We start from the raw sequence: 72089 nt of genomic DNA on the forward strand, positions 1-72089 counted from the left end.
TAGATTTATAATCCTTTGTCGAGTGTGAAATTGTTAACTAACTAGTAGTTAAATATAAAGAAGATGTCTCAACACAAACTGTGACAAGACTGTGCACAGTCTCATTTGAGACCATGTGCTAAGACCATGAGTACTCAAACTGAGAAAGACATCATGTGTGCATGTCAGTCAATGCCTTCTTTGCCATGTTCTTGTACCCCACAAGTCTGGATTAAAAATGGTCCGTTCTTTTGCAGTGACACAGTGGCTCAGTGTGAGTGATAGAGAGGTACAAGACTGTCTTTTTTGCAAGGGAGAAATCAATCTGTTTCTCTCCTGTCCCTCTTGCTTTACCCCATTCCTGGAGGGTGATCTTTTCTCTCATTCGCCTCTGTCATTTTACTTTTCCTCTTTCCTCACCTTCCCTGTGCCTGCATCATCACGTCCCTGCCTCCATTTAAAGCTGTCCCCATCTACTCTCTCCTGCCCTCTCTCCCTGTGTTTGTGCTTGTGTGTGTGTGTGTGTGTAGCCAAGTGCATTTGCATTTGTTTTATAATTCCTTCACTCATATGTATAGTGATAAAGTAAATGAACTTCCCCAAAATTTTTGTTCCATCCTACCTATATGTTAATAATTCATTCTGGCATATCTTGCACCTCAAGCGACCACATGTGTTGGTAGTGTTCTTAAGCATTGTGGTTGCCAATGAGGAGTGGGAGACGTGAATGTGATGCCTGTATTTGTGTTTTATACGTTCTTTACAAGAATGAAACAACAGATCTCAGTCTATTGTCCAAGTTCATCCATTCAAAGACACAACACTATCTACTACATAACTGGTGCCGTGACTTGGATTCTCTGGTCAGCCGCTGCCGATCGCCGGGGTCAAGCTGTAAGTCTGTGGAGACCAAGGTATTCTGTCCTGAGACAGAGGAACCGGAGCATCTGGGACTGTAGTGACAATTAAAGGGCATTGAGCTATCTGTTGATCAGCGTATATAATTATTTGTGTGTATGTTTGCTTTTTAGTGTATATACACATTTGATTGCATAATTTTTATTATTTGTGTAGGAGGTACAACTACACTATGCCTAGTAGAAAATATGTCCCAGACTGTAAATTTAATGCCAGTATTTGGGAGGGGGAGAGGGTTACTACATACATGTGACAATCTGAAAGATGAGACATCTAAAATTTAATGATGGTCAGATTATGTATGGAACTGATATAGAGCCCACAGAGGAGCCTAAGTCCTCCACTCTCATTGGGAGTAGCAATGCAGCAATCCATTCAGCAGTTGCGCAGATTGATAGAACAGTTCGGCACCCAGATAGGTGAATCAGTTGCTACTTGTCTGCTGGCTAGTCAGTCCCACACCACCCCAAAACCTGAAGTCCCTTCTCCATTGGCTGCGTGACCTGAACCTTCATCCACTACACTTGATCTCTCCAGGCTGAATGCCATAGTGACGCTAAAGAACCACCAGTGTTCAGAGGGGACAGAACAGATAAACACACGGTGCATGAGTAGATAGATGTCATGGAAGTATACTTATGATAAAAGGTCTGTTCTATCTCTGAGCAAGCTGATGAACTATTAAGCCTCCTTTTGGGCCAGGCCAAAAACATAAAGTTAAAGTTGGATTAAAAAGTAACCCCAATTGTGACAGTGCCACACATCCAGACATGATATATAACATACTAAGGTGATACTTCAGTGAGAGTCCAGAGTTATGCCTGCCTTGACCTTTATGCCACACAACCTAAGACAGATGAGACCCCTGTCAAATACTGGGTCCACTTGAACACAGCCCAGCATGCCCAGCTGCCCAGCAGCCAACCTGTTGGACGTGTTCTGGTTCTTGTTGTGGGTGTGGTGACAGGACACACCTTACTCATGAGCACTGTCTAAGGGAAAACAGGTGCTTTGGCTGCATATAGACTGGTCATCAGAGGAAAGCCTGCACAAAAGACAAACCACATCCAGTTCAATCAGATATTCGAGTGCCCAACCTGGGAAACTGGGTCACTCACATGTAGGAGGAGAGCATGTGAGTGCACTGAGTCAGCCCCTCAAACTGGAAGATGATGTGGCTACTGTTTATGAAGAAAGTTGCAGATCCGCTGAAACTGGAAGTGTAATCATTTATCAGAATGTACACAACACAGACATGTTGGTGAATGATCATGTTACGCAGCAAACCTTACTCAACAGTGGATCAATGGCACCCACTATGAACAAAGCTGCAGAAGAGGAGCTTTGTCAGGCAGGGTTATTGCCACGGAGCACTCAGACATCCCCTGACATTTTGCTTGTGGGTTGTGTTGGTGTCTATCAGTTGCAAATGACTGTTTATGGTCAAAAGATGGAAGTCCCCACATGAGTTCTGCCTACTGATTTTAGGCACTAATGTAATAAAACACCTACTGCAGGAAATCAAGCAAAAGCCCAGTTATTGATGTGTGATAAGTAAGCCTCATCCTTCTGGTTGAGATGGGCACTGAGCAGTTTCTAGGCATGCTCTCTGGCACAATGAGGTGGAAAGGTGTCAAAATCCCAGACACATTAGGAACTGCAAAGTTGACTAGAGCAGTGACACCATTACCCATGTATGAGCACATTGTTTGGGCTAGGCTTCCTACCAATGCACCTGTCTCTGGGGGAAGTGCTATTTTGAGAGAACCTTCCAAATTTCAGTTTCACATGAATGGCATCATGGCTGGAAGAGTCGTGACATCCATGAATAATGACAGGTGGGTCCCTGGTTGTGAACGCAACTAACAAGACCATCAAACTTCGAAAGCACTCAAAACTGGCTGATGTGCCACCATGCATGGCATTAGAGGACTTTGACATTAACACAGACTATGCTGTTAGCACAAAGTTAAAGGCCAAAGATCAGTTCATGTCACATAATGTAACTGAGAGCTGTGGCACCTCTTCACCTGTTACTCTGCAAGAAAAGCTGGATCATCTTGGATTGGCTGATATCAATATCAACTCAAGTGTCACCATACTAAAAGGGCCAACTAGTCAGACTCATACAGAAGTATGAACAGATACGGAAACATAATACGGAAGTCTTCTAGTGAATGGGCATCTCCCCTGGTACTCGTAAGGAAAAAGAACGTCAATTTGCGTATCAGTGTGGACTACCGCTGGCTAAACACATGCACAGTAAAGGATGCACATCCAGTACCACACCAAGCTGACTATTTGGCTGCCTTGGGACGAAATGCCATCTTTAGTGCCATCGACTTGACATCTGGGTACTATAACATCCCTGGGCATTAGGAGGACAAAAAAACTGACAGCCTTCACCAACCCGACAGGTCTTCATGAGTTTAATAGAATGCCACAAGGATTATGTAACAGTCCAGCAAGTTTTATGAGACTCATGATGAACATCTTTGGTGATCAAAACTTCCTTACCCTACTGTGCTATCTTAAAAAGACTTGAAATGGTTTTCAGTCATTTGAATGAGCATGGGTTGAAGTTAGCCCCAAAGAAGTGTCACTTTCTCCAGCGAAGTGTGAGATTTTTGGGTCATGTCATCGATGAGACCAGAGTGTCCACAGACCCTGAAAAGGTGCAGGCGATTACTGACATGACTGAGTCTGACTTGGTGCTGTAAGATGGTGTTACCCCATATGCACAAAAGATCAAGTCCTTTCTTGGTATGGTGATGTACTATCAGCAGTTTATCCAAAACTGCAGTATACTTCAAAAGGCTCAGCCCGGGTGATTGGACTCCACATCACAGTAAAGCATTCAACCAACTAAAAGCCGCTGTGTTGAACGCTGTCATCTTAGCTCACCCTGACCAGCCGTTCATTCTCTCCACTGCTGAGTCATTGGATGACTTGGGAGCAGTATGCACTCAGGTGCCAGTAGAAGAGAGTAAGCCCCATCCTATTGCCTTTGCAAGTAAAGCCTTGACACGTGCACAAGCCAAGCACCCCACCCATCACCTAGAATTATTAGCGCTGAAGTGGTCTGTTTGTGATAAATTTAGTCATTGGCTCAAGGGTCATTTTACTGTCTGGACGGATAATTCTCACCAAGCCAAAGCTGGACAAATGCGAACAGAGATAGGTGTCAAAGTTAGCACCATACGACCTCAGAATGCAATATATTCCAGGCCGAAAGAATCAAGTTGCTGATGCATTGAGCAGACAGCCGTTCATGAAGGCTCGAGTCAGTGATAGGATTTTAACAGAGCCATGTGGGGCCTTACCCAGTGAAGCCTAGCAGATTGGGGATGCTTCAATACAGGACATCTTTTGTCTGAGCATTAACTGGCAACATGTAGGACAGCCAGGACCTGAGGTAGGACACTTTATGACTCAGGAAGCGGTTTGCAGCGGTGTTAGATGGCCATGTTGAGTGGGAGATGGGGCCAAAAGGAAGAGTGATTTCTTAGCTTACCCATGATGTCCACATGCTAGCCCCACCAGGACAGAGTGCCTGTGTTCAACAGTTCAACAGCACACAGTATGTGCCTGTGTTCACCTTCAAAGAGCTACAAGAGAAACAACAGGAGGACAGCACCTTGTCTTTACTATGTGGCACATGGTCAGCGACCTTCTTGGAGGGAAAGGGTCAGGGAAACACTCAAGGTACAGAAGACACTAAAGCAATGGGACAAGCTCAGGTTGCTTGATGGCATATTATACAGAGGACCCACTGACTGGGAAAAGGCGCTACCAGTATATTGTGGCTGCTTCACTGGTTAAGCAAGCTTTGCAGGGGGTGCATGATGAAGCAGTGTACTAAGGGTGATGTAGGACTTTGTACTTGGCCAGGCAGAGGTTCTTCTGGGTTGATATATAGCAAGGAGGCAGGAAACTGGCAGATTGATGGGAGTCTGTTCCATATGTGGTGGTCAAGAGAGACTCAAAGTGCCATACTTATCGCATTAGGAACATCAGTAATGGGTGTGAGAAGGTCATCCATCATACCCTCCTCTTGCTGGCAAACTTCTTACCTCTCGCAACAGAAAATGAAGACCATGAACCATTGTTTGCTGAGTTCTGTGAAGCAGATTTCGAGTTAAGTGATAGGCTGTTAGATGACAATTCGGGAACTAAGACAGACACCGCAGACAGAACAGCTAACTGGGTACTAAGCACCTCTATCCACAGTGAAATCTCAGAGTTCCTTACTTGTACTGAAGATGAGGTCCCGATGGAGTTGTGAGTCTGGAGGATGACGGATTAGAAGCTGCCGGAGAGCAAAAAAATGGTAGTGGACAAAAGCCAACAGAGACTTATTGAATGAGGATGATGATTCAGTGGTGGTTAAAATTCCACCCAAGAACAGTACAGTTTCTCAGATTAGGACCAGAGTAGGTAGATTAGTGAAACCTGTCAATAGGTTGATTCAAAACATGACATAAGGTGCCACACAGAGAAGGGCAAAGATACATCAAAATGTATCTTGTTACAAAATACAAAATACCCCTCAAATAAATGTATCAAAATAAAATACAAAATACTGGTGCCAGAAAATGTATCAAGATAAATTACATGTATTTTGTATTTGCAAAATACAGGAAAATACATTTGTAAATTTGGGCATTCTGAATTTGTACAAAATGGCAGAACATTCTGATTTTTATAATGTACACAAGGCTCTGGTGAGAGTTTGAATCCTACAGGAAGGAAGAAGAGGAAGTAGAATGGTACTGTATCTAAGCAAAACTGGAAAAACAACAACAAAACAAAAAAACTGAAAATAGTATGTCTTGTCCAGTATGCAGAAACTTGCTCTCTGTCCAGTTCAAAGACATGGCAGTTGAACTGTGCAACAGCTAAGTTAGGGAGTGCAAAGAATTAGATGGTTAGGCATCTCTTGATAAGGTTATCATGAACATAAAATGTGTACAAGCTCCCGATCTCCTTCTTCCCATAGCCACCCAACTGACAAGCTAACTTGATAAGCACTAGCTATGTACCAGCCTAGACATCTTGCTAGTGTCACTAGCTTGTTAGCATCGCTAGCTTGATATATTATAATGTTAACCACCATGTACCATGCAATATGTAGCCAGACATAAATTATACATCTAGCTAACACTTGCTGGCTACCCATGACTAGCCAGTCTTATATGATCGGCTGTGTTTTCATGTTGTTAACTATCCAAGCCAACTTGTAGCACTAATTAATAGCTAGCTAGCTAGCTAGCTAGCTTTCTGACTCACTCACTTCTTTAGCCACCGGGCCACATGTGTCAATTGTTTTTATCTTTAGCTTTTACCTATGGCGTTCAACATGTATACATTCTAAAAAGTAAGATATACAAACGGGTGACAAATTAAAGGAAAAACCAACATAAAGTGTCTTAGTAAGGTGTTGGGCCACCACGAGCCGCCAGAACAGCTTCAATGCACCTTGGCATAGATTCTACAAGTCTCTGGGACTCTACTGGAGGGATGGAACACCATTCTTCCAAAAGATATTCCCTCATTTGATGTTTTGATGATGGTGGTGCAGAGCGCTGTCTAACACGTCAGTTCAAAATCTCTCATAGGTGTTCAATTGGGTTGAGATCTGGTGACTGTGAAGGCCATAGCATATGATTCACATCATTTTCATACTCATCAAACCATTCAGTGACCCCTTGTGCCCTATGGATGGGGGCATTGTCATCCTGGAAGAGACCACTCCCATCAGGATAAAAATGTTTCATCATAGGATAAAGGTGATCACTCAGAACAACTTTGTATTGATTTGCAGTGACCCTTCCCTCTATGGGGACAAGTGGACCCAAACCATGCCAGCAAATGTCCCCCACAGCATAACAGAGCCACCAGACCCCCTCACTGTAGGGGTCAAGCATTTAGGCCTGTACCGTTCTTTTGGTGTACGCCACACGTGCGCTCACCCACTTGTCGAGAATATGGTGAAGGATGACTCATCTGACCATATCACTTTTTTCCACATCTCTGTAGACCAGTGCCTATGGTTTTTGCACCACTAAACTCTCAAATGTGCATTCATCTTTGTAATGAGGGGTTTAAGCACTGCAACAATATTATAATATCCCTCTCTATGTAATTGTCGACGAACTGTTCTTGCTGACAGTCTGATCACATCCTGCATTGACATTCTCAGTCACCTGAGGAAGAGCTGCTCTTCTGTTTTTCCTTACATATCGCACTAATGCACGAGCATCACGGTCATCAAATGTGCGCTGTCGACCACAATTTCCTACTGATGTCTTTCCCATAGATCTAAATGAAGATGTCTCTTTATTCACTGTTCCTATTGAAACACTAGCCAGTTGAACAGTCTTTGTGACTGAAGCGCCTGCTATCCGTGCCCCAAGAATGAACCCTCTTTCAAAGCCACTTAGATCTTTTCCTCTTGCTTAATTGTACCATGCAGTACACCTGTGTGGAAGCATCTGCATTCATTATGTTTCTCATTTATTCTCTCACTCATTTATTCAGGGTTTTCTTTTAATTTGTCAGACAGCATGTGCTGGCTTGCTTGGGGGGGGGGCAACTTTACAGAAGATGAACTTGATTACGGAAATACTGTGAGTAGTGTGGGCTTACAAAATCACTGTCTGTGAGTGTGTGTAAGTGTATTTGTCAGGGCACAGGCGAGGACTCAGGCGCGGACCACGAGAACTCCAGATTCCAAGTGCCTTATTAAGGACGCCGGGCAGAAATCGTGACCAAAAAACAGGCAGGGTAGAGACCAGGCAGGCAGTCCAAACACAGTCAGGAATCAAAGCCGGGGACAGGCAGGGTCAAACCAGGTAGTCAGGAAGATCAGGTGAACAAGGCAGGGCAGCAGGTAGGAGCAAGGTCGAAGACCAGGCAGGGTCAATACGGGGAACAGCGATCAGGCAGAAAACACGACGGGAACGAGACAGGTACAAACACACTGCTACGAACTGGCAACAAGACAGAGACAAGCAGGGTAGATATAGGGCTGGGCTGATGAGAAGATGGGAAGCAGGTGTGTAAGCAGGCAGGAGGAGATGATCGGGTGGGCGGAGACAGGGCGGAGAGTGGGGCAGGGCTAGAACACAAGGAAAACAAAAGCACATGGACAGGGAAAAACAAAAACACAATAGCTAGGGGGCGGGAGCACTGACAGTATTGTTCTTCATTTTAAGATGTAGGTACATGAATTTTTTTAATGTTTTATGAATCATGGAGAAAGTATTTTGAATGTTTTGAAAATACAAAATTACTCCACTCTAAAGTATCTTCTTACAATTACATTTGATTTTTTTCAGCCCTGTCAGATACAAATCAAAAAAACTCAAAAGTAATTGAAATACATACTTCAAATACAAGTAACAGAACCAGCCAAAAGATGCTCAGTCCGGGATTTTGCTAAATCTTTATTTTTGTGAAAAGAAAATCTGAAATGATTGATATACAGGCGGTATTAAGGTAATGAAGTCTTATGTGGGGTCTTGATGTATGATACCCAAGGTGTCATTGTAGATGCACCCCTTAGCAAGTGTACCTTTAGAGGGATTACACAGCCGTCTTTAGGTCACTTTTCCAGAGGGATGGATAATGTACTTGTTGCATACTGTGATAATATTGGAGCAGTTATGATATTAGTAATGATTCCCATGATATACATATTGAAATTGAAGTCCAGGGGGGAGTATGTAGCCAAGTGAATTTGCATTTTTTTTAAAATAATTCCTTCACTCATATGTATAGTGACAAAGTAGATAAACTTCCCCAAAATTTTAGTTCCACCCTACCTATGTTAATAATTCATTCTGGCATATCTTGCTATTGTTGTTGTGGGGGCATTAATTAGTGATGCACCTCAAGGGACCTGGCATTGTGGTTGCCACTGTTAGGAGACGGTTCTGTGGAACGGCACAGCGTTTGATCCAGATGCAAGCGATGTATATTAGAATACAAAGGCCGTAGACAAGCGATGTATATTAGAAAACAAAGCAATGCCACCACATCCGACTGGAGCCAAAAGGCGCCAATTCACAATTACCGCTACTTCCGGTCCGGGGAACGTGGGGTTCCTTATGACCATATATGGACTTCCCTTCCAGGGGGTTTCCTGGCCATCACATGTAAATGTACCCTCTGAAAACTGTATCAATGTAAACCATACATTGTACCTGACAAACTTCTGCTCCATGCTGATGTTCCCACGGCCGACTGTGCAAATAAACCTTTGTGACTTTGCTATGAACATCGGATCTGCTTCTTTATTGGAACAAAACACGTTTTGATATTTGGGACATTTACTAACACCAATGAGGAGTGGGAGACGTGAATGTGATGTCTGTATTTGTGTTTTATACATTCTTTGCAAGAATGTATAAAACAACAGATCTCAGTCTATTGTCCAAGTTCATCCATTCAAAGACACAACACAGTCTGCTACATGTGTGTGCATATAAATATATGTGTCTGTCTATTTGACTCTGAGTGTTGTTTGTACATGCATAGGTCTATGTGTGTCTGCGTGCATGTGTACGTTAATGCATGTCTGTTTATCTGTGTGTGTATGTATTGGGGGGGAGGAGTTACCTGGGGACAGTTTGAAAATGTCATTTTTTAAAATATTGTTTGCTTTTTCTGTTTGTCTGTTAGGAGTAGGGTTTTGTCTGGCTGGAAATCAGGAGCAGTAAATAAGATGTAATATTGGGGGGGGTGGGGGTGGGAGAGAGAGTGGGGAGCATTTTCTGTCATCACTTTAGAAGGTTCTGACCCCAGAGCCAAGTGGAACAGAGCTGCTAAATTATTCAGCCTGTGTGTCTCTCCCATGTTCTCTAGAGAGAGCAGAGCTGTGATTGCAGGGAACTGGACTGAATGACATTTGCACATGAAAATCGACTCGGTTTTCCCCCAAAACACCCACGCTGCTTAAGAAAAACAGCAGAAGGATCTTAGTTTCAGACAAGGTAGGGGGGAGGGGGGCGGTAACCACGGTAATGAGAGCAGATCCACTGCGACAGAAACACATGTACCTGACCAGGATTTCTAATAGTGCCTAGCTAGCTGTAATCAATCAAGACAGGGTATTTATTTAATTATTAATTTACTGAATTTTTATTCATAAGAACTAGTGCTCAATTTAACACAAGATAGCATTGTATTGTAGGTAGGAATTTTGATTCAGTTTGAAACATATGCCTTCATTCATTTACCATATTAATTTACGATTTAAAAATTATACTTTAATTTCAATTCATGTGTATATTTTCATGCAATTATTTCACTTAGGACAAAAATATGACTGAATTAAATAAACTGAATTTATTTATGATTGAGAAGTACTTTTTGTCTAATAACACTGCAGAGAAATCTTAGGTCATAATGCAGTCAGTCCTTCCAAAGTATTAAGACATAAGGACATAAGGGCATAATACAAATTCATATTTATTTCTCATCTTGACACCCATGATGTCATTCCTCATAGGAAGATGAAATATTCTGTATGTTTTCTATAACAGTACTTAAAAATTACAATTCCTCATTCAGAGTTAAGGACAAAGCACCATAGCAATTAGACATGTACTGCCACTGACTATTGTTCTGGTAGATCTGGAATTCTGGACAAAAGGAGAGGCTAATATGGAAAAGAAAGGAAAATTTATTTCCACTTATATTAGTTATTTTATTTGTAATTCTGTATTCATTATGGAACGATGAATCTAGTATATCACAGGTTGCCTGTCATTGAATTTTAGATTTATGGTACATATTTACCCAGATTTCCTTAATAACCCATATGCTTATGAATAAGTCAACCATTAATTGATTTAAGATACCAACATTTGTTTTCAGGCTGAAAAAAATGTAATAATAATTCACTGGAGGGGGAAATGTCTTTGCTTAACCTTGGAGTGTTAATGGTGATTGAATGTGGAAGTGGAAAGAAGGAAAAATGAAGAGAGAGGAGAAGGAGAGAGGGAGACATTCCTCAGTATGCTGACCATGTCTCGGGTCTGAAGGTAGCATGAGTGGACAGACAGAGAACAGGGGAGAGGGTGGAGCGTCGGGTAGATGACAAATTGTGATTAATAAATGTGCTCCGTGGTGGCAGTGTGGAGCATGGGTTATTAATAGAGAGAATTAGAGTGGCTGTGCAACTCAATCTGTGCACTGTCACTCTGCATCAGGCCTCATAATCAGAGCCTAATGAAACAGCACAACCAGCAGTGCACACTCACAATGCTGCACCTGTGCAGACCTGCAATGTTACGCTCCTGCACAGACCCCAACACTACACTCCTGTATACGGTATCACAACTACACTCCCGCAAACACACACACTCGCAATACTGCACTTGATCGGACCTGCAACATTACTCTTCTGAACACACACACTGACAATGCTGCACTCGAACAGACCTGCAACATAACACTCCTGCGTACACAAATAGTCACAATGCTGCACTGGAACAAACCTGCAACATTACCTTCATGCATAGGGAATCGTAATGTCAAACTCTCACACACAGACTGACAATTTTTCACTCCTGCACACACACAACATAATATTTGCACACAGAGCCACACCATTACATTCCAGTGCATGGAATCACCATGCTACAACGCTGCACGCAAGCTTACTTTTTTTTTACTTTGATCGAGCCATCCTCTGGTCTCGATCAATGATGGTCCTCTAGGCGACATGATTGCCCATAACACTTTGGATCCCCTTGATGTTGTCAAGCCCTGTGTCCTGCTTTAGTTGGTCAATGTAGTTGTATGCTGGTCTCCCTTGTCCTCTGCTTCCATGGGTAGGGATCCAGACCAAGAGGTCGCTCACTACTTTGTCTTTGCTGCCAAAGCAGTGTCTTGCCAGCCTTATCCTTCTCCATCTGATCGTGTCAGTGAGATGTGGTAGCTCACCATAGAGGTCTTCATTTGAGATGTGATGCATAGCATCAATTCCAATGTTGAGCGCTGTTTTTACCAGCCAGCTAGTCTGTTGGCTGCAGCAGCTGTAATAGTCCATGACTTACAGCCATAGAGAAAGACACCCTCAACCCTCGCCCCATGCCTTAAAGAGGTGGATCTTGAGGTCCCTTTTCATTTTAGACTTCCAAACTTTCTTCAGTTTCTCTAATGCTTGCCAAGCTTGTACCTTCCTGATGGATATGTCCCTGTCAGTGTTTTCTACATGGCCACCCAGATATTTGAAGTCATGAACTTCCTCGAGATCTTTCCCTTCTAGTGTGCCGATACTGTTTGCATCCTTCTGATTGAAAGACATAAACTTTGTCTTCTTGGCTTTCAAGGAGAGTCCTGCACACAAACACTCGATAATTACACTTGCAAACAGAACTGCGATGTTAGACTTCCACACCCAATGCTACATTTGCACATGTATTTGCATAACACTACAATATTTGCACACACATTGACAGTGCTGACACACACACCTGCAATGCTATACTCACACGCAAGGCTGGCTAAAGGCATAGGCCATATAGGCGGTCGCCTAGAGCGCCACCCTCTAGTGGGCGCTGGTGTCCTCAAAGGAAAAATAAATTTTTTTTTAAAAAAATTCGCCGGTGGGCGCCCTTCCTCATTTTCTGCCTTGAGGTAACAAATAAAGAAAGACATACACTTTGCACCCCTGTTCCTCACAATTTTTCATCTGCCCTTTCCTGCACTTGTACTGTATGCACTGAAAGTGGGGGATGGGTTAGCGTTTGATGCGCATCACAAACAGCCCAAGTCCGGGATGTAAGAAGTGCCAGAGATTGCTAGACTGACTGACTGATGGACAGATGTCAAGAGGCAGATATCTATTTTCACATTTTATTTCATAATGAAAAGGTCCAAGCATTCAGGTGTGCAAGGAAGAAAACAGAGAAGAAAGGAGGAGGAAAACAAAGCCCAATATAAAGGTATGTCGTCTTATGTTAACAAAAAAATCTGTTTTGTGTGTAGACATTTCATTTGTAGTAGGTAGCTAGCTAAGTGGTAATAAAGATAATGCTAGATGATGATGCTATGATAGCTGCTAGACTCAGATACAGATTGAAGGATATGAATCTGAATGGCAAGCCAGTAGCTAGCTATCTGGATAAGTGCTCCTTCCTAGAACGTAAGGCACTGTGCTGAAATTTCGCTGACCAATATCAGTGATAATGGCTAACACTATATCCACGAAAACATAGATTTCAGTTGTTTGTCCTACTCTGCAGCTACATGTTTTTGCTAGTAATAGGCTAATATCTACTCTATAACTGTCCAGATGCACTCAGGAAATATTTGGAGAAGCCACCAGCTGCTGGAGATTTAGACATTTATATCTACGTAAAAGGTTACAGTCTCATTTCTAGAGCATAAATTTGAAAGACACAAATGAAAAACAGTGCACAAAGTTGTCTTGTCTGAAGAAATTTATTTTTTTTTCTTACTGTTTTCTCTTATCCTCCTTGTTTATCGCAAAAATTATGTCGTGCAGCTTTAATAGTCCTTTTGTTTACATGTTTGTTAACAATAGTGTAAATTGTAGTAAAACTGACTAAACACTTGTAAGCCAACAATCTCAGGGACCAATTAGCAACATCCCAAGGCCCTCGGTTTGAGAAAGGGTGTAATCTATCGATAACCAAGTGCCAGTGTCTTGGATGTTACTAACAGGTAAAGATAGTTCGTAATATTTAACAATTTATTCATTGTTTGATACGTGATTCACTTTTTTGAGAAGTAATTTTAATATATAAAAATATACATTTTTCCTTGAAACCATTGCGGTGTCTGATGTTTGTTGTCCATATTTTTACTGTAGGATGAGTGGGTGGTGATGAAGCAGTACCGGTGGGGTAATGTGGTGTTGGTGGTGGTGGTGTGTATGTGTGTGTGTGTGTGTGTGTGTGTGTGTGTGTGTGTGTGTGGTGGGGGGGGGCACCAAATCCTAATCTTGCCTAGGGCACCAAAATGGCTAGAGCCGGCCCTGTTCACACACATTCTGGTGGCTCTCTTTGACCTAAAGAGAAAGTGGATCTCTCTGGTTCCCTCCAATTCTCTGTTTAGGTGCAATATTCATTACCCTTTTGCAGCCCCTCCCTCCTACACAATGGGTGTGGCTTCATGTCACATGTCTCCTAACTACACTAAACACTGTCACTAACAGACACCATGTCTGCCTGGCATCTGCATATCCCCTTAGATGTTTGGGGCTGGATCATGTATTTCCATCACCTCTGATTTGGCCTGGAGCATCCCCTGTCTCCTCCCTCCTCTCCCCTTCTTTCTCCATCCCTCTTGCTCACCCCATTAATAAAGTGATGACCTTTCCTGACTGACCTACAAATTTGTTTATCTTATGACAACCACACGGCTATTCACCCCCTCAGAAACCCACTGTACATGAAAGCACAGCAAGGTTCTTCTTCTGTTCACACTTCCGGCTCCTGGAGTGTTTGTCTGCCGCTGCTCGCTGGAACTGCTGCTAATGCCATTTTTCCCTAACTATTCTTTCTGTTTCGGACTATTGGATTTCTTGTTGTTTTCGTGGACTATACCAAAAACCAAGGATTGCAACCACTGGATTATCTTAATTAAAATATCAGATTAGTCTACCTGGTCCATTTGGATTTGTCTTCTCTCCCGCGGGCGATGCTAGCATTTCACTCCTAACTCGAGCCCTCTCTGTCGCTGACACCACTGACTGCCCACTGTACGCGTGTGTAAGTCTCTCCTTCCTCATATTTGTTTGTTAGGTGTAGCATTTCAACTTGGGAGGGTAGCTTCACCTGCCCTTCCTGGCTAATTGTTGGTCTGTCGGCAACTGGCCTATTGAGGGTCATCTTAACTTGGATGCGTCATCCAATCTATGGGGAGTTCATAATGCGTCCTGGTTGCTTAGTATTCTGCCTAGAACATAGTTCTAGTATTCTTACTAGAACGTGGAAGTAGCTGCTAGCTTGGCAGATAGCTAAACAGGTTCCTTAATAAACATCCAGGAGACAGCAGGTGAGTTTAGGATGTTTACTGTTAGAAGCACTGTGAAACCGAAATACAGGAATTAAGTAACAATTCACAAATTGTAATGTGTTTGACTCTTGCTTTCACATTAAAAAAACACTGGATCATGAATTGCTATGCACAACACAAATACACATAAACGTGTTGGGATTACCATTAATGTAGTGACTACAACTGATTAACAATTATCGCGAATGCTAACTTAACATAGGAAAAGCCATAGACTAGATAACGCTATTAGCATCGCTATTGTCTTTAAGTTTACCGCACGAACTAACAACTTTCCACATAACTATTACAGATGAGTACCACATAAAAGTCAGTATTTAAATCAAATATCACTGATTACTTACAGACATGTGTTCTTTAGGGTTCAGACAGAGAAAAAATGAACAGAAGGGAAAGAACAACTGCTGTGCTTGCAAAGCTTTTTCAGTGCAAGACAGACTACGGCAAGTCTACATGGATAAACAGCATTTTATCGACTCTCTTAAAGGGGCAGCACACTTAGTCTTGGATAGCCTCACACCTTTTGTCATTCTTCGGATGCTGTGGATTATCCACACTTGCGGCTTCTCCATAGCACCACATTTGACTATGGGTTACTCGTACTCCTCAGCGGACCTTTTAAAAATGAACTCGTCATTTTCCGTCTACCTGCTGGAGCCTACAAACATTGTGTTAACTTATGCATCACTCGCCAGCCTCGTTATACACACCGAGGCTCACATTGTAGATTTTGCCGACAGGCTGAAGTATCTGATGGCATCATCCCTACTATCTGGTCTGGCAATGCAGAGGTAGTGGTGTTGACTTTGGCAACCTCCTATCTCTGACTACACACTCTACTCCTACGATACCTGCGATACCTCACCTCACTTGGTGATCTCTGTCCTCCCTATTGCAGTTTCTTAGATTCCTCAAGAACTACTGGTCGTGGAGGTGGCTTAGCCACCGTTTTTAAGAACTGTTTTAAGTGCAGGTTTATACCAGTCGAAGTCTACTCTACTTTTGAGGTGCAACTTTTAAAGATTAATGTTGCTACCCCTGTCCTATGTGCATTGGTGTACAGACCACCTAAGGATAACAGTAATTTTATTCGAGTTTTCTGATCTTTTATCATTTATGGCCTCTCACTCTGATAAACTGTTGATTGTAGGGGATTTTAACATTCATATCTGTTGCCCATCAAAACCTATGGTCAACAAATTTTTATGCCTTGTGGACTCTTTTAATCTCATTCAATCAGTGTCGGGTCCAACAGATCAGAAGGGTCACACACTAGATCTTGTATTATCATCTGGTTTCTCTGTCTCTAACCTTGAAATTGCTGATACTTGTTGATACTTTTCTGAATTTCTTCATCGACAAAATTGACAACATAAAATCTCTCATCTCACCCCTCAGAGACACATCATCCTAACTAAACTACGACAGAAGATTGGGTTCTTTTATAGAAATAGAGCCAGCTTCCCTCTGTTTTGTAGAAAAAGGATTATTGAAGCAGTATTCATGTCAGTTTTAGATTATGGGGATGTGATTTATAGGCATGCATCTTCTTCTGTCCTCAAACCTCTGAACTCAGTTTATCATTCTGCCCTTCGCTTTATTACTGGTGATGTTTATAGCACCCATCATTGCATTCTGTATGAGAAGGTTGGTTGGTCCTCTCTTTCGGAGAGACATGATAGGCACTGGTATTTATTTATTTACAAAGCCCTTATTGGCAAATTACTGTCCTATATTACATCTCTTCTGGACAGATCAGTAGGGACTTACCAAACTCGGACACATGACTGGCTCACACTCCATGTACCTAGAGTGAATTCTGAATTTGGAAAAACCGCATTTAGATTTTACGCTCCATTCACATGGAATAAGCTACAGAGCACTTTAAAAACGGCTAGTCTCATGAGTTATAAACAATTTAGAAGCAAGATTTTAAACCTTCCCAAAACAGAAGGCAATCTGTGTATCAATCTTAAATGTCTTAAAGTACATTGAAAACTTTTAAGTTTTCTCTCTAAATTCTATCTGCCCAGTGCCGGCTGGAAGCAGATGGGCTCCCCCTCTGAGCCGGGTTCTGCTCAAGGTTTCTTCCTGTTATTAGGGAGTTTTTCCTTGCCACTGTTGCCTTAGGCTTGCTGTCAGGGGGTCTCAGGCCTGGGAACAATGTTTATTGCAATATTGCATTCTTCTATTATCTTTTGTTAATTAATCATACTGTAAATTCTGTTGAGATTACTTTTCCATGATTGTTTTTATTTTGTTTTATTTTTATCTTATGTAATTCAGGTCTCTCTTGAAGTTGAGATCTTTATCTCAATGGGATTTACATGAATAAATAAAGGTTAATATAATATATCCAGTCAGCTGCCTCCAGCAGTTTCAACCTGTGTCCTTCTCTCAGCTATCTGAGGTGGTTTCTTACATGAATCCCACCTCCCACATCCCACCTATTGTCCCTTAGACATTATACTGTCACGCCTCTTCAAGACAGTTATTGCTACAATCTACCCCCTTATTTTGGCTATAATTAATAGCTGTTTAACAAATGGAGTCATCCCTTTCGGTTTTAAACATGCCATCATGCAACCCCTACTAAAGGAACCTAACCTAGTCCCCAATGACCATAAAAACTACAAGCCCATCAAGTTACCATTTATTTCTAAGATTTTTGAAAAAGTTGTCTTCTCCCAGGTCTCCTCCTACTTGAACACATTCAACATCTTTGACAAATTCCAGTCTGGTTTTAAAGCTCTGTGTAGTACAGAGTCTGCTCTGTTGAAGGCACATAATGACATCCTTCTCTCTGTCGATTCTGGTTCGTGTGCCTTTTTAGTCTTGCTCGATCTCAGCGCAGCATTTAATACAATCGACCATGACATTCTTTTAAAACGCGAAGTTGGTCTGCAGAGCCCAGTGTTAAAATGGTTTACCTCCTACCTGAGAGAAACAACCTTTTCAGTCAGAATAGGAAACTGTTCTTCATCCCCTGCTCCTATTAAATGTGGTATCCCCCAAGGTTCAATTTTAGGGCCTCTTTTATTCTCACTATACATGCTTCCCCTTGGCTCTATCTTTGAGAAATACAGTGAGCGCTTGCTCATTGAAGAATTTCTTTAACTGTCTTGAAAACATCAAATGCTGGATGGTGAGGAACTTCCTTCAACTAAATGAAAACAAAACTGAAGTAATTATATTTGGCCCTCCTAGCTCTGTCACTAGCCTAAGCAATGTGCTTGGTCCCCTGTCTGCAAATTTGCACAATGTAGTTAAAAATCTTGGTGTCTTCTTGAGCACGTCTTTGAACTTTAACAAACAAGTCAGTAGTGTTGTGAAGGGCAGCTTTTATCAGCTTAGAACCATAGCCAAATTAAAGCCATTTTTATCTCATAAGGACCTGGAAACAGTTATCCATGCTTTCATCACCTCTCAGCTGGATTACTGTAATTCCCTGTATATGGGGTTGACCCATTCTACCATTTCTTGACTACAATTGGTTCTAATGCAGCTGCTAGACTTTTTTTTTTTTTTAAACAACAGCAACAACAACTACAAAAAACAAAGGGAAGCAATGAAGAAAAAGAAAGAAAGAAAAAAAGGAAAAGGAAAAACAAAAAACAAACAAAAAAAACAAAACCCAGAATAACATTTAATAAATACATAAATAAAATAAATACATCATTCTTTCTATATATGTATTTACGTTTAAAAGTTGAGGCATAAAGCAAAACAAGACTGAAAAGACGTGATGGGGCAGGACAGACGAGACCAGACTGGTGGGACAAACTGCACACTGTGTTTTCATGTAGGTTTGTTGGAATGGAAAGAAAAGAGAAAAATATATAAGAAAGGAAAAAAAATATACAAATAAATAAAAATAAAAAAGAATAGTAATGTTAAGGGTCATTTGTGGAGAGAGGATTCAGCGTTGAAGGTATTGTAGAAAAGGGGACCAGTTATCTTCATAGGATTTAATGTTGTTTTTCAAAGATGCGGTAAGTTTTTCTAGATTTGAGTGGTCTATTAGTAGATTGAGCCAGTGAGCTATGGATATCTTGGTTCTGTCTTTCCAGTTCAGTAATATGGTCTTTTTGGCAATGGTTAGTGATATTAAAATGAATGATTTGAGATGTTTCGGTGTATGTAGTGTAGAGACATCGCCAAGTAAAGCTATGATGGGGCATAAAGGGATGCTGAGGCTAAGGATCTCAGATAGCCTGCTCAAGACCTCCGACCAAAGGTTTTGGACATGTGGGCAGAGCCAGAGGGCATGGAAGTAATCATCTATTGAGGCTGAACAATATGAACATGTATTACTTTGGCTAAAGCCCATGTGGTAAAGTTTGTGGGTAGTAACATGTGTTCTATGGAGGAATTTATACTGTATAAGCTGGGTTTTGGAATTACATGTCATAGAGAATGAGTTATTGCATATGCTTTGCCAATTAACATCTGTTGGTAGGTTGTTTATGTCTGTGGTCCACTTGTCTATAGGGATTGATATAGTGCTGTCTTCAGATGCTAGGAGTTTGTATATTTGGGATAACATTTTTTTAGGTTTGAGTGATTGTAACTTTAAATAGAGGGGAGGGCTGTGATTATTAAAATTCCTAGTGTTGATGTTTTTTTTATGACTTCTTTTAACTGGATATACTGGAAGTAGCAGTGGTCTGGTATGTTATATTTTTTTTGGATGTGGTCGAAGGTCATGAGCAAGCCATCATTGAGTAACTGTCCCAGGTTGGTTACTCCTCTCTCATTCCAGGTTGAGAAAAAAAAGGATTTGTCATAGTGTTGTTGTTTTTGTTACAAGTGTGAGTTTTTATGGATTTATCTATAAATGGGAGATTTTTGATGTTCAATTCTTGAGCTAAAGTGTTTTCGATATCTAGCCAAGGTGGATTGGTGTTATTTGTCCAGTGGCGGATATACTGTAATTGGTGTGAGAGGAAATAGTAAAAGAAATTTGGGGCCCCGAGTCCTCCGTATTGTTTGAGCTTTTGGAGGGTGGATAGTTTAATTTGTGGTTTTTGGTGTTTCCAGTAAAGCCCAGGGGAGGGGTGACAGGGGTCATGGCAAAGAGGTAGTTTATTTTTGGGAGGATGTTCATTTTAATGGTTGAAATTCGGCCAATTAGAGATAGTGGTAATTTATTCCATCTTTCCAGATTGTCTTTTATTTCTTGTAGTAGGGGGGTATAGTTAAGTTTGAATAATTCGTTTAAATTTGGAGAAATGTGGATTCCAAGGTATGTAATAGATTTTGCTGTTTGTTTAAAGAGGGGGACCCCAGCCTCAGCATCCCAGTTGAATTTGGATATAGGCAGAATCTCTGATTTTGTCCAGTTGATGTAGCCAGACACCTTACTATAATTACTGATCAGATTATGGACTGCTGGAAGTGAGGATGAGGGGTTTGTAATGTATAAAAGAATGTCATCGGCATACAGAACATACTGAATTTATGGTGGTGTGAGTTTGATTGGATGCCTGAGATACGGTCACATTGCCTAATGGAAGCAGCCAGGGGTTCAATGAAAAGTGCAAACAGTAGTGGGGATAGAGGGCATCCTTGTCTAGTACCTCTTTGTAACTGAAATGGTTTTGATATAAGTCCATTGGTTATAACAGATGCAGTGGGTGAGTTGTACAGTGTTTTAATCCAATTGGTGAAATATGACCGGAATCCAAAATGATTAAGGGAGGTGAAGAGAAAGGACCAATCTACCCTGTCGAACGCCTTTTCGGCATCAAGGGTTGCTATGATAATGGTGGATTGTTAGAGGAGGTGCTATATTTATAGAAATTGATCAGGTTGAATACTCTTCGTGTGTTTTCTGAGGAATGCTAGACTTTTAATTGGAACTAAGAAAAGACAACACATCACTCCTGTTCTGGCTCACTTGCATTGGTTACCAGTGACATACAGAATTGATTTTAAAATTTTACTATTTGTTTTTAAAGCCCTCAGTGGATTAGTTCCACAATACATTACTGATCTGCTGATTCCATATTCTGTCCCCAGGTCACTTAGGTCATCCTCACAACAATTCCTCTTAGTCCCCCACTCACGCGTCAAAACTAGGTGACCAGGCTTTTTCTGTTGCTGCCCCCAGGCTTTGGAATAGTCTCCCGTCCCATATTAAGTCCTGTCCCACCACTGACAATTTTAAATCAAATTTAAAGACCCACCTTTTTTCTCTTGCTTTTAGTTCAGTCTGAGGTTGACCCATGGTTTTTGTCATGTCCACTCTTAATTTATTTTTTTATCAAGTTTTTCTTTTATATCTATTTTTCTCTGTTCTTGTGTTTTTATTTTTCTTTCTTATGTGTTTTCTCTTAATCCTGCTTTTACTCGTACTTGTTATTCCTTTTATTCATGTATACTTGTATTGGTAATTCATCTGCCTTGACTGGAAAGCACTTTGGGTCAACTCCTGTTGTTTTTAAATGTATTATATAAATAAAAGTGACTTGACTTGACTCAACTTGACTTGACTTAGTAGAGGCCCTCATCCAAGGCTGCTTGGAGAGCTTGCAGTTTATTATCAATTTACAATAGCTTAAAATTTCACTGGAAAAATATGGGTTACGTGTCTTGCTTTAGTGCAAGATTCAGACCTGCCACAAGCCCAATTCCATAACAACGACTCCATCACAAGTTTCCCTCCTTTTTCTTAGTTTCCTTTCTTCCTTTCCTTTCTTTCTGTTGAATTGAATTGAACTGAATTCCATTCCATTCCATCCAGTTCAGTTAAGTTAAATTTAATTCAAGGTGTACTATATTGACATGACCATACATACACAAAGCTGAGAATGTACAACAGCAGCAATGAAAATAAATTAACAAATAAATCAATGAAGGGGAGAACATGTGTAAAGTAATTAATAATACTATAATACTAATACTATATAATAATCCTATATAAAGTGCTGGCTTTTCATATCTGTCTTTCTAAATGGTCAGGCTGTAGCCTGGGCTTCTTCAGGGTCTGCTCTGTTTCCCTGACAGTGCAGAAATACTCCACCAGTGTGTATAATTTTGGCCTGATTACAGTCTCCCTCTTCCCCTCACAGAAAGCTCAACCTTCATTTTACTACAGCTGGAGAGCTGTGGTGAGGGAGCAGGGTGAAACCCCTTATAGCTGGAGACAAGTGGAGAGGCAGAACATCCCCTAAAAAAAAGGGGTGAGGAAGGTGTTTTGCTTAAAAACTTGGGGTGAAAAAATGGTTGCTCCATGTTTATTTTGAAGCACTGAATTTGGAACAGGCAAGAGGAACACATGATCTCATTTTGAGCCGTTATGCAAGTCACATTCAAAAAAAGCCAAAAAAGTGGAAGACTTCCAGTGGTTGAAATTACATGACAGCATCACCTTCAACAAACTGGTTAACAAGGTCAACAAGTTTCAGTAGAGTGCCCATATTGTGGCACAGCTGAGAATGTGTTCTGTCTGTACTGTGCCTGCTTACAGCTGAGGCCAGTGCTTGATTTATTTGAACCATGGGTTGTGTCTTTGGGTGTGATCTTCACTATAACCAGGCTTATTATATAGGAGAGAGCAGTGCCTATTTATTGATGGGCAATCATACCTGGCAATCTTACAATCACATATGGCTAATCATGGAGACCAGTTGAGTAATGAAGTAATGATGCCATATTAATTTAAAATGTAACAACTGCAGCCATGACAAGCCCCGGATTTGCTTTCTATAAGTTGACAAGCAATGCTGAAATGTTTGTAGAATGTTGCCATTGGCATGTTTGTTTTTTGTTCTCTTCCCATACATACTGGAAACAGTGAACAATCCTGCATTAATGGTTGCAACATTTAAATTTACATTTATTCATTTTACAGATGCTTTTATCCCAAGCATACAAGCAAGCAAAGAAATTGCTTTAGCAATTGCAAAGAAATTGCTTTAGGTGTTTCAGGTGTTCAGGTCAGTGCAGAAGAGCTGTGTCTTCAGATGTTTCTTGAAGATAGTGAGGGACTCAGCAGAATGTATGAAGTGTGGAAGTTTATTCCACCATTGGACAATGGCAGAAAAAGTTCTGGATAGTGATTTTTGCTGCAATGTGATGGAACCACTGGCCGCCATTCGGTAGCAGAACGTAGTGGTCAGAAGGGAACATAGGCTTGTAGTAGTGAGTTCAGGTAGGTAGGAACAGCTTTGTTGGTTGTTCTAAACACAGGCATCAAGGCCTTGCACTTGATTCAGGCAGCATCAGGGAGCCAGTGGAACAAGACAAAGAGAGGTGTGATGTGGTCCCTCTTTGGTTAGTTGAAAACCAGGCATGCAGCTGCATTCCGTATCAGCTGCAGAGGCTTAATGGTTCATGCAGGTAGGGTAGGTAGGGGCTTATTTTCTTTATGTTGTACAGTGCAAATCTGCATGATCTGGCAGTCATTGCAATGTAGTCGGTAAAGTTTAGCTGGTCATCCAACACTACCCCCAGGTTCCTTGCACACCTGGATGGAGGTAGTGTCATTGAGCCAAGCTCAATGGTGATGTCGTGCTGAATCAACAGACTGGCTGGGATGACAAGGAGCTCCATCGTAGGTAAGTTAAGTTGAAGGTGTTGCTCTTTCATCCAGGCTGAGGTGTCTGTCTGAGAGGCAGGTGGAGGTCCCTGCTGAGACCGTGGGGTCATCAGGTTGGAATGAGAGGTAGAGCATAGTAATGGAAGGAGAAGCCATGTGCCTGAATGATTGGGTCCAGGGAGATTGTGTATGGTTAGAAGAGGAGAAGGCCAAGCACTGATTCCTGAAGTCCCCCAGTGGGTGGCCAATGTGACGTAGAAACCGGTGAGCCGGTGATGATGTTGCACTGAAAACAGCCAAAGCCAACCTGTCCCGCAGCATCAGGAAAGCCAAAAAGCAGTTCACACAGAAGTTAGCACAGAACTTCAGTGACAGCAGAGACACAAGGAGCCTGTGGCAGGGGATCCAGACCATCACAGACTATAAGCCCCCACCACGGACCTGTGACAGCAACATCCCTCTGCTTAACAACCTCAATAACTTCTTCGCGCGCTTTGAAGCAGACAACTCCTCACCTGCTCACAAATCACCACCCCCTCCTGATGACCAGGTCTTGTGCCTATCTTCAGCCAGCGTGAAGAGCTCCCTCTCCAGAATCAATGCCCGCAAAGCTGCTGGGCCCGACAACATACCTGGCCGTGTGCTGAAGGACTGTGCAGAGGAGCTCAAAGGGAGCTCCCTGAGCCAGGCAGTTGTCCCTACCTGCTTCAAAGCAACCACAATAATACCTGTGCCAAATAAGCCATCTCCATCCAGCTTCAATGACTACCGCCCTGTTGCACTGACGCCCATCTTAATGAAGTGCTTCGAACGGTTAGTCATGCAGCACATCAAATCCATCCTCCCTCCCTCCCTGGACCCATTCCAGTTTGCATATCGAGCCAACCAGTCCACAGATGACGCAATCTCCACTGCTATACACTCAGCCCTCCCCCATCTGGAAAAGAAGGACTCATATGTGAGAATGCTGTTCATAGACGTCAGCTCAGCATTCAACACAATCATCCCCATGCAGTTAATTCAGAAACTGGATCACCTGGGCCTTAGCACTTCACTATGCAACTGGTTACTGGACTTCCTCACTGGAAGACCACAGGCAGTTTGGGTTGGCAACCACACATCCAGCAACATCATACTGAACACTGGGGCCCCTCAGGGATGTGCTTAGCCCTCTTCTCTTTATGCTGCTGACCCATGACTGCACACCAAAGTACAGCTCCAACCTCTTCATCAAGTTTGCGGATGACGCAACTGTGGTAGGTCTCATCACCAACAAGATGAGGCTAACTACATGACAGAGGTGAGCCAAATTGCTAAGTGGTGTGGCGACAACAATCTCTCCCTGAATGTGAAGAAAACAAAGCAGATGGTTGTCGACTTCAGGAGAGAGAACACCCAGCATCATCCTCTGACCATCAATGGTGCAGCTGTGGAGAGGGTGAGTAGCACCAAGTTTCTGGGTGTGCACATAACAGAAGACCTCTCCTGGTCAAACAACACCACATCACTGGCCAAGAAAGCTCAGCAATGCCTCTACTTCCTCCGCAAACTGAGGAGAGCCAGAGCCCCAGTTCCCATCATGTGCTCCTTCTACCGTGGCACCATTGAGAGCATCCTTACCAGCTCCATCACTGTGTGGTTTGGGAGCTGCACCACCGCCAACAGAAGAACCCTGCAGCGCTTAGTGGATGCAGCAGAAAAGATCTCTGGTGCCTCACTCCCCTCCCCCCGGACATCTACAACACACGCCTAGCCCGTAAACCACAGAGCATTGCTGCTGACCCCACTCATCCTTTGCACACGCTCTTCAGAAGCCTCCAGGCCCGTACCTCAAGGTTGAGGGACAGCTTCATCCACCAGGCTGTTAGGAAGTTGAACTCTCTTCCCTCCCTCAGCCATCTGCTCCAACACAGAACTGAACTTTGAACCCCCCCCCCCCCCATACTGAAGCCTGGACTATTCTCCACCCATTCCTACTCCCAACATTAATCACACGCAAACTCACATAGATCTGCACAGTCACTTTACTTATATAACAGTCTACATCATATCCCTGTGGAATATGTATTTATATTTATATTTTTATATTTATTTTACATATTTATAAACCTACCATGTGCCTGGATGCCCTTGCTGTAAATATTTGTTGCTTGTTTTCTGTGAAAATTCTTGTTCTTGTCTCTCAATGTCATTGTGTTATGTCAAACTGTTGTATTGTCACCGTGGGCCTGAGAGAAACGCAATTTCAATCCTCTGTATGTCCTGTGCATATTGGAGAATTGACAATAAAGTTGACTTTGACTTTTGACTTTGAAACCCCATGCCTCCAAGATTCCTTGCAGGATCTACCTGTGAGGTAGGACTCAAACCAGCGAAGTGTGATACCAGTGATGCCCAGATCAGTGAGAGTGGACAGGAGGATCTGGTGATTCACTATTTTGATGGCAGCAAACAAGTATAGCAGAAGGAGGACCTACGACCTGGAGGCAACTCTTGCCATCTGTAGGATGTCGACAACAAGTCGTGAAGTGGAGAACCAACCGCTGATGGCTTCTACCTTTTCAGTGAAAAAAGTGGCAAAGTTATCAGCAGTCAGAGAGGTGGTGGGTGGAGGCGGTAGAGGGCAGAGGAGAGAGGTGAATGTCATTAACAGTTTGCGGGTGCCTGAAGTGCTGTTGACCTTGTCCTTGTAGTAAGTGGCCTTGGCAGTGTAGATGTTGGAGGAAAAAGAGGAGATTTATGCCATTTCCTCTCAGCTGCCCTGAGCCTGGTCTGGTGGTCACGGAGAGCCTAAATGTAGGGGCTGGAGGGTGTCGCATATGCTGGCCTGGAGGAGAAAGGAAAGATGCTGTTGTGGCAGAAGGTTGGGGTTGGGGCCTGCTTTGTGAGTCACTGGATAGCAGAGTCGTTTCATACCAAAGGAGGCCAAAAGAGTAAGTAAGTCTGCTGTCTGAAGTTTGTTGACAAATTTTTATGATTCCAAATGCACAGGGCATGTGCACTGCATAACAAACGGACCTTTGGACTAATAAGTGAATAAAATAGGACTGGCATAATTAGGGTAATGTTGGTGACACTACTTAATTCTCATGGGAAATCGATCTGTCTGATTAAGCTTGTCTCCAGCGTGGCTGGCCTACCCATAGCTAAGCCGCTGGCATGAGTGTTGACAATGCTGTCATTAATCTGTGGTAAGAGCATGCATATTGGTCAGTGTGACAGAGTGCTGTCACTACAGTTGAATATGCGCTTCCCGAAGGGGAGAGCAGTGTGACAGAGTGCTGTCACTATGGTTGAGTATGCGCTCTGACTGCCATACCAACGAGCCTGGCTCTTTGGTGTCACGGTCAAAGTTGCATGGTTGGTACCCCATAGACCTGGGCTCTAGGCCGGGTGGGGTGACTGCTCTCGCCCTTCACTACAGTCAGAATGTGGGAAGACCTGCCTCAGCTGACATATTTATCTGATCCTCTAATGTTCACTTTGTTTTTACATCCAATAATCAAATACAGGTTGCATCATTTCCCTTGTCAGTGGTCTAAACACAATGTGTGTAGTCACACATATATAAACTTCACCGCAAAGCAAAACAAACATATAAATATAATTATAAATAAATATATAATAACAAACTGACAATAAATACTCCCCCTTCTGTCCTGTGCCTTTCCCAAATTTAAAAGGACAAAGAAACTCGAATGAGACTTCTGCTGAGGCAGAGAGAGGTTTATGATTGGTGTGGCACAGTGTAAGAGATGGATTATGAAACAAATCTTCAAGGGTTCATGGGCCTGGTAGTAAATTGCATGTTGCAAAAACACATTCACAGTTCAAAACACAGGAGACCCACCACTGTCACCCAAATAACTCAACCCCCACACATTCATAAAAGACCCAATGAAATATCACACAACACAAACAACGCGGGGGGTGGGGGGGGGGTTGGGGGGGGGCTGACCACTGACACAAAAGAATGCTAGCAGTGACATGGTGACAAATGTTCCATAGTGTACTCTTAAAAATCATTTTGTGTTTTTGTTTATGTTATTTCCAATTCCAAATTTCTATGCTGAGGCAGTATTCACTGTATTGTATCTTTCACCCATTAAGAATTTTGACTCTGAAGCATGTGCATATTTCAATATTAATAAGCTCAGTAATATTTTAACAAGCACTAAAAATCCAATTCTCAGTAAATTGACTTGGTATTGTAGTAGCAACTGAACAGTATGTCATACTGAACTGACAGCACACACTGAGTGACACCTCATGACAGCCACAGTGATTAAACCAACACTCTCTGGTTCTAAAAAAGCACTCTAATTCTTCATTACATGCGTACAATGATGACTTCATAGTGATCATATGGACAGCAAAGCCTTTGGTTCCCTTAATACAAATCAGTGATGGAGAGAATGTGGTAGCCATCCCCATAATGCAGTCCTGCACCCTTCTGATTTGTCTATCTTGACCAGAGGCTTACAGGTTGAGTTTCCAGGATGGGGTACTGCCATTTTACCCATGAGCAAGGAATAAACCTGAACAGCTGCATAAATTGATATGTGAAACATTAGGCTATGGAAGTCATCTGGTCGCTGCCATAATAAATAATGATGTCCTTTCCCACCTTTCACTGGCATTAATCTCCCACCATCTTTGACCATTCTTCTTCCTCCTCCTCCTCTCTCCCTTCTTCTGGTGTTTAGGACTGAGGAAGTAGACGAGGTGTGGGGGGGGGGCATTAAACATTAAACACACAGATGTGTGGTTAAGACTGATGATGAGAGATGAGATGCTGAGAGAGAGCATTTACACTCTATGTTACTATATGTTACATGTTACTATATGTTACTATTATATGTATATGTTACTATTACAATTAATAGTAACAGTAGATCATGCATAATAATGTTTTCCTTGGGTTGTACTAACTAAATTTCATGTAGATGCTCATCTTGGCAGCATTATTTCATCATAAGTCCATATCATATACAATGTACTCCAAAACGTCATTCTGATAATAAATGAACAAAATATGTTTAAAATTCATTTAAAATCCAGCGATAGATGTTTGAATGGCATTTGGCTCTTCCTGTTTCCGTAATGAATAAATTCATCGAATTCCTTTTGATCCATTTGGTTGAGTCCGTCATTTGAGGCTAATTTATGTCTTTAATACCGTACTTTAGCTGGAGAGACGAACCTGTTTCTCAACCATACAGTAACTTGAACACTGAAACATTGAAACATGCCTCATGCGCTCAGGCACGAGAGAGGTGTGAAACGCTGGATCCTAAGAAATAATTCTAACTGTGGTTGAAGGTCTGGTGATACATATTTCTGGGGAAATATTCCCCATGTATATGCGTTCAATGTTCTCGTATTATTTGTAAGTTATTTGTTCTATTTATTCTATGTGAAAGAGACAGAGAACGGGAACTGTATTTATTCTGAGCTGCCCTGCATATTACGGAGCCGGTTACATTGGTGGGAAAATATTATTACGTGGTCACGAGTTAGTAATGCGTGGCCACAAGATCAATAATTCGTGGCCACGAGTTAATAAGACGTGGGAAAGTGATAACGAAATTGTGGCCACGTCTTAATAATGCGTGCCCACAAGATACGGAATCTGTTGTTTGCTGACAACATCGGGCGAGCTCCCTGGAGCTATTATCACGCTTGAAGCATGGATAATTTTTATTTTTTTCATTTTATTTCAATCTTGGGATGAATTGTAACGATATCCTGCAATTTCTTGCGGTTAAGCACAGTGTCATCATTACTAAAAGTTCAGAGCCCCCCTGGTGACATTGGTGGGAAAAATATTATTCCATGGCCAGGAGTTACGGCGTTTTCGTATTAGGTACGATTGCTTCGTACCGTGCCTGAGCACGATTGCCCCACCCCAGCATTCACATGTTGTTCCGTACCCGAGTATACTTGCGTATCTACACACTCCGTTACAGCACCTAGTTGGTTTGCGATCCACCAATAAACACAAGAAGAAGAAGAGTACACTTCACATTCACATTCTAAAATAGCAATTCACTTCCGTGTTTTGGTGCAGTAGTTTTCGCACCTGATGCGAACCGTACCCGAGTACACATGAACCATACTTGAGACCACCTTTTCAAGTGGCCCGGGCACGGGTTCGTTGATCCGTGCCCGAGTGCGGTACTCACACGCCCCTTTTCCACTAACGCGAACTACGTGCTAGTTCTGGGCTGGTGCTAGTGCCAGTTCAGACTTGCTTCAACTAGCAAACCTTCTGAGAATGGGTTTGCTTTTCCACGGGCTAGAGAGCCACCATATAGCCACGTCATTACGTCACTGTATAGCCTACGTCTGTATACTTCTCCGCTTTCCCGCTCACGCCAAGCTAGCAGTGGTGGCTGGTGAGCTGGGAACAGGGGAAGCCCAATCACTATCTTTAAATCTGTCATTACTTTCAACCTGTTCCCCTTTATCCGCCTTGATTAACAATAAAACAAATAATTCACAGAATAGTCGACACTAATCGCGTGAATAGAGTAAATGATTATGCTCGCGAAACACCGCAGATTGTTTGTAGTCAGTAGTAGTAGTAGTCTGTAGTCTGTAGTCTGAAAGTCCCAACAGCATTGAAACCAGCCAAGACTGTGCTAGTTTCCCCCTTTTCTCCCGGTGTTACTTGGAAGCATGACTTGCCAGTCACCCCCACAACTTTTTTGGAGATAAAATGGTCCTGCAGCCCCGATTCATCACAGTTCCAAATGTGTGATGGTACATCCTGTATCTGAAGGCGGGTGAGGAGTGATGTATATGCCTGAAACCACTTTTCCACAACTGTTGGATTCATGCCAGAGGCCCTTGCAGCTGCAAAGGATTCAGGCTTACGGAGGCTCATATTTGGGTTTCTCTTCATGAACCCCTTGAACCAGTAGTAGCCAGCCTTTTGTTTATTTTCTGAAAAAACAGCGATGCCATTCATTTTGGCATACTGGAAGGCAATGCGGCATATAGCCTATCCCCTGCCTCTAGGGGGAAACCCCTTTCTGCCAAAGAGTTGACAAGGCCAGCCGACTCACTCTCAGCCTCAGCTGGGAGCAGGGGGCTCTTGCCTGAGGCGCGGCAGTAGCCTCCCAACATCCCTTTTACTCGCCTTTGAAGCGTTGACTTTGAGACATTCCACGCCCTGGCTAAAAACCTTAATTTTGGCTCCTTTCCCTCAGCCACCTGCCTCTGGTACTCTTCAACAGCCCCTGCCATTCTATCTTCCCTCTACTGGTTTAATGTTCTTCCCTTCATACATCCTTTCCCTCTCTGTTTTCTCCTGTCACTTTTCTCTCCTCTCTCTCTTGGTCCCTCTCCTCTCTGTGTTGTTGTCATCTTTTAGAAATTATCAACCTGAAATTTCATATTGACACACAATTCTTACTAAAAAATATATATTTTTAAAATCATATTTATATAGTACTCACAATGCCCTGTCCCACTTTATCTAACACTGTCAGGTTAAGTGGGACAGTATTGTAAATAAAGTTTTCATAAATATTTCATACAGTTTCATGCTCATTGTTATTTATTTATTGATTGACTAACAGCATGAGAGCATTTAAGAACAAGAATTCCATTGTTACATCATAAATAAGTGACAACGTTATCAACCTTATTATTTTAAAATCTATTTGCCCTTGCCAGGTGGCTTACCTTATGGTCCAAGGAGTCAAGCAATTTGAAAAATAACAACACGCCCACCTCTGTGATGTCACACCAATAAAAACCTTTGTTTCATATCCAGCAGATATGAAGCAACAACACAATAACAATTCCTGTGATTGGCCACAATTTAGTTATCACGGTCCCACGCCTTATTAACTCGTGGCTAGGAGTTATTGATCTTGTGGCTACGCATTACTACCTCAGTCCCACGCCTTACTAACTCGTGGCCACGCAATATTTTTCCCAACAAAGTCACCAGGGAGGTTCCGTAGTACGGAGTATTTGATTCGAGAAAACCAGCCTTGTTATCTCGAGATAACGAAATAACTGACTCGTGATCTCGAGATAACCGCATTAAAAATAATTGCAAGCACGGCCGTTCTCGGCTTCCGTAGATTCTAGCAGCCTGTGTAACTTTTACTAAAATACAGCGAGGCTGTAACTTTCACTAATGATGTCTGAAAGCTGGAGAAACAGATACAACAGACATTCGCACCGTTCACTGAGCTGTTCCATTCTGCGGCCCTCTTACGGATAGCTTATCTTTTCCCTTCTCATCCCTCCTACTTCTCTCATGTCAACTTTTTTTCTATTTATATATTCTCTCCACTTCTCATCTACATCCTAAGGGTAGATTTCGCGAGGATCATAAAATGTACATGATAATGAAAGCGCAACATGTGCGATCTAGATTGACTGAAATGAACAGCCTTATCAAATAGATTCATGAATGCGCCAGATGAAAATTCGCTCGCCCCTGGAAAATTCGTTAATGAGGGCGAATGTTCTTTACAGAATGTCACGTCTGATTTGACTTAATTGAACCAAGACAAGGAAACCCTTGCCGCACACGCAATTAAAAGGGTAGCCCTATTAATTGAGGCTCTTGGAGGAGTAATGGGTATTATAAAGTTTTTTAATCTCTGTAAAAGCTGTTCCCTCTGGATTTTATTTCCACCCTTTCTCGCAGCGTGCACCACCCTTGGTCCCCAGCCATAATGACTTGCTGAAAACCACAATATTTGGTTACATACCTGCGCCCTCCATCCCCTAAAAATACTGTATAGATGCGTATTTATACACACCAAAATGTGGGGAAACACACACACACACACACACACACACACACACACACACACACACGTGGAAACAAGGCTCATTTCGAATATAATCGAAAAATCGGAATTCACAGAAATCGAACAAAGGGGTATAAATAAGTTATTATTAGTAACATAGTACTTAATATACCCGTACAAAACAGAAAAGTTTTCAGAGTTAATCTATGTCACAGTAGAGAGTGCGTGAGAGGCATGGGGGCGGGTGTGGGGAGGGGTTGAGAGCGCGAGAGAGAACAGAAATCTCACAGGTGTGGAAGTGAGTATATGGTCGTTGTGAGGATCGTATCTTTTGAGGAGGAAAACAAGTATTATCCAAGAAACTCAAAAGGAGGCCACTCGACGTCCTTAAATTGATTAATGAAAATTATTTGGTGTTGGCCTTCAATTTTTCTCCGGAGTTGCTGTCTCATGTTTCCCAACAGCTAGTTCGCGCATTGATTTTAAAAAAGGATAATGAACAGCTGTCAACAGAATAATAACTGCACGTATAACACACATTGAGCGGCCATTGTTTCGTATTCTCTTAACAAAACAATTCACATATAGCTTTTTTTTTTAACGAAAAAACTGGCAATTCTGTTGCGCCGACGACCAACAGATTCAAGTCGACTGTGTTCATCATTTTGTTTTATTTTTGAATGGTTTATTTGGGGTGTTCTGTGATTCCATTCTTGTTTAGAAGTCCGTCCTTCGTTTATCATCTTAAGTCACACCTAGTCCTGTGTCGTGTTAAATCGCTTCGAGAAAAAGATCAATATGTGAACCGTTTTAAAAGCTCCCTCAGCCAGATTTAAGACTGGGTCTGGGCGAAGCGTTGGGACACGTTTGCCTTAGGAAAAGGCGGCACGACCAAGACTGAGGACTTCAGATTTGTTCGCCAGAATGAGTGAAAAGGAGACGAGGTAAGCGATATCAATGTTACCTTTTTCAATAGCATTAAAAAACCATGCGTTAAAGACAACACAATTATTCCGTAAACATTTTGCCCTCAGTTTGAGCAAGTTTAGGTCCGTTGAAAAAGTAATTACACCGTTTTTGTCCGACGGAATGTAAAATAATATATTAATATTGGTAATAAGAAATTAGTTATTAATTTTATAGTAACAACAATGATAACTGCTGCTAACGTTGCATAAACAACTAGAAGAATATTTACATTTTAGCTGTAAATGACTTAGGCTAACATAGTTAAAGTGTGTATAAATATGTATGTATGTATGTATGTATGCTGTGTAGGTGGAAATATATCAAATGGGATATTGTTCTGTTCAGCGTGTTTGCTGAATTGACGGCAATTTAGAATTGTGCAGATTGCATATATAGTTATATGTATGTATGTATGTATGTGTTTATGAAATAGTAAAAAAGTATGCAATAACAAAGTCCTTTCTTTTTCCCTCAATAGCAATTCCTCTGCACAGTTACAGAAAGCGGTAAAGGTGTGAAATTTTGGATCCTTCAGGGAAGCTCAAGCTGTCTGTTTATCACACTAATTCTAGACCAGAGAACAATCAAGTGGGAGAAATTATTGGAATCCCACATAACACAATTAATGATTTCTATTTTTTATTCTATTCTCTTCTCTCTAATGGGAAATTTGTGAGTTACTACAATCAAGAGAGAAACCCATTGTTAAAAAAACAATAAGACACTGTCACCACAGAGGGACCTGCAAACTGCTTTGTGGAACTGAAATTTGTAATTGTCTTTCCACTCTGTCATCAGCGAAGTACTGGACAATCTCTGGATGGTGCAGACCAAGTCGCCAGACCAAGTCGACATACAAACACAGAATATTATATTCCTGATTGTTTTTATTTCAGTTCAATAATACTTTCCAACCTGGCTCTCGTAATGGACTCCAGAGAAGAATCATTTAAAGTTATAGTTGTGTAATTTATCAGTCTGTCTAACTCAACCCTCTTCAGTATAATTGTGCCGGTGACTGTTCTGATTGTAATTCACCATAATTAGGTGATTTACTTGAAGATCTTCAAACCACCTTCTCATCATTCTCATATTAGACTTATCCTTTCTGTGAGCTGGAAGCTCAGGACAGAGAATAAGGAATTGACTGAAGGAGAAAGGAGGGAGAAAATAGGAAAAGAACCTATCCAGAGCAGAGGGAAAAATCCTCTGTCCCCAAACAGGGAAACGTGGACACAGAATGATGCAAAGGAAAAAAAAACTAGATTAAAAGCAAGTGAGGCAACAGACAGAATTGTTTTAAATCCAAAATTTTTAAAGTCCAAGCTCCAAGCATTCTAACAGCCCAGCAAACAGTGCAGTTTCTTTTCTTCATAACTCATTTTATAAAAACAAATTCTTTACATTTTGTCCTTCAAAGCTAACCTCTCCCCCTCAGTGTTTCGAGCGCCACCTTCTCCAACCCCCAGTTACTTTTCGTCCTCTTGGCCTTCCCTGCCACATCGTTAGTCACAGACCCCTCTACATTTTCTTCACGTTCCCTGTCTTCCCTCTTTGCATCTTCCCCCAACACTGTTAATCTGCCACATTTCCTGTTTCAAACCTTCAACTGCCAATCCTTCAAAACACTTTCTTTGACTCTCTGTTTCCCACTTCTTTGGCCATTTTGGCCTCTTCCCTGTTGTACCTGTTTTGTTGCCTCCCCTTTGAACCTCAATACTCACTTTCCAGTCTCAAACCCCTAACCTTTCCTTTCCCTGGCTCCACCCCTGAGTGATTCAGTCTGGCCGGCACCATTCCATCCAAAGGGGGGGAGGACTTCCTCACGCTGGCTGCCTCTCGACTCAACCACAGGAAGCGTGTCATTGGGGCAGCTGTGGGCGTGGCCATGGTCCTGGTGCTGTTGGTCGCCATTCCCCTATTGGTCCACAGCACTAAAGGGGGAGGTTCTGGAGGCACAGGGACCCATTATGAAATGCTTGGCAGCTGCAGGATGGTGTGTGACCCCTACACCCCCCCTCAGGGCAGCCAGGAGCTGGCCATCATATCACCACCACCACCAGATTTCACCGGAAAAAGAGGGAAGTCTGGATTCCGTGGGCCACCAGGGCTTCCGGGCCCTCCTGGACCCAGAGGGCCCCCTGGAGAACCTGGCAGGCCTGGGCCCCCAGGTCCCCCTGGTCCTGGGCCTGGAGGCTATGTGCCCTCATTCTACAGCCCCAAGATCGCCTTCTATGCAGGGCTTCGCAAACAGCATGAGGGCAGTGAAATACTGAAGTTTGATGATGTGGTCACCAATGTGGGAAACTACTATGAGCCGAGCACCGGCAAGTTCACCTGCCCCCTACCCGGCATCTACTACTTCACCTACCATGTGCTCATGAGGGGCGGGGATGGGACCAGCATGTGGGCAGATCTGAAGAAGAATGGACAGGTCAGAATGCTTTACATTGAACTTGTGTACATATGTGTGTCTGTTAGAACTGCTGGGAAGTATCAAGCATCTTGCTCATCATCTCTTTGCCTGTTCATATGCATCTACCTATTCTTTTGTCCCAGTGTATATATGTGGCATTTATCTGTGATCTCTCCATTGCTCTTCTTCTGTCTGTTATCATGCACATCTGTGTCTTAAGCACATTTTTGTAAGTAATCAATTAATCAGCCATGACCCCACTATTGGGATGCTACTGGGATGTTTTCATGCCAGAGGAGTTTGACTGTGGATACAAGTAGGGCTGCCCCTGACCAAAGATTTTCCTAGTCGACTAGTAGTCATTAGTTCAAGCCATTAGTCGACTAATCCTCGCATGCGTATGGCGTTAATTTAATTATATGTATATAATTAAAATATATATTTTTGGGGCATCAGAAAATGGTTTGAGTTCCAGGGCTGAGGAAGAATGTTATAAGCAACATTGTTAACACTGTGCTATGTGACAGAGAAATACAAAACCATAATAATGAGCCTTTAAAATATAAATTTTACAAGTGCAAACACGAAGCGAGCCGCCTGTTAATGACAATGCTAACGGAAAAAGCGGTAATGATTCTGAATGTGTCAGAACCAGCAAGGAGACTGGACATTTTGTTAATTTATTTCAAGACAGTATAACATAATACAACTTATGAACTTGTAACACCAACACAATAATTTATAAAACAAATGATATATAAAAAACAGAACATGAAAGTTAAACATGCAGTAAGCGAGGTAATTTAGCTTCCCCAGTCCCCACGAACACTTGGATAAGCCTAATAGCGCATATGACAATAGGCTATATTTGATATATTTGCTCCCGCATCAGGTATGACTAAAGGGAAAAAAACATGGGAAGAAACCTAATGCCACATACCAGGGATCGCTGTTATTGCGATAAAAATAGCTATTTGATACATTGCGATGCCTATATTGCCCAGCCCTACTGTGTTAAGGATTAATCTGGAGCTGTTGTCTTTACAGAAAGAGAACCACACTTGATTAGTTAACTATGTGATACTCTTTAAAACTGAAAGAAAGGGGACTGGGGTTAGGATTGGGTGGCAGATAGTGTAAGAGTGACAGAAACAGAAAAACAAGTGTTTCTAAAGTATGGCCACCTCTGTTTAGGAGAGGAAATTGACTGACAGCTGAGTGATCAACAGGGGAGGGATGCAAATGCAACAGCTGGACCAGTATTCCCAGAGGGCTGCTGAATCTCAAACAAACAAACAGATAAACAGACAAAACACTAAGAGTTTCCATCTGGCATCAGGTGACAGGGTTCGATAATTCACCCTGACTTTGTAAAATGATGTCCCACTGTTGGTATTCTTTTAAATGAGCATAGAGGGCTCACTGAAGACTCTCCCGCCAAGCAGCAGAATTCCCTACACAGGGCCAGGACACATGCAGTGCATCCAGAAAACCTCAAGCAAATTAGCTGTCCTCTGATCCAACCAGCACAACCGCAGTCCACAGACTGACTGCATCGAAATGGAACACTACTGTACAGAGCAATAGCCCACGTGGATCTGTTGTCATGTGGAACCAAACAGGTTTTAAAGATCATAATTAATGGGCTCTGTCTGTGAAAAGTACACAGTTTCAAAGTCATTGCAGGTGTAGATATAATAGATATATTGGAATAAGTATCCAAAACCAGATGTATTCCAAACTCCATATGAATAACATTCAAATAAAGATCGTTTAAAAACAGCAGAAAGAAAACGCAAATACACTTCCACTCCAGACAAGACAAAAAAAGTAAAGTGTCATAACCTGTATGATTCAGTGGTTCAGTACCCAAGTAACTGCATAACAAAGACTGTTTTTGTAGCTTCTGTATTTGTAGACAATTGTATTAGTGAACATCATATGCATGTATATCTCGTTTATTAAGTGCAAAACTTAACAGAAGCTGTCAGCTACTTGCCAAGTGAGTTTACAAGACACACTAAAAAATAAATCAACTGAAGTGAAATGGACAGTCTCACTCCACTCTTTTGTTCCCTGGACTCTAATTAAAGAGACACTAGGCAGGTGAGAATGAAAAATCAAAATAGAGAGGTAGATCACAAAGAGATTTAGATAAGGGAAATTTTAAGCCACCAAGAGTGTAATTTGTTGACTGAGCACATCTCAGAAGTGATAACAAAAACATTTACATGCTTATGCAGGGATACACATACACAAACACACACACAATAAAAAGGAAGGTCACTCACAAATGACATTCAAAGAATGACTATTTTTAAGATACATTTTCATAGACACACAGCAGAACACAGCTAGTGTATGGTTTCAGCCATACAATGCACTGTTACATAGTATATAGTTATGTATATATAATGCGTGAGACAATGCGTGAGCACTATAGTGCTCTGTAAGTGTGGCTTTACTTGGTGTTGGCCTTACCATGTACAGCGATTATATTGCCATTCTAGTCCTCTCCTCATGTTAAATCATTCATAACTCATAGATGAGACCCAAGATTCATCACCCCAGGCCTATCACCCATCCTCCTGCTCCCCCCTTTGCTTGTCCATTGATTCCCCATTAATTATCTTTTCAACCAACTCAATTATTCAGTCCAATTCAGGTCCTTCTCATCTCATAATGTGGTCCCACTGTACAATTCTGACAGGAGGGAAATTAGACATAAACATGTCAATGGGTACCCCCCTCCCCCTTTCAGGAGCAGAGCTGATATGCTACATCAATTAAAAAAACAGCAGTGACCAGAGAATGTGTCGGACCTCTTGAGACGAGTTTACAAACACAAGAAAAGCACATTTGCAAGTACCCCTGTTGGCCTGTGATGTTTACAGAATGTGCTCTGAGTGCATGAGTGTGTTCATGAGTGCGTGTGTGTGTGTGTGTATGGGTGTGTGTGCATGTGTGCGTGTGTGGGGGCTGTCATACAGCTGTGTCCAGAGTCCCCACAGATCGCCCATGTCACCTGTAGAACAGAACAGCAGTGGTTGGTGAGAATATCAACTCAAGGACAGCACCACCCATAATGTCACTCCACTTGACTCCTCTGCCCTGGTTATTGACCATCCGGATGCTCCCCAACCACCCCCCACCCCAATCCACTCCCGTGGGATTCCTGCACCCCTACCGAAGAATTTGTGCATTCTCCACCGCGTTGGTCACCATGACATTTTAGCAGATTCAGGGGAAAACAAGATGATCCCACTGTGGGGTAAATAATGATAGGATGGCAGAAACAGACAGGGAGTTTGACTGAGAGATCAAGGTGAGGACAGAGATAGAGATGGATGGCTGGGTACAGGAGAGAAAGCTTTTGAGGTAATGGTTCATGGAGGCTGCTGGCATGAGGTGCTGAATGAGATCTAGACAATGGAGACAAATGGTGCATGCAGTGGATGGACAGGTTAAGGAAAGGGCACTAGGGAGAGTGGAAAAAATAATCTAGATCTTGAGCTTTGTTCATAATTAATGTATTTCATTGTGACATTGTAAAATTATTACTCAGCTTGCAATCTTAGCACTTCTCCCTGCATTATGGATGGCTTAGTGACTCTATTCTTGATACCTGAAAAAACTTCAGGAATTAGCTTACTCTTAGGACATACCCTTATCCATGCTAATAACACATACAGGTAAATATGAAGTAACCAAGGAAGCCACTCACCTTTCACAAAGGTACAATGGCAGCAACACACCTGGGTTTCAAACCAGCAACCTCATGGTTACAAGCCCAGTTCCTTGATAGCTACAACACACCAAAATCCTGATGTCACACTGATGCACTCTTTGCACATTATTGCCATGACCTTCAAAATAAGAGAACAGCACTGTTAGCACTTTGGCAGTTGGGTTTTTAACCCTCAACCCAGAGCTTGACTTTTTTAACAAGAAATTAAAAAATCCTTTATGCTAATATTATCATTGGAATTCAAAAGTATCTGCATTATGGGCCATGATGACAGTGGTCACTTAAAAAGTGTTTTCAGGTTTTTCTGCAATTGCCCCCCCTTTGGTTGCAGTTGCACCCCTCTGTATTTTTTCCCACGCAAGGCCAGGTTCAAGTCCTTATCATTATCTAAATCAAAGGGACACAGACTTGTAGGACCGAGTTATCAAAAATCAATGATCTCAAGAGTAACACGATATCTTGTAACATCCAATTTGTTCATTTAGAAACGAACAAAGTTTAGTATGAAATTGTCTTCGATTTGTATGAGAGCCGTTTTGGAAGCAATTGATTGATTGGCACTTAAAATAAGTACTTTTCATTTAGAAGACATAATACATCTTGTCAAGACTAGACATGAATGATCACTACAGATTTGAGGTGAGACATTTGTATTAGATGCGAGCTACGACCTGTTACTTTTGTTTTTTGTCGTTCTCAATTAACATTAATTACGGAAGCGTTACAGTCAATGTGCATAAAGTTGTTTTTAATTCCTACGCTAACCAATAATATCTGTCTATACTTGCATTGCTTATATTTCTTACACAGAATGTATGTATTAAAACATTTTACATGACACCTGCTGCGGGATATATTGCTAGCAACAACAGAAGTATAGTGTTATAATACCGTATCTCAGAGACACGTAATTATGCCTACACGTAATTAACTAATTAAATAAACATCCAAGAAAACGTATACCGGGAAGTACCATTTTTCTGCAAGAATGGCGGAATTGGTACCGAACCTAGGATACAGATAACGGCGATCGAGTGGTTTGTTGGAGCACCTGATGAATAAATACCAATGCCCGGGCTAGAAGATGCAATAATTTCCCTTCCGACATAAACTTCTTTCATACGGTGAAAGTACTTTCTAGCCCTACCACAACCCCGAATCACCCCCTGATCATATTTCAAATAATTACTATAATCCATTCCACGAAGGAGGAACGCTGTCTCTTTCTTTCGGTTTGTCTTTATCTTTTTTTCCTCTTCTGGTGTCATACGTTCCTTTAATAGATCAGCTAAAGGTCGCGCTCTTTCACACACCGGTGTTAAAAATGTCAGAACGCGGCTGATAAGGACTAGCGCGCTTGTTAATGAATGTCCGCACCCACGACAAGGGAGGTGACGTGAACGTGATACAGTTGCTATATAATTAGCCGTCATAATGAGCAAGTTCTAAATGCCAGACATTGCTTCTAACACGTTTCCAATAATAACAATTAAAATTGTTGTATGTTAATAAGCTGGGTGGATCACTTTTTATTTCAGTTGTAAATTATGTATTAATTAACATTCCTATAGCCTATTGATGCCATGCCATACTAACTAACTTAAGTGAAAAATGTTAGTACATACTGTAAAGGCTTTTCTGATGTCAGCTGATATTTAGCCTCCTATAGCCCCATACACTTTTATATCTGTCACATGCAAACCACGTGGAAGCACAAATATCCCTTCTCCATAAGCATGCAGTAGCGTACCCAGGCAATTTCCAGGTGAGCTGGAACAATGGAAATCCTCTTTGTTTGGCACTACGTATGTCTCCAGCATAAAAAGATTGAACCGGGCACCTGGGAGCTATTGAAGTGATGAAGTCTGCCTTCCATGCATCACCTAGAACATGGAAATATATAGTATTATTATCGACATGATCAGAGACGACTAGCAAGCATTTCTTCTCATTTGCACTTCTGGAAAATGTTTTACTTCTAGACGTCAAGGCAGGAATTGTCAAAATGTTTAAGGGGGAAGTGGAAAAAAATAAATGTTGTGTCATAGAAAAGGAATTGGACCCTTTTTGAAAGGAGCGACTTTCTCATATTTCAGATAGCATAGAAATTGAAAAGCGCCGACACGGCAACATTTTGTTTGTTTCGTCAAAGTGTGAGTATGGGGTTTCTTGTCTTTTGTGTCATTTCATTCGGGGAGAAATGTAGGCCTACAACTTTAACACGCGTTTATATTTGATAACCTTAAAATCGTCCAGAATCCCCATCTACAATCTGGATCACAGTGAAATTGTACCAGATAAGTTAAGGCGATATTTTTCTTCTGAATTTCACGATATGGCAATCTAATGTTAAAGGTATTAGATCGTCACCAGTAGGAGTGGATTCTAATGAAAACCTCTGTGACACCCACACCATTGAGCATCAGGACAACATATTAGCATGCCAATTAATGACAACTTTAGCTGAAGCACGGGCAACGTGTTCCCTTGTCCCAAAGAACTCAGTTTCCACAAGGATAAAAGCTATTTTCTAAATGTTCAATTTCCGACACTTTCTGGTTTGGGTCTCACCCTCCCTTGCTACTGAGTCCCATAGGTGAGTTTAAGGGCTGCTTTTACATCGTCAACGCTCCGAGGGGTCTGTATATCACTGCGAATGAATCCTGTCAGTTTTATTACCAGTAGGGCAGGGAACTACGGATAAAAACAAGACTTCATATACCCTCATATCTCCCTGGTCTCACAAAATAGCCTCGCTTGATCAGTTCGTTATCCCTCCCGTCCCCCACCCCCGTCCTTCCTTCCCTGCATTGCTCCCCTATCTTTCTTGCCGCGCATCTCCGCACGTATATAAAATGACACAGCAGCTGCGCCTGCCTCCCTCTCCCCCCTCTCTCATTTAATAGAACTCCCCTCCCCTAATGAAACGGCGAAGCAGAACAAGCCTGTAGCGGTCCCGCGAGTCTCTGTTCGAAGCCAGCTCGGAGATCAAGTCAGCGCGCCGTTTCACAACAGACAGGAACTTGCTCCCGTGTCGATATCAATCTCCATCGCGACTGACAATAATCCTGAAACGCCTCCCTCCCTCCCCCGTTCCCAACGAAAACAAGGTTTCGTTTCACTGATATTTCATGAAAGGAGGGGGATTAAATCATTCTGTATTTTTACAGGCTTGACCTGTCTGTTAACCCCTCTGGCCTCCAAAAGCATACTCTTAAAAGCAGCTCTACTGTGAATTACTTCCTGTACCTTACATTGTTCATCATCTGCACGTTTTTATTTTGCAATTAATATAATTTTAAATGCCATTCACTCTGAATTATTGATATATGGTTGTCTTTTAGGGCATGCTGTTTTCTTGTTGTGGCATATGGCATGTTGTAGTTGTAGGGGTAAACGAAACGATATCCGCTTATTATTTTTAATTGTAAGAAGAGAAGGAAAAATCATCTACAGAATGATTAATGAAGTGTAAAATGTAATATTTTAGGTATTTTTAGTTTTTCTGCATTTAAAATTCTGAAATCTGTTGCCGCAATGTCTGTATACTTTAGAATCCCACCCTACTCCTTCAGTGCATTGTAAAATTATTAACTCGCTGTAAAACCAATCGTTCAGAGCACTTTTTATGCAATGTCTTCTTTCATATCAGCACTATTATCATTTAACATCTGCAATTATTTGGATCCTCACAATCATTTTAAGGTTACTCTAAGAAAGCAAAACAAACATTTTAAGTTTAAACCTAGGGAAAGAGATCGGTTGGATATTCTTCCATACCCCAAGCGGATTGCTATCCCATAATGTTAGGTTTCCATTTTTCAGAGAGCAGTTCTGTGGGGAGGAGAGACAGGTACTGTGACTGTCAAACCCCTCAGTAAGCACACCAGTGAGCTTTACATCCATATTCTCAATTGATGTCGTGTACTTTGCTGTTTCAGCTACCGATACCAAAAATATACATTTACATAAATTCAGATGGGAATATGACCCTCTGACAACGGATTTGCAATATTACAAAAGCACTAAAAAATCTGAGTGGCTCTAATCTGAGTGAATCAAAGTGGCACGTGAACGCATTCTGAATTATGAGTAATGTACCTGTTGCTTGGGTGCAGCAATATGTGCCTAACAAGCAGTAATTATTAGCACAGTTAATATCCATGGGTTTTCATTTAAAAAAAGTTATTATTATTATACAATTTCCTTGAGTGTTTGATTTCACAGTTGATATAAAATGAGTTAAGTTGACTGTTGTAAGATGACTGTGATTTTCAAACAAGGAATGTGATGATAAACACACAGTGGGGCATATGTATCAATCTTTGCGTACAACTTGCCGTAGGACCATGCGTACGCACAATCTCACGATTTGTGTACGGAGGTTTTTCGTCAGTTATCAAACACCACGTACACTTGATTATCTTCATAAATCTGATCGTAAATCAAATCATCGTGAGATGGACCGAGGCACGCCTTTAATTCGTCGAATTAGCGTATTAAAGATCCCAGGTAAATCTGAGTGAAATGCAGAGATTCGTGTTGAGGATCAATGGCAGGACGTAAGAAAAAATATTCGGACACAGAGATAGAGGTGATGGTTGATGAGGTGAAGAGGAGAAAAAATGTCCTTTTTGGAGGCGAGACTAGCGGCATTTCAAATCGACGGAAAAATGCGGAGTGGCTCAAAGTGGTGACTGCTATGAATGCAGTCTCACCAGAGGTGCGTACGGTGGAAGAGGTGAAGAAGTGTTTTCGATTTACAAAAACAACTTCATCCTCTTTTGGTTCCCGTATTGCAATGTGAGTGCAATCCATTGCGCCGATTACATTAAGAAAACCAGCCATCGCTGCAAAGTGCATTTAGATATTGGCCTGTTACCCCGCAGTGTAACGAAACGTTATATACCCATACTATGGGCGTGATACGGCTCAGAGAGGATTGTGATATTCCCGTCCTGTCCGCAAGGTCTCTTTGGAATGTCCCGGTGGCGAGAAAAACCAAGGTGGTTAGAATTTGGAGATTAACCGGTATTGCATGGGTTATCCGCGTTTCTCTGAGGAGAAGAGGCTCCAGTTCCTCACAGAGGCTGAAGAGAACGACCCTTGGCAATCTAAAGCGACTTATTAGCCATACATCATCAATGGCGAAGAAGTCTGCCTGGTCCCTGAACACACGTACATGCCTGATTAGGTTATTCTTGATATCCTATTCGACTATTCGAATTCGGTTGCCGCCATTAATTGTAAATATTATGGAAATTTCGGGAGACAGGAGTCATAAGGCTACAGCTATAGCACTTTAGCAATTACTGAAGGCAGTGTTCTCGTGGGTCTCGTAGTTGGGAAGCCTAGTCCCAAGAGCACGAGCAGCGCGCGACGTTAATCAATCCGATTTAGACCGGACAGGGACACGCTTAACCGTGGCTAGCCGACATGCTTCATGTCGGATACGCACTCCGTGACCTGCATCTCATTTGGAGAAAGATGGATAGACGGGGCCACGCCACAGATAATAGAGCAAAGATAGAGAGAAAGGCAGAGGCAGACCCATTGCTAGACATTAATATAGCAATAAGCTTGGAAAGCCTGTTTGTAGATAGATATAATTCCCCCCAAGATTAAATTATTTAGGGCGCAATTTTGGACTTTGCGCGGGGGGGGGGGGAGGGGGGGTTCAAAAAGATGTCTCAAAGTGAAAGTTTAGCCCTGCTAATAAACACATAAGTCTATTCCACTTGTATACTTACTTTTAACCTATATTACAACAAATACATTTAAGCACGTCCACTTCTTATTTTCTCCCATGAATTCCAAACCAATTATGTTTTTGAATGATATCTGACTTGCCATTTCAGAGTCAACACTGTAACATAGAGACCAAATTATAATCAAATTCATTAACACGAGCAGGGAAAGGAGAAAGACTGTATATATGGCATACAATCAAACAGGGTTGTGAGGATTTCAGACAAATTTCCAAAATTAGACAAACTCTGATCCCTAAGCGTTCATAATTTTGTTAGGGTGGTCTTCCTTCACTGAATAGCACTCAGAGACACACTGCTGTGTGTGTATATAAAGTCCAAATTTTTATATACGTAACAAAGAATGCGCTGTTGTCTCAAAGATTTTCAGAGTGTGCTATGATATTTTAAAAGGTAAAATTTAGGGTGGCCTCACATTTTCTTATTGTGAAATTACCCTACATGCATAGAGCAGTATTCCCTTCATTGTCTATGGGGTTATAGTAAACACATGTTGTTTGGGCTTGTATAGATAGAAGAATATCTGTACAATTGTCATTATTAATTACAGTATGCATGACCGCTCTGTGAACTGAAATACCGGTAATAACTGATATCAAAAAAGTAGAGCAAATTTTAAAATGACTGTAGTAACATTGTGTTTTGTGTAAATGCCAACCTTGTAGCCCTAGCCTGTTTAACCACAGAGTGAAACTGTGCAAAGATACATATAATTGGCATGCTGAGCACAAGACCCAAGGATATAGTTCAAGTCTTGTACACACATTATGATCCTTGAAAATAACAAATGAGGATGCTATATTGAACCTGACACACCTTTTCAGATACAGTGGACTGTGACTAGATACAACAGAGCTGACCAGCCAGCAAGATACAAGACTATTGCTGCATGTGGAATGTGATTTAAGCTTTGAATTTCATGTGGGAGACTGTTATACTCCTGAAGAAGGTACAACCTGAATGGCTTCTGCAAATGTCCAGCTGTACAAGTGGATAATGTATAAAATGCAAGTTTTCCTAAACAAGGGGTTCTGCTAAGAGAATAAATTATAGTCAATACCAAAAGAATATTACAGTGTGGTGGCAGTGTGGCGGTGTCGTTAAGGAAACAGATGGCAACCAAAATATTGTGGGTGTTATTCTTGGGTGAGTCATTTCAGTTATGTTCTTGAGCAAAGTACACAACCTGAACAATTTCAATAAAGACCCAGATGTCCAGTGAAATCTGTGGAAATTACCCTGGAAAAAGGGCATCCACCAAATCACTGCAAACGCAATGTATGGACTATATGAAGTCGTGTGTGTGTGTGTGTGTGTGTGCATGTGTGTGTGTGTATGTGTGCAAGTGTGCTATCAAACAGTATATGTAATTTCAAAACAGAATGCAAGACCTCTAAGAACGGCTGATACGGATGGAGATCCACGCGTCCTTTGTGTTACCACATAGCAGAGGGCCCAACTATGCTCCTGTGTGAGTAGCAGTATGTGTGAGACCGCTATAAACAAACAACACCTCCGCTGTGGTGGGTCAATAGTGTTGGAATCACATGCCGCATGTTAAGGCATGTATGCTCATGGAAAAAACCCTCAATATTATGTAAAAGACTCTCGGCTCAGATTACATACAGGTCAATACCAGAGAAAGATGTGTGTTTACAAGACTGCCTCCCCACAACCTGCTCCCTGCAGTAGAGTGTGCTTTGCAGGCCGTGTTGTCTTCTCCCTTCCATAGTTCCATAGATTAGGACTATGAACAGAATGCAGAACTCCCTTATGTTATGATCAATACATGAGGGAAGAGTTGTGTTCTCAACTGGGGCCCAGGGCCACTGGGTTCACAGGTGCCATGTTGGGACTGACAGATAATGGGGGGGTGGGGACTCTCAGGATCAAAATAAAGACACAATATTGTGCTCCCACCCCATCCAGGATAAAAGCAGAGAGTGTCTGGCATGTCCAGACCACACAGTTAGGGAGAAATGAGAGCCAGTGCCCTGTGGCAATTTGAATTTCTCACTGGGTAAAAGTAAGGAACACACTCCACCTCAGGTAGACAACAGAACATCCTCTTTTCAATATGACTTCATCCCTCAAAGAAATACAGATGGAAGACTGAGAAAACCCTGTCTTTTTCCATGATTTTAGGAAGCACCCCTGTTGTGATTTTAGTGTGATTATAATGAAGGCAATGAATCTTCACCCACAGGGTTGAATTGATCAAAATATAAAGACATTGCATTTATGTATTTATTTATTTGTTTTGCCAAGGCTATTGATTTATGTAAATGAAATGACTAAACAAATCAAGCAAGGATTTAGAGCCTGTTTTTTCTTGGGGGGAGATGTGGAGGTTATAGCACTGTTTGGTCTCAGTTAGTTATGTGTAATGTCAGACAAATAAGCCATAAACCTTCTCCCTAGGCATTTTCCCCAGTGACTAAAGCTATTAACATTTACACATCCATAAATTTGCAATAACGCTTAATCTGGCTACGCCATTTACAACACGGGGATGACTCATGAGACAAATTGTGTCAGGGAGAGATGAGCTGGGATTTTTTTTACTGAATGCCTCCATTAATAGCCTGTCTGATTACCTTTCCAGTTGTAGGCTGTGATAATTTTCCATTGTGAAATCATTCAGTAAGGTATATCATAAAAAACATAAAGTGCGCTCCCTATATCCTGAAAACAGCTTGCTTTTCTCTTAACTTCCCTGTTAAAATGAGCTTGACTTCACAATAGAAAACAAAGCTTTTCCTACAAATGAATCAATTGCTGGTGCATGCTATTTGCTTGGTGATAGTATAACACAACAGTTAAGAAAGTGGGTTTGTTACTGGGAGGTTTCCATCTCAATTCCTGTGCAGTATTCTTCAGGCCATGTCCTTAACCTGAATTGCATCAGTAAAATATGCAGCATAGATGGATCGTATGGTAGTCACCCTGGGTGAAGCCATCAGTTTAGTGAATGATGAACCAATTCCCCTAACCTCCTGTTTCTCCCCTCTTCTGCCAGGTCAGGGCCAGTGCCATTGCCCAGGATGCAGACCAAAACTATGACTATGCTTCCAACAGCGTGATCCTGCACCTCGATGTTGGGGATGAGGTATGCGTGCAACTAGATGGCGGAAAGGTGCATGGAGGCAACACCAACAAATACAGCACCTTCTCTGGCTTCCTCATCTACCCAGACTGACTCTGCTCTGAATCACACCCCTTCTCTGACCCCTCCCCTCCCTCATCCTGACCCTATCCGATATGCTTCGTGTACACATGGTGATGACTAGAGACTGGAGCTACACACAGAAAAGGAAAGAACAGAATATTCATAGCTAAAAAATTGGGAAGTGGAAAATAAGATGAATGTATGAAAAAAGAGATGTATGAGAGTGGGGGTGGTTCTTATTTGGTATTATTGAGATTACTGAGCAGGCACAAACAAAGCTGCAGCCTCAACCCTGATGAGTAGCTTACAGGCATAAATTGTAATGATAGTGAGCACATTTTTAAAATCAGAAACATCAAAAAATGAAGTTCATTCATTGACCTCTGGCATGTGTATGTGTATAATCATGATTTTGTACATACCCACAAATACACACAAACACACACACACACACACACATATGCATGCACCCACTCTCATACATTTCTTTAGTGTCGTACGTATCTCCAGGCATTACTTTCTTAAGACTCGTATAGTAAGATGTCCACATGTGTTAACAGAAATACATGCAGCCTTTTCCAGTGCCATTCCTATACTGTATTTTCAAATGAAGAGGCGCTGTCGACTGTTCTGGCGTTCTGCTTAGTTGTGAAACTGGAGGGCATATAGAATTGAGAACTACTTTTAGAAAATGCATTTTCAGCAGCGTTGAATTATTATTATCTGATTCTTTGATACTAAGGTATGTAGATGTGATCTAAGGAAATCTTTTTTATTTATTTATTTTTTAATGAATTACCAGTCTGGAAATTGCATCGCATGTCAGAGACTTGGTATAACTGTATATAAATGCACACACATGCCACAGGGAAGGGATGATTAGTCCCCTTGCACAATTCATTTCACTTAAAGTGACTGCTTTGGCTGTCTGTGTGGAATTAGGAATCTGGCCTGAAGGTATATATTTACAGGGGCAGTAATCAAAGGCAGAGTGGCTAACCGTGGAGTCTGCACACTCCAGCATGGATTTCCAGTATTTCCAAAGACACGGTATAAGAAAAAACATTAATTTATTGATCTGAGATGTTAATACACCCTACATTTCAAACTGGTTCCAATAGCCTATGTACTTTTTAAGTAAGGTTCATATTTGTTTTAGTTATATATTTATGTGTCAGAAACTGAGACGTGAGGAAGGCAAGAGGGTTTGATAAATGGTCTGTAATTTGTATAAGATTAATCATGATTCTTTTATTGGGATATTGTTTAAATGGTACAGAAAGACAGTGTTCTTTCATATTAATGGCATGCAGTAAATCAAATTCATGGCTTAAATACTACCCATGTATTATTGTTCCACTGGCGTCAAAGTGCTATTACATAAAGAGAGTATTTGAAATTATGTACTGTTATTTCTACTATGAGTAGCATCACTGTCATCACAGACAAAACCAGTTTAAAACAATTATAAGCAAATGTATTCATATATAATATAAATATACAATAATGACCTTTAAAAGAGACCTTACAGTGAAGGTTTGACATCACTTTTGCATTTAGAATGTAACTATCAAAAGATACAAAGCATGACAACTGAATCCAGTAGAATTTGAAAATGTGCACACAGACAAATTCATCACCTTCAATCTATCAGAATAAAGAATGGATCAGGTGACAAGAACTACAGATAGACTTGCTGAGTTGTTTGAAGTTAAAATGTACAGTACAATTTCAGTCATGAGTTCCACAGTATGATGTTACATCAGACAAACTGCTGAATTTCATAGTGTGTTCTGCACAGCTGCACAGACAGACTGACATTTTGTGAAAGGTTGTGCTTCCAACTGAAACGTACAGTATTGGCCATTAATACCATTTGTCAGTTGTAAAGGTGTTAAGACTATACCACAAAATTTTTCAGTTATATGCCCCATTCCAGTGCTGTGCTCAATATTTTCAAGCAAGTTTTACATTGCAATTACCATTACAATTATAATACACATGTAGTATATAATGCAGTATCAAATTTTATGATCTGTATCAGATTAACAGAACATAAAATGACTAATTGTAAGATTTTATATGCTGCTGAAAATACAAATACTAAATTCTATCCACATAATCATCCTCTACAAATAGTTCCACAACATGGATTCTGAAATTCTGAAAAAAATCTAGTAATTTATAATGTAATTAACCTGATGAAAATCAGTCTGCAAGCAGGAGCACTCTTAGTTTACCTTGGCGGAGTTAACAGTATAAAATCTTAGGACACTTCCCTCCTTGACATTCAGCATGGCCTCATTAGTGTGCTTGTATTCCTGGCAGAATGTGTGAAAATTCTGGGTAGATTCAGGCACCTTAAATTAAATCAGATGTGTGTGTATGTGTATGCGCGGGTGAGTGTGTGCGTGTGTGGGTGTGTAACTTTGTGCACGTGCATCTACACAAGTGTCCTGGCTTGTGTTTTGCAAATAACCCCACCTCTTCAACAGCATACAATATAGTGTACACATGTCTGTCTTTGAGTGTATGTGACTTTTTACCTGTGTACCATACATTCACCAGGTGTGTTTTTCTGCACTAATAATGTTCAATAATTATTTAAAGCTGATGTTTACTATTATCTGTATGGACTGATTATTGTCACAGTGCCACACAGAACTATATGTAACTTAGTAAAAATAAAAACGTAAAACACATAGCCACATTGTCTTATTCTTAAACAATATCTGTGAATAAAAATATTCAGATATATCTAATTTATTCTCTGCTTCCCTTGACAACAAACATCTCAGGAACTGACTCATGGAGCTCTCTAACCAGTGCCTTTTGACTAAAGAACACACATGTTTCTTTGTTTCTGACCTGTCAGTCCAAACAGCACACAGAAGCTTCACAATACTGATGTAGGTGTTCAGTGGTTCAAGTTCTTATATGCAAATCATCAATGCAACAAATCAATATTGCAACTGAGGAGTCACCCAAACAGGTAGTTGATGTTGAGGCTGCACCCTCCAAAATGGTATGGAAAATGCAGGGGTTTTTACTAAAATTCAGAAAAAATAAAAATGTATAGAGACGTTTGATTCACACTAATGACACTAGTATCTTAGGGATTTACTGGCAGTCCTGTAAACACTCCTCTGCTTCAACAGGGTAGACTTCTAATTCAGTACAAATGTATCTTTGTATCATTCATAGTGAAATATCCTCCCAAGCTATTTAGTATGGTACTGAAGTTAGGACAGAATAATATTTGTTTTGTTTCCAAAGAGGAGGAAGAAGAAGAAAATCTTTAATTAAAAGAGAAAGTTAATGACATTCTGGATAAAAGGCTTCAGTGAATTTGTTGGCTGTGGAGCTACAGGGAGACCTCTGCGCTGCTCGCCCCAGCCCCCTTGCACTCCCTTGGCAGATCTCTGTTGAAAGTTAATTGGACGGAGACCAGTCTAAGGCGGGCAGCACGGAGGCCTATTAGCAATTCCCCTGCCGAATGCCAAACCACGAGGATCACAGACTTGCAAAAGAATGGATTAAAATAATCAATAGGCTTTGCTTACCTCCAACACATATGCAACTACAGACACACGCATGTACACACATGTGTGCACGCATGCACATGCACCTGCACAAGCATACACAAATTTTAATTAGGTGGAACATCTCTTACTTACTGGTTGCGATGGTGGATTAAAAAAAAAAAACTTAAGGGAGATGTTTACGACCTGGGAAACATTAAAATGTAAGATTTCATTGGTGACCCTCGCCCTCTCTCTTTCTCACACACACACATGCACGCACGCACGCACGTAGACTAACATACTCACATCAGTCAATGAACAGAATTGCCCTCAGATAACATCATGTTACTTACATGTCCTCAGCATGTGTGTACGTATGTAGAATGTAAAAAAGTTTCTAGTCTATGCACATACAAGTGTTATGTTACAATCAACCTGCAGTTCTTAAGCACATTTTTATTGGCCAATGTGGACAGAAACTCATTAATGATGCCATCGCTCCCTGGAGCCTGGGAAAAATGTGCTCGCCTGTGCTGCAGGCCTGAATATTTTGGCATGGTAGACTCATCTCTTTTCAAAAATTATGTGTAGTGTTATCATACACGTCACTGTTTTATGCTCACCCAAATGACTGCTTTATACTGCTCATATGATTCAATTAGTCTAAATGAATGGAGTTTATCTGATAATGCCACTTGTTGTTGAAAACAATTGCAAAATATAGTTCTGGTGACTTTCAAAGGTGCTCATGTCTGCGAAAGACGTTTTGGATTTACATCAAGAAAAGCACTGTTTGAGAAAACATTGCAAGCATTTTCTATTTACGTTAATATTAATACCAGCAGGCCTCATCCTTTTTTGAGTGAACATGTCAGGCATTCTTGTATGGGTTTCCTGCTCAGAAGGTAACCCATACAAAGGCTCCCATATGATAAAGGGCTCTGCTTAGCATATTTTATTTTTGTTATTTCGTATTTTGACACACATTTATATTAATTTTTGTGTAAAGAATCTGTTTTTTATTTCTAAAGCATAACTAGGTCAGGGGTTCCAAATTTGTGAATATTGTGAATATTTGTGCCACAACAGACATCCAATAGCGTTTTGTATTTTATGGGTTTTCCTTCTGAGTATAAAATGTATGGTAAATATATGCGTGTGTTTACACAAAAAACAAATTGTAATCTGGATATCTGGCAAAGTGAGTTGGCATTTCTTTGGCAGTGTTTTTACTCTGTATATGGTATCACTAACAAGATTGCATTTACACATTTTAGTGGAGAACATTTGGTGTGAAATTTTCCAGTATCTCTTTATATGTAAAAAAAAAAAAGATTTCATTTTGTTAGTTTTAGACTTCTTATCACTAAGACTCAGTATATTTTTCTGATATCTACTCTAATATGAGGAACAAATAAAAAAGAGACCTACCACCCCCAGGTGATAAAAAGAGGAATCGTACCTCATGACAGTAATACAACACTACCCCCTATTGTTCAATATATGTAATTAATCACAAATGGGATGAGAGCAGACATGACATATACTATAACAGACTATGTACGCTGGTGTAATTAGGGGTACAAAAAGTCTATGTGTTGATTAGTAGATGGGTAGATGGGGAATGACTTGTAATGCCTTGTAGATGGGCAGCAGTGCACCATAGTGGTTAAGGAGTAGGACTCGTAACTGAAAGATTAACGGTTCGATTCCCCATGGGGAACATTGCTGCTGTACCCTTTCGGCAAGGTACTTAACCCACAATTACCTCAGTAAATATCTAGCAGTATAAACGGTTAACATTGTAAAAACCTGTAATTGATGTATGTTGCTCTGGATAAGAGTGTCTGCTAAATGCCAGTAATGTAATGTAATGTAACCACAAGGTTGCTGGGTCATAACTTGGTGATGGTACAACTGATCAGAGATGGGCAAAGATAGCCTACATCAAAATGTATCCTGTTACAAAATACAAAATAACCCTCAAATAAATGTATCAAAATAAAATACAAAATACTTGTGCCAGAAAATGTATCAAGATAAAATACATGTATTTTGTATTTGCAAAATACAGGAAAATACATTTGTAAATTTGGGCATTCTGAATTTGTACAAAATGGCAGAATATTCTGATTTTTATAATGTACACAAGGCTCTGGTGAGAGTTTGAATCCTACAGGAATGAAGAACAGGAAGTAGAATGCTACTGTATCTAAGCAAAACTGAAAAAAAAAACAAACAAAACAAAAAAACTGAAAATAGTATGCCTTGTCCAGTATGTAGAAACTTTCTCTCTGTCCAGTTCAAAGACAGTTGAACTGTGCAACAGCTAAGTTAGGGAGTGCAAAGAATTAGATGGTTAGGCATCTCTTGATAAGGTTATCATGAACATAAAATGTGTACAAGCTCCCGATCCCCTTCTTGCCATAGCTACCCAACTGACAAGCTAACTTGCTAAGCACTAGCTATGCACCAGCCTAGACAGTCACTTGCTAGCGTCACTAGCTTGTCAGCATTGCTAGCTTGATATATTATAATGTTAACCACCATGTACCATGCAATATGTAGCCAGACATAAATTATACATCTAGCTAACACTTGCTGGCTACCCATGACTAGCCAGTTTTATATTATCGTCGAGCTGTTTCATGTTGTTAACTATCCAAGCCAACTTGTAGCACTAATTAATAGCTAGCTAGCTAGCTAGCTTGCTGACTCACTCACTTCTTTAGCCACCGGGCCACATGTATCGATTGTTGTTATCTTTAGCTTTAACCTATGGTGTTCAACATGTGTACATTCTAAAAAGTAAGACATACAGATGGGTGACAAAAAAGGAAAAACCTACATAAAGTGTCTTAGTAAGGTGTTGGGCCACCACGAGCCACCAGAACAGCTTCAATGCGCCTTGCCATAGATTCTACAAGTGTCTGGACCTCTACTGCATAAATCCGTAAGTTTCTCATTTTATCCTTGACATTGTAATGATTGTCAAAGTATCATATTTTAGATGGCAAAAAACTAAACTATTAGTCAGGCAACATAGACCAACAGTAATATATGGTGAATATATTATAGATAGTATATAATAGCAGTGGCGGCTGGTGAGCTGGAAACAGGGGAAGCTGAAACATTACCTTTAAATGTATCATTACTTTCAAGCTGTTCCCCTTTATTTTCCTTGATTAACAATAAAACAAATAATTCACACAATAATTGACACCAATCGCGTAAATGGAGTAAATGAGTATGCTCGCGAAACAGCACAGATTGTCTGTAGTTTGTGTGCTTGCGAAATCTACAACGTGAGATTATTTAATTAACATTTATGAAGTTGTGTTTTTTTCCCCTAATTTGTAAAAGCGCGTGTTTTCTCCTTACTCACCTTGTCCTGGTGTCCTTGTGGCGGGCAAATCCCTTGGAGGGAACGAACCGGTTGGGGCAGGGGTGGGCATACTGTCCACTCCCGACATAAACATATTCAGTGCTTCAATCTCTAACTGTCATCAAGTGCATTTAACAGATGCACAAATGTTCAATCTGTCTTAAATTTATAGAACTACAAATACGTATCACGTTATGTATGAAAACTCATTAGGATAAACGCATTAGGATAATCTGGCAAAATAAACAGATCTTACACTGGCCTCCTTCTTGACTTTAAATATGCAAACTGGTGTACAATATTGTCAAAATCAAGACCCCTAACGAGTTCATGTTCAATGGCCAGGAGGGTAAGGGCAGAAAGCCGTCTCTGTGACATTGTGGTCCTCAGCTCATTTTTAGCTCGTTTTAAAACGGAAAACGACCTCTCACCCTCACAATTCGAGACAAGCAACGTTAAAAACATTCGTAGTGCAACATTCGGAAATTACATTTACATTACATTTAGGTCATTTGGCAGATGCTTTTATCCAAAGCGACTTACAAGTGAGGAACAGCAAGCAAGCTACAGTAGTGTAGGAGACTTTGGAGTAAGCTTTAAGTGCAACCTAAACAACTAAACTCAGCTAAATAAGTCAAGAAAAGTAGAAAACAAAGGTAAACAAGGTGAAAGCACAAAGATAGACAGGCAGAGGAGACAACAAGTAGTGCCAGGAGAAAGTACGAGGCAGAAAATGCGCGGAGATGGAATTGTGTTAGAGTTGTTAGGGGTGTTAGGAGAGGAGGTGCTCTCGGAAGAGCTGGGTCTTCAGGAGGTTCTTGAAGATAGAGAGGGATGCCCCTGCTCTGATAGCATAAGGTAGCTTGTTCCACCAGCGGGGAACTACATATGAGAATAGTCTGGGCTGAGATTGCCTTGTGTGTAGGGATGGCAATGCTAGACGACATTCCTGGGAGGAACGTAATGGCCGAGAAGGAGAGTAAGCCTGTATGATTGAGCTCAGGTATGTCAGAGCAGACCCAGAGGTCACTGTGTAGGCAAGCATGAGAGACTTGAGTTTGATACGGGCAGCCACAGGTAGCCAATGGAGCTCAGTGAGCAATGGGGTGTGTGACGGAGTGCCGTCACTACGGTTGAGTATGTGCTCTGACTGCCATACCAAAGAGCCTGGCTCTTTGGCGTCGGGGTCAAAGTCGCATGTTTGGTACCCCATAGACCCGGGTTCAAGGCCGGGCGGGGTGACTGCTCTCGCCCTTTGCTACAAATGGTGTCAGAAGTGGGATGGCTGGCTGTGAGGCCATCGGAAGCGTGCCTGGTGTGTGAGCTGTATGAGGGACCCCCAGGTTAGGTTGACCCCGGTGTGAAGGACCCTAGAGATGGGTGAAGCATGGTGTGAGGGACCCCAGAGATGGGTGAAGCACTGGTGAGTGGGGCACCCTGGGATGGGAGAAGTACGGCACGAGAATGCGTGAGGGATGCCATGGTGCGTGAAGCGCATGGGCGTGCTTCCCGAAGGGGAGGGCAGTGTGACGGAGTGCCGTCACTACGGTTGAGTATGTGCTCTGACTGCCATACCAAAGAGCCTGGCTCTTTGGCGTCGCGGTCAAAGTTGCATGTTTGGTACCCCGTAGACCCGGGTTCAAGGCCGGGCGGGGTGACTGCTCTCGCCCTTCGCTACAGGGTGACATGGGCCCTTTTGGGCTGATCAAAAACCAGATGCACCGCCAGGTTCTGAACCATTGTAGTGGTTTCACCACACATGCTGGGAGGCCAGCTAGGAGGGCATTGCAATAGTCGAGGCGGGAGATAACCATAGCCTGTACCAGAAGCTGGGTAGCATATTGAGTCAGGTAGGGCCGGATTTTGTGGATATTGTATAGTGCAAAGCGGCACGACCGAGAGACTGAGGCAACATAGTCGGAGAAGGACAATTGGTCACCAATCATGACACCCAGGTTTCTTGCAACCTTAGAAGGTTTGAGAGTATTTGAGGCAAGCTTTAAATTGATGCTGTGATGCATGGATGGCTTGGCTGGGATGACCAGGAGTTCCGTCTTAGAGAGGTTTAGCTGAAGGTGGCGTGCCTTCATCCATAAGGATATGTCTGCAAGACAATCCGTGATCCGCTCCGAGACTGTGGGGTCATCAGGCAGGAACGACAGATATAGTTGGGTATCATCTGCGTAGCAGTGATATGAGAAGCTATGCAAACGGATAACCGGGCCCAGAGAGGTAGTATAGTTTGAAAAGAGGAGGGGCCCCAGCACTGAGCCTTGGGGTACCCCTGTAGAGAGGTGATGGGATGAGGACATCTGTCCTTGCCATGACACATTAACTGAGTGCCCAGTGAGGTAGGATTCAAACCAAGACAATGCTTTGCCTGAGATGCCCATTTCTGACAGTACCGATAGCAGAATGTTATGGATAACCATATCAAAGGCAGCTTATAGGTCAAGTAGGATGAGGACCAAGGACTGAGCCGCAGCTCTAGCTGTTCTTAGAGCTTCTGTCACAGACAACAGAGCTGTTTCAGTGGAGTGTCCACTTTTGAAACCGGATTGGTTTGAGTCAAGGAGGTCATTCCTAGAGAGGAATTCTGAGACCTGTTTAAATACTGCCCTTTCAATAACTTGGAATGGAAGTAACGAGATAATTCTCAACATGAGCAGGGTTGAGAGGCTTTTTGAGTAGAGGTGTTACTCTAGCCTGTTTGAAAAGAGTTGGGAACACTCCAGAGGCAAATGAAGCATTTATTTACATTTATCAGACGCTTTCATCCAAAGCGACTTACATAGGTTACAGTTGTTTTACAATGTTATCCATTTATACAGCTGGATATTTACTGAGGCAACTGTGGGTTAAGTACCATGCCCAAGGGTACAGCAGCAGTGTCCCAGCGGGGATTGAACCGGCAACCTTTCGGTTATGAGTCATGCGCCTTAACCACTATGCTACACTGCTGCCCATTTTTCACATGAGTGAAAGCTGTCACAATTGTGGGAGCGATGGTCAGGAGGAGTTTGGGAGGAATAGGGTCCAATGGACATGTAGTAGGACGGCTACAAGTCAGGAGTTTCGATACCTCGCTCTCAGTGAGAGGGGTGAATGAAGAAAGTGCACCATTGACTGAGGGAGACAGAGGAGATGTGGTAGGACTGCCACACACATATGAAGTGCTGATGGCTGGGAATGTGGTAGGACTGCTACATGAAGGCTTTGAGTGTGTTATGCCATTTTCCGGGGAAGACAGAGGAGGACATATAGTAGGACTGCTACATTTTGAATTGTTTGAATGTACTGCGCTCTTAACCAGGGGAGACTGATTATCTCTGAGAGGCTCGGAGAATTGCCTGCTTATGGCTGCTACCTTTTGAGTAAAAAAGAAGCAAAGTCGATTGCTGACAGGGTTGAGTCAGATGGAGGTGGGGGCGGACATAGTAGTGTTTTGAAGGTGGTATTGCTTATTTTGTCATTGTAGTAAGCCAATTTGGCAGCAGAGATGGTGGTTGAGAATGAGAGTAGCCATGGATGAGGCGGGTTGGAGCGGGCCTTTTTAGTGGATAGAGGACACAGGCTATCCAGGCATGAGCCCAGCATAAAGCAGAGAGATTCTGTGGCATCATTGACCTCTAATGAGGAAAAAGTGCTGAGAGGAGGCAATGTGGACGAGACCACATCAGAGAAGTGGGTGGGAGATAGGTTGCGGAGGTTGCGGCGGTAGGAGACAATTGGAGGACGTACAGCGGACTGTTCAGGGAGGCATACAGTAAACTGAATGAAGTAGTGGTCAGAGAGGTGTAGAGGTGTGACCATGAGGCCATTTGTGGTACAGTTTCAAGTGAGAATCAGGTCATGTTCTTTGCCAGCTTTGTGAGTTGGGGGGCTGCCCATTCCAGATCGAAAGTGGATATCAGGGACAGGAAGTCAGCAGAGTTAGGATTGTCTAAGTGGATGTTCATGTTGCCTAGGACGATTATGTTGTCTTAAGTCCATTACTCTCAAGAACTTGCAGTAACTGTGCAGGCGAAGTCCCATTCTGTACAAAATGCCTGAACTAAATAAATTCGTCTGCCAAGGACTTGTCCACTGTCCAGGTCTGTTGGGTAAGTGGAGCTCAGCTTAGCAGCTCTTTCACGCACATCACAATCACCACAGTGCCTCTCAAATAAAACGCCAAAGGTTCCCCAAATAGATCCGCCCGTCACAGACAAACAGGACACCAGGAGTACAGGTACAACAACTTTATTTAGCAAAAGGCACCACAATTCATAAAGGGACGGCTCTCGCTCTGCAGACCTCCCCTCCTGACCTTCCTCCCCCCCTTCACCGCAGCGGCCCTTCCCTTGTCCCGCTCTCTCCCCAGAAGAGCCCAGTGCCAGGAGTGAGACTTCCCTCCCCCACACAACACTGCAAGCCTAGGCACACCGTAAGAATACCCCCCGTGTGCACACATGCCACACAGTGGCCACTTTGATTCGCCTCCTGCACCGGCCCTCGCGACAAAGGCAGGACCCCTCTCTGCCGCCCATGTGGGGGGTTAATACACACCAGGGAGGCGTAGGTCCACCCACACACACCAAGAAAAAAGGTGGGGCACAACTCGGCCCGCGCCACAATTTAGCTATACCTGTGTAGTGGTATGAGAGTTTATTTAGGTCTGATGTGTTTTGTATAATTAACATGTGAATAGTTAGCTAACTGCAAAAAGTGTTGAAGCTGTATATGTTAGCACTTGGAAAAGGTTCAAAGGTTGTTGGACGTCTGTTGTAATAAAAGAAACTCAAGTCCGTTTTGTCTGTATATTTCATGCTTGTGCACATTTGATAAAATGTTAATATTGTTGAGTTTGTAGCTGGCTAGCCAACGTTAGTTGGCTAGTGTATTTTAAGCCAATTAGCCAGCTTTGTATGCTAAAGTTCATACTGTCACTGTTGACCTTGTCCTCGGGTAATTACAAAATTTAGTCAGCTTTCTATGAAACTATAGACCGTTTAAAACGTAGATTTAATGGACCTGTACCAAGTGTTGCTTATAACAATATGTTGTATAGGAAGTGGAAATTCCTAATAGAAAGTTTTTTTCTGATTGGACAACACTCAATTAATTGGATGTTACTACTGCTTGCAGGTCAGCAGTGATTGGTTATTTGGAATTCCCAGGCATTAAACAGCAGAGTCATGTAGAGAGATTCTGAATCAAGATCATTTATGTATATAAGGAATAGCAAAGGCCACCGATCCCTGGGGGACTCCACTTCGTACAGGACCCTGCTCTGATACAATACCTCCCACAGTTTCAGTCTGTCACTATGAGCCTTTCATGCGGTACTTTGTCAAATGCCTTTTGAAATTCCAAATAGATAATGTCATAAGCTTGGTTTGAGTCTAAACACATTGTAGCTTCCTCAAAAAAGTCCAGGAGGTTTGTTAAACATAACCTCCCTCTGCGAAAACCATGCTGACTATCATTTAAGATACTAGGAATAATTCCAAATTCTCCCTTGGATGGATTCCAGTAATTTACATGTCACACAAGTTAAACTGGTTCTACAGAATAAGCCTGAAGTAAAAAAGCTGGGTGTTATTCTTGACTCTGAGTTGGACTTTAAATCACATATCAACACTGTTACAAAGATTGGGCCTCATTCACCAATATTTTCCTAAGTATTTTCTCAAATCCTCTCTTAAGTTGCTCTTAAGAAACGTCTATGTCTGATTCATGAACATGTTCTTAAACTGCAGAATTGCGCGTGCCTATGTTCTTTGATTGATGAATGCCAATCTTCTTGTAATCTGAAAGCGCGTGCCACTTGTCCTTAATTAGCATAGGTAAACGCCCGCAAATGCCCTTAAAAGGGCATGACACCAAAGGGCTATGTGCAAAACGACAGCTATCCTAGAGATATCAGAAGGGAAAGTTGAGGAAATGCCAAAAAGCAAATCTAAGGATGGAGCCCCGGAATCCAAGCGCAAAAAGAACTTTAGTAGTTCTGAAGTGGAAGTACTGCTGCAGGAAGTGAGCCACAAATGAGCGGTAATATTTAGTAGCGTTAATTCAGGATATAACTTCACACACAAAAAAGATGCATGGGATGCAATCACACATTCAGTGAATGCTGTATCTGGAGAAAGGTGGACGATGCATGAAGTTGAAAAGAAGTGGTTTGATTTGAAATCTGACGCAAAAAACATTGCAAAATTTAGACGAGAGATGCAGAGCACTGGAGGGGGACAGCAGGCACCATCGTGACCATCATCGGAGAGACGGCACTATCAGGTGTGCCATCAGCTGATCATTTGGATACAGACCTGGGCCCCGAGTCGGTACCTTGATCTCCTCCTCATCCATCTCCCATCTCAGATGAAACAGAAGGTGTTTTTTTCCCCTACAATACAAGGCTATAATTTAAAACAAGTATGTCCTGAAGGCAGGTGTACAACATGGTGTGTTGAAAATGATTACCCTACGTGATTGTTTTTGAGATTTAGATATCTGGGCCTATTAAATTGCCAAAACAAGTTCACAAACTTTTAAACTGGTTTAATTTATCATGTATTCACATATCTGCTGAGGCTGAGCCCGTCACCCTCTGAGGCACAACCTGTAACCCCGCAGCCAGTATCCAGCAGAGGTACCTCCATGCGTGCTCTCAGGTCCCGTTCTGCCCCACGTCTGATCTCAGAAGCGGTTCTTGACAACCAAGAAAGAATTGCCGCAACGCTGACACAGATTGCTTCAGCACTTATCACAATCTCAGATACAATCAGAGATATAATTCAGATCTAAATAAATAAAGATGCGCTCTGAAACCCGTTTGTTCCATGTTTAAGTGATATGCCTCTTACTTGATTGTAGTCTATGCTATAAATAATCAGAGTCAAATAATTTTTTAAAGTAGATTTAATTACAACCGTGCAATTAAATGCTCTCGAACTTCCACAGCGAGCCTGTTTTGTGGTCCAAAGAGCGCATCACGATGCACATCTTCGTGGTGTGTTGGTTGACTGGGAAGTGGTACACCATGTTTCATGGTAATGTTGTGCAATACACAGCAGGCCATGATTATTCCACAAACCTGTAATGATGAAAGGAAGAACAAAGATTAGAAAATGCAAAAAGTATGATTAAAATTGGGCCAAATGCTCTATACAAGAATAAAAAAATTGTTGGCTTTTCTCTTTATAATCACCTTCTCTGGTTTGTAAAGCAACTTGCCACCTGCCGTGTCCAAACACATTCAATGTCCTTTTAGGATGCCAATTGTGCGCTTGAAGGTGGAGCGAGTGCGTGCGTGCATTTGATTTTATAACACCTCCTGGCGAGTCTGGGGGTTGGTCAGTGGTGTCATTAACCAGGGGGCCAGGGCATATCCTCGATCTCCTGATAAAACAAGTCATAAGAATAGAAGGCCACTGTTGGAGGAAATGATAATTATTCAAAGATACATACCAATGAGCCATGCGTCACCAGCAGCTCCTTGTTCGAGGCACATGGCCATGGAGCTGTTCTGTAAGATATAGGAATCGTGTGCCCCTCCTGGAAAGCGGGAGACCACATTTAGTAGGTGGTTCTGGGAGTCGCAGATGAGTTGCACATTTATAGAGTGATACTGCTTGAGGTTAAGGTATGGGAATGGATCTGGAGAGGGTGCCTTGATGCGCACATGCGTGCAGTCTATTGCGCCGTTGGTGTTAGGCAGACCAGCAATAGAATGAAATCCCCTCTTGACTGGAATTTGTTCTTCAGCTGTATATGGGAATTTGATGTATTGTGTAGCCAGACGATTTATTCCATCCAGGACTCGCGGGAGAACGCGCCTGATGGATGGCTATGATATTCCCACCCTGTATCCCAGCTCCCGCTGAAATGTGGGCAAATGGGAAAAAAGCCTAAGGTGGAGAGTACCTGCACCTGTGGTGGTACAGGGTTAGAGCGTCATGTATGACTCTGCAGTGCTGGCTCCAAATGATTACAGAGGTCCATGAGGACTGCTCTTGGTAGCCTAAAATGTCATCACACTCTGCAAATAAATCCATATGATCAAAGAAGATTCGTTCCCTCTGTAGGGCACAATCTGCAAAATCTTGCAGCAGCAATATATGTATCATTGTTTGAGCAGGCCTAGGGTGCAGAAAGCTTATGTCTAAACAGGGTGACAATCACTGACTGATGGCATGGTTTCCAATTGACATAATTGGTGTGAACTTAAGCGTTAGTGTAGCATTATATTAAAAGACCATAATGCTTTGTAAAATATCTAAAGTTATTACAAGAAATATATTGTGACAAAAATATATTTTTCTGATTTAAATGATATAATATTATTCAACTGCAGAGCGGAAAAAAACACGTAATCACTTATTTTGCTCAAACATGTCAGCGCTCACTTGTGCGTACGAGTGCTCCTGAGTGTGCGTAGATTCTGTTCTTACCTAAGAACAAATCCCAAATAAGAAAAAATTGGTGAATGTCAGAATCTTTGTAAAAAGTGTGTAGGTGGGTTTTAAGAAGAAATTTCTTCTTAAGAACGGTTGGTGAATGAGGCCCATTGCTTTTTTCATTTAAGAAATAGTAGACCCTACCTTTCACTGAAAAAGTTTTCACTGGCCAAAAAGTTGACCCATGCCTTTGTATTCTCTCACCTAGATTACTGCAATGCACTCTTTACTGGATTACCTAAAAAAACTATCGATAGGCTGCAACTTGTACAAAATGCAGCAGCCAGAATTTTAACAAAAACCAGGAAAAGAGAATATATTACACCAGTTCTAGCCTCATTGCATTGGCTCCCTGTAACGTTGAGGATAGATTTTAAAATTCTTTTACTTTTTTATAAGGCCCTAAATGGTTTGGCACCTTCATACCTCTGTGATTGCTTATCAAAGTATCTAAGCAACTTTGGTTGATAGTTTTAAGAAACAGCTCAAAACCCATTTTAATGATCTTGCTTTCAATTAATTCCACCTTTATTATTTTACACCATTATTATTATTTCATGTTTCTTTTATATTTCTTATACTTGTTTTATATTTCTTGTACTTGTCTTATGCTCTTTATATCTTAGGATTGTTTTTATCATTACCAAATTATTTTATTACTATTATTGTCTTATTTTTATCTTTTTAGGATGATATTGTTTTATTGTTTTTATTTTTCCTTTGTACATTATGATTCTTGTTGATTCTCTTTTAAAGCACTTTGAGCTGAATTCCATGATATGAAAGGTGCTATATAAATAAAGTTTATTATTATTACTATTATTATTATTATTATTTCCATTCATCTGGTATTTCTCCAGTTTTAAGAGATTGCTTAAAAATAACTGTCAGAGGCTTGTAAACCACTTCTGCTAGTTCCCTGAGAACTCTTGGATATGTTCCAGAAGGAGGAAATTTTGGGCCATCCATGTCTTTATGTCTTTGAGGCAGGTTTCCATGTTTGATATTTCCAAAGACACATCAGGTTTGGGTATCATCTGCATAGCAGTGGAAATTAATGCCATATTTACAAATGATATTTCCAAGAGGGACCATGTATAACGAAAAGAGCAAAGGTCCAAGCACGGATCCTTGTGGGATTCCGTGTCCTACTTTGGAAGACTTATTGTTAATGAAGACGAAGTGATGCTGCTCTGAAAGATAAGATCTGAACCAGGACAGAGCCTTTCCACTTATGCCAATCAGGTTCTCAAGTCGGTCTAATAGAATAAGATGATCAATGGTATCAAAGGCTGCACTTAGGTCTAGGAGCACAAGTAGGAAATGCAGCCATTGTCAGAGGGGAGAAGTAGGTCATTAAGTACTTTTAGGAGAGCGGTTTCTGTGCTGTGGTGTGGTCTAAACCCAGAATGAAAAACTTCCAGAATATTATTGGACTGTAAAAAGGAGCAAAGTTGCTTTGTTACAACTTTTTCTAAAATTTTCAAAAGGAATGGGAGATTTGAGATATGCCTGTAGTTTGACAGGTCATTCGAATCTAGAGTGGGCTTCTTCAGAATGGGCTTGATGACTGCTAATTTGAAGGACTGAGGTACATGTCCAAACGTAAGGGAGGCATTGATAAGATTTAATAATGGAGTGCCAAGTTCAGGTAGCAGCTGTTTTAAGAATCTTATTGGAAGGGGGTCTAGTAGGCAGGTAGCATTTTTAGATGATTTAATAATCAGGGAGGAGAAGTCACTAAAGAGTCTTGGCATGTGGCTGGCCTATTGGACATCTCTACATTATTTGAGGGTGGACAGGCCAGGCTGGCGTTTTTGAATTGTGTCACATATCTTTATGATTTTGCTGTCAAAAAAATTAATGTAGTCATCGCTACTATGAATTGCTGGAGCGCAGGGGTTGGCTGATGCAGGGATCTTAACTAGTCTGGTGATGGAGCTGAACAAATACCTGGGATTGTCCTTGTTTTTCTCTATTAGGCTAGAAAAATACACAGTGGAATAGGTGGTAGTTATGCTAAAAAATACCTGGGATTGTCCTTGTTTTTCTCTATTAGGCTAGAAAAATACACAGTGGAATTGGTGGTAGTTATGCTAAAAAAAATGTAGATTCAAACTTTAAAACTTGAAATGCAAATTAACGCAACTTTCATGTAGAGACACTGGGGAGACCTACTGGTGAATCAAACACAGTTTAAAAAAATAAAAACACACCTGAAAACTCAAAAGGGAATGTGTGCAAAAAGCATTTTGATTATTGTTAAATGTTTCACTGGTGGGAGAAATAATCATTGTTTAAATGTGGGGGTGTGGGGGGGGGGTACTTACGCACCGGTTGGCCATGGTTTTGCTGTAAAAGGGGGGCACGGATGAAACCATGTACTTAAAAAGAGGGGGATTTGCCTGAGGTGAACCAAATGTTAAACAGAGGGGGGAATTTATGTGAATATACATCTTTTTACAGTTGTTTAAGTGTATTACAGTACCCCTTATTGTATAATGGAAATAATGTCACACTCAGTTAGCAGTTTCTCTTTCTTTTTGTGAAGGGATAAGAAATAGTAAATTATGGGATGCAAATAATGTGTCTGAATGTTTGCTGTATCCCAGAGGGGGGGCTTCAGGTTTATAAGGTCTGGGTAGATCACCCTCGGGTGTCTTTTTTGGAAGTTGAAGCGCTGGGAGAGTACGCTAACTCTCCTAGTGAGTGCTATAGGGCCCAGTTTGGGGTATAGCCTACCAGCGCAAACAAGTTGCAATATAATCTCTTTTTTTGGTGTTTTGTCAAGTTTTTGTTGTTTGTTAGCTCCTGTTAGTTGTTACACTGTAAATATCCTGCACTGGTAATTGGGGCACCAGTAAATAAACCACTGGGTTTGGAAAATCCCCGACCCTGTGATGCTTTTATCACACCAACCACTGGGCATCCCAACACTTGTTGTCAGCAGTGGGATTCACCGGCTCAAGTGTCAGATGGAGCAGAGATGCCGGCTCGAAGGAGAGACCAATCAGTGGAGGAGCCAGATGACGGCACAACTGAAGGAGCTACAGGGGGTCCAGCAGAGGAGTCAGTGCAACCAGCTGCCGTGCCAGGAGGAAGCAACCAGGCCCTGGCGCGACTTGCCAAGATGATTGAGACCTTCAACCATTTCCAGAGGGAAAGAGATGAGTGGCACGAGAGGGAGGCAGTGTGACAGGAACAAAAGTACAAGGTCCTCAGTTATCAGGTCAACCAACTGCAACTGGATGTGGAGCAGGCGAGGGCCAAAGAAACCAGTGCTACACCGTCATCCAGAGGAGGGTTGATCAAGGAGCCAAGGCTGGCGAAGTTCTACCAGTGGCCGAAAGAGGAATGGGCAGTTCGCTTAATTCTACACCTGACCGGCAAAGCCCTGAGTGCCTTTGTGGCGCTGAGCCCCAACAGCACAAAGGACTATGACACAGTGAAAGACTGTACTCAAGAAGTATGAAATCAACTCTGAAACGTATTGGCAGATGTTCTGAGTCATGGAAATGCCTACTGATGAAACTCCTCAAGAGCTGTACACCCGACTCAAGAACTTGTTCTATAAGTGGGTCATGTACGACAACTGTGACAAGGAAGCACTTATGGAGACATTAGTGCTGGAGCACTACCTGAGAGTCCTTTATTCAGAGGTGAAAACATGGGTGAAGGAACGTGACCCAAAGACAGCGGCTGAAGCAGCAAAGCTGGTAGAGACTTTCGTAGCAGCTCGCAAGGGACCTGGGACCTACTGCTTCGCTGGAGTACTGCACCAGGCTAAGAGTAAGTCTGAGGGATTGGGTAGGGGTGGTGGTTCTGATGTAGTCCCTAGCAGTCAGGGTAGGGTTCCTAAACCAGTAGCTACAAAACCTCTGCCAGTAAAAGGGAAAGTGAAGGACAAGGGGGTTGTTTTATGTTACCACCATTGTTAGTCAACTCCCAGAGGAGCAAAATAAGTTTTATTCCAACAAAGAGGCAGATCTGATGTTCGTAGCAAAAGACAGGAGAGTTTATTTGCACAGCCGGCCATGGGAACATCAGCATTGATCAGAAGTTCAACAAGTATAGCATTTCGTTTTTTTATACAGTTACATTTACATGTGAGTTATAATGACCAGCAAGGGTGCTGTTTCTGATTGGTTTTGTGGAGCTGTGCATAGCTAAACAGCTCCCTCTCTGATTGGGTCTTACCTGAGCCTTGTAACCTAATTGGCTCTGTAGAGTTCAAACTCAAACTTCAGATGGAAGTGAGGTCCATATATGGTCATGGGGAACCTGTCCTCCGCATACAGTTATCGTCAAGAGGTGCCGTTTGGCTCCGGTCAGATGTACCACCCCCACCACCCCCTCCTGACGACCAGGTCTTGTGCCTATCCCCAGCCAGTGTGAAGAGCTCCCTCTACAGAATCAATGCCCGCAAAGCTGCTGGGCCCGACAACATACCTGGCCGTGTGCTGAAGGACTGTGCAGAGGAGCTCAAAGATGTCTTTACAGACATCTTCAACACCTCCCTGAGCCAGGCAGTTGTCCCTACCTGCTTCAAAGCAACCACAATAATACCTATGCCAAAGAAGCCATCTCCATCCCGCTTCAATGACTACCACCCTGTTGCACTGACGCCCATCTTAATGAAGTGCTTTGAACGGTTAGTCATTCAGTACATCATCAAATTCATCCTCCCTCCCTCCCTGGACCCATTCCAGTTTGCATATCGAGCCAACCGGTCCACAGATGACGCAATCTCCACTGCTATCCACTCAGCACTCACCCATCTGGAAAAGAAGGACTCATATGTGAGAATGCTGTTCATAGACGTCAGCTCAGCATTCAACACAATCATCCCCATGCAGTTAATTCAGAAACTGGATCACCTGGGCCTTAGCACTTCACTATGCAACTGGTTACTGGACTTCCTCACTGGAAGACCACAGGCAGTTTGGGTTGGCAACCACACATCCAGCAACATCATACTGAACACTGGGGCCCCTCAGGGATGTGCTTAGCCCTCTTCTCTTTATGCTGCTGACCCATGACTGCACACCAAAGTACAGCTCCAACCTCTTCATCAAGTTTGCGGATGACGCAACTGTGGTAGGTCTCATCACCAACAAAGATGAGGCTAACTACATGACAGAGGTGAGCCAAATTGCTAAGTGGTGTGGCGACAACAATCTCTCCCTGACTGTGAAGAAAACAAAGCAGATGGTTGTCGACTTCAGGAGAGAGAACACCCAGCATCATCCTCTGACCATCAATGGTGCAGCTGTGGATAGGGTGAGCAGCACCAAGTTTCTGGGTGTGCATATAACAGAGGACCTCTCCTGGTCAAACAACACCACATCACTGGCCAAGAAAGCTCAGCAACGCCTCTACTTCCTCCGCAAACTGAGGAGAGCCAGAGCCCCAGTTCCCATTATGTGCTCCTTCTACCGTGGCACCATTGAGAGCATCCTTACCAGCTCCATCACTGTGTGGTTTGGAAGCTGCACCACCGCCAACAGGAGAACCCTGCAGCGCATAGTGGATGCAGCAGAAAAGATCTCTGGTGCCTCACTCCCCTCCCTCCTGGACATCTACAACACACGCCTAGCCCGTAAAGTACAGAGAATTGCTGGTGACCACACTCACCCATTGCACACGCTCTTCAGTCCCCTCCCATCTGGGAGGAGATTCAGAAGCCTCCAGGCCTGTACCTCAAGGTTGAGGGACAGCTTCATCCACCAGGCTGTTGGGAAGTTGAACTCTCTTCCCTCCCTCAGCCATCTGCTCCAACACTCCAACACAGAACTGAACTTTGACCCCCCCCCCCCCTCCCCCATGCTGAAGTCTGGACTATTCTCCACCCATTCCTACTCCCAACATTAATCACACACAAACTCACACAGATCTGCACAGTCACTTTACTTACATAACAGTCTACATCAGCTGCTACAATCTGTTGCACTATGAACCACTCTGCACTTTCTAACACCATCCTGTGGAATTTATATTTATATTTTTATAACCTACTATGTGCCTTGATGCCCTTGTTGTAAATATTTGTAGCTTGTTTCTGTCACAAATGTCACACATTTTTATTTATGTCTGTGTTATTGAGCCATTTGTGTTTATTGTATATCTGTGAAAATTCTTGTTCTTGTCTCTCAGTGTCTGTCACTGTGTTACGTCTAACTGTTGTATTGTTACCGTGGGCCTGAGAGAAACGCAATTTCAATCCTCCGTATGACCTGTGCATATTGGAGAATTGACAATAGTTGACTTTGATGTAGCGACATCACTTTGTATGCGAATACACATACCATGTCTCCAGCGTTTGTATTCGAATACACATCGCGTGTCTCCAGCATTTGTATTTGACAGTGTTGTTAAATGGTAAACACCTACAGGTCCTGGTAGATACAGGTTGCTCATATAGCCTGATAAGGTCTCATGTTGCCCCAAGAGAGTTGCGCAATGATAATGAAAGTGTGACCATTTATAATGTTCATGGAGACCCCAGTATTCTACTTACTGCAGAGGTGTACATCGAGATATGTGACCAAGCATTCTTGATGAATATAGGAGTAGCCCCAAAGTTGCCTTACCCTGTACTTCTAGGCACTGATTTCCCTGTTCTCCCAGACTTGATCAAAGATACTGCTTGGTGTGGGGTAATCACAAGGGCCAGGGCTAAAGTACAGGAAACTAAGCCAGTGATGGAGGCAGAGGAGGCAGACATCCTTCTTGAAATGCCCTTTAGCGGGGAGGAGGAAGAGGGGGACCCACATGTGACACAGGAGGAGAGATGTGAGAGGGGAAGACAGACTGTGGGGAACTTGATAGCAGGGCCATTTGAGGAGGCAGATTCAGATGTGGGGATTCCAGAGATTGAGGAAGGTGAAGTAATTTTTCCCAGTGATCTAGCTCAAGTGCAAAAGGAAGACCCAACTCTAGCTGACTGTTTTCGCATAGTGGAAGAGAGGGCTGCAGCAGATTCAGTCCTTCATAAGGAGCGCTTTGTTATGGAGAGGGACCTGCTATACAGGATCAGTGAGGAAGGTCAACAGTTGGTATTGCCAAAAAAAAACAGAGGGCAGGTGCTAGAGCTTGCACACACAAGTCCCTGGGCAGGGCACTTAGCATTCATGAAAACCTTAATAAGATTTACCAGGAGATTCTATTGGCCAAAAATGTACAAAGACATAAAGGAATACCGCAAATCTTGTCCTGAGTGCCAGCTGACAGGAGGCAAGGGTATAGCCCATGCTCCGCTGATTCCCTTACCAATCATTGACACGCCCTTTGAGCGGATTGGGGTAGATATAGTGGGTCCCATGGAGAGAAGTCAGTTGGGGAACAGGTTCATCTTGGTAGTTTGTGACTATGCAACCAGATACCCAGAGGCTTTTCCCCTTTGAGAGGTGACTGCTAAGCAAATAGCTATGGCATTGTTGCAGCTTTTCTCTAGGGTGGGGATTCCAAAAGAAGTGATAACAGACCAAGGCCCAAACTTTATGAGCCGTACACTACTCCATGTTTACCAGATGAACCACCCCTTACCACCCTCAGACTTATGGTTTAGTTGAACGCTTTAACCAAACTTTGAAGGCTATGCTGCGGAAATTTGTCTCTGAGACCAGCAAAGACTGGGACAAATGGCTGCCTTTTCTTCTGTTTGCATACCATGAAGTGACCCAAGCCTCAACAGGATTCTCTCCTTTTGAGTTGATCTATGCTCACCAGGTTCGCGGTTCCCTAGATGTCCTGAGGGAGAGGGAGAAGATCAACCATCAAGAGGCAGAGCAGAAACGCTGGTATGACCGAACGGCCAGAACAAGAACATTTGAGCCAGGCGACGAGGTCCTGTTGCTTTTACCAACCTCTGAGAACAAACTAGTGGCAAAGTGGCAGGGGCCATAACAAGTAACCAGAAAGATGGGTCTAGTAACATATGAAATCTGCATGCCAGAGCGGAAGAGGCCTTTACAGACATTCCATGTCAACATGCTAAAGAAGTGGACTGCATGGCAAGGAATGTCTGAGCAGGCCCTTTACATCAGAGTGGTGGAAGAGGCGGAGGAAGCTGCTGAGCAGTACTTTCCCGTTGGACAGCAGAGTGGTGGGCTGGACTTAGAGCATCTGTCTCCAGGAAGGCAACAACAGTGTCTGCAGTGTTTACCAAGCCAGCTGTTCTGCGAAAAGGCAGGAAGAATGCAGCTGGTACAGCACCACATCGATGCCGGTGTGCCAGGCAATCTACAGGGTGCCAGAGCATCTTCTCCCCATGTTGAAAGAAGAGCTGCAATCAATGCAGGAACAGGGGGTGATAGAGCCATCTAAAACTGAGTGGAGCAGCTCAGTTATTCTGGTTCCCAAGAAGGATGGCAGCCTCCATTTCTGTTTGGACTTTCGG

The 72089-nt window shown here is 42.2% G+C and overlaps 1 protein-coding gene across 1 annotated transcript; it reads left to right on the top strand.

Moving 5' to 3' along the window:
• Positions 1–35125: 35125 nt before the first annotated feature.
• On the top strand, positions 35126–48374 carry LOC118781006 (complement C1q-like protein 4). The gene is made up of 2 exons (XM_036533838.1): positions 35126–35677; positions 48195–48374. The coding sequence occupies exons 1-2, from the start codon at positions 35132–35134 to the stop codon at positions 48372–48374; spliced, it is 726 nt and encodes a 241-aa protein (XP_036389731.1). The 5' UTR covers positions 35126–35131.
• Positions 48375–72089: the final 23715 nt, after the last annotated feature.

Source organism: Megalops cyprinoides, chromosome 7, assembly GCF_013368585.1.
Source record: "Megalops cyprinoides isolate fMegCyp1 chromosome 7, fMegCyp1.pri, whole genome shotgun sequence".
Lineage (NCBI taxonomy): Eukaryota > Metazoa > Chordata > Actinopteri > Elopiformes > Megalopidae > Megalops > Megalops cyprinoides.

Bases quoted from the DNA above. Each gene is read 5' to 3' on its own strand.
- LOC118781006 (XM_036533838.1), top strand. From the start codon at position 35,132: ATGGTCCTGGTGCTGTTGGTCGCCATTCCCCTATTGGTCCACAGCACT. The intron at 35,678-48,194 runs GTCAGAATGCTT...CTCTTCTGCCAG, and splicing joins ATCTGAAGAAGAATGGACAG to GTCAGGGCCAGTGCCATTGC.